The 69,627-nt window shown below is 38.9% G+C and overlaps 10 protein-coding genes, 1 long non-coding RNA gene and 1 other non-coding gene across 13 annotated transcripts; 8 read left to right on the forward strand and 4 right to left on the reverse strand.

The window, feature by feature from the left end:
* Window positions 1–2,421: 2,421 nt before the first annotated feature.
* LOC126792034 (uncharacterized) lies at window positions 2,422–9,119 on the forward strand. The gene is given in 8 exon segments (XM_050518540.1): window positions 2,422–2,658; window positions 2,964–3,320; window positions 3,322–3,642; window positions 3,732–3,905; window positions 3,963–4,148; window positions 4,229–5,251; window positions 7,244–8,031; window positions 8,533–9,119. Coding segments are annotated over 7 exon segments (3,375 nt in total). The 5' UTR covers window positions 2,422–2,658; window positions 2,964–2,975; the 3' UTR covers window positions 9,071–9,119.
* A 1,660-nt stretch (window positions 9,120–10,779) lies between these two features.
* LOC126792524 (pentatricopeptide repeat-containing protein At3g12770-like) lies at window positions 10,780–12,747 on the forward strand. Its single transcript, XM_050518931.1, has one exon. It carries the CDS (start codon window positions 10,780–10,782, stop codon window positions 12,673–12,675), a length of 1,896 nt encoding a protein of 631 aa, XP_050374888.1. The 3' UTR covers window positions 12,676–12,747.
* Window positions 12,748–13,697: 950 nt separating this feature from the next.
* Window positions 13,698–16,571, reverse strand: LOC126792526 (probable folate-biopterin transporter 8, chloroplastic). 2 transcript variants are annotated; one of them, XM_050518933.1, is made up of 2 exons: window positions 15,908–15,958; window positions 13,698–15,372 (listed from the first exon to the last, which is right to left on the reverse strand). In XM_050518933.1, the coding sequence occupies exons 1-2, from the start codon at window positions 15,956–15,958 to the stop codon at window positions 14,230–14,232; spliced, it is 1,194 nt and encodes a 397-aa protein (XP_050374890.1). In that variant the 3' UTR covers window positions 13,698–14,229. The 2 variants fall into 2 exon arrangements, with proteins under 2 accessions (XP_050374890.1, XP_050374889.1); XM_050518932.1 differs by having other exon boundaries at window positions 13,700–15,383; window positions 15,908–16,571.
* Window positions 16,572–20,942: 4,371 nt separating this feature from the next.
* LOC126792529 (uncharacterized) lies at window positions 20,943–25,210 on the forward strand. The gene is made up of 7 exons (XR_007671925.1): window positions 20,943–21,152; window positions 21,394–21,571; window positions 21,727–21,780; window positions 22,603–22,713; window positions 23,714–23,770; window positions 24,241–24,304; window positions 25,073–25,210. It is a non-coding gene; the product is annotated as an uncharacterized LOC126792529 (long non-coding RNA).
* A 339-nt stretch (window positions 25,211–25,549) lies between these two features.
* On the reverse strand, window positions 25,550–27,221 carry LOC126791893 (uncharacterized). Its single transcript, XM_050518388.1, has 3 exons — window positions 26,853–27,221; window positions 26,411–26,575; window positions 25,550–25,964 (listed from the first exon to the last, which is right to left on the reverse strand). Exons 1-3 carry the CDS (start codon window positions 27,207–27,209, stop codon window positions 25,824–25,826), a joined length of 663 nt encoding a protein of 220 aa, XP_050374345.1. The 5' UTR covers window positions 27,210–27,221; the 3' UTR covers window positions 25,550–25,823.
* A 234-nt stretch (window positions 27,222–27,455) lies between these two features.
* Window positions 27,456–27,528, forward strand: TRNAK-CUU (transfer RNA lysine (anticodon CUU)). Its single transcript has one exon. It is a non-coding gene; the product is annotated as a tRNA-Lys (tRNA).
* Window positions 27,529–27,955: 427 nt separating this feature from the next.
* On the reverse strand, window positions 27,956–30,396 carry LOC126791284 (haloacid dehalogenase-like hydrolase domain-containing protein At2g33255). The gene is made up of 5 exons (XM_050517716.1): window positions 29,987–30,396; window positions 29,821–29,863; window positions 29,676–29,736; window positions 28,845–28,979; window positions 27,956–28,458 (listed from the first exon to the last, which is right to left on the reverse strand). Exons 1-5 carry the CDS (start codon window positions 30,321–30,323, stop codon window positions 28,294–28,296), a joined length of 741 nt encoding a protein of 246 aa, XP_050373673.1. The 5' UTR covers window positions 30,324–30,396; the 3' UTR covers window positions 27,956–28,293.
* A 5,917-nt stretch (window positions 30,397–36,313) lies between these two features.
* Window positions 36,314–38,194, forward strand: LOC126790204 (ammonium transporter 1 member 1). Its single transcript, XM_050516361.1, has one exon. It carries the CDS (start codon window positions 36,353–36,355, stop codon window positions 37,814–37,816), a length of 1,464 nt encoding a protein of 487 aa, XP_050372318.1. The 5' UTR covers window positions 36,314–36,352; the 3' UTR covers window positions 37,817–38,194.
* Window positions 38,195–40,829: 2,635 nt separating this feature from the next.
* On the forward strand, window positions 40,830–45,528 carry LOC126790202 (carboxyl-terminal-processing peptidase 2, chloroplastic). The gene is made up of 13 exons (XM_050516360.1): window positions 40,830–40,962; window positions 41,470–41,833; window positions 41,929–42,078; window positions 42,290–42,372; window positions 42,578–42,786; window positions 43,292–43,360; window positions 43,458–43,576; window positions 43,716–43,791; window positions 43,876–43,917; window positions 44,232–44,340; window positions 44,713–44,810; window positions 44,890–44,983; window positions 45,248–45,528. The coding sequence occupies exons 1-13, from the start codon at window positions 40,858–40,860 to the stop codon at window positions 45,365–45,367; spliced, it is 1,638 nt and encodes a 545-aa protein (XP_050372317.1). The 5' UTR covers window positions 40,830–40,857; the 3' UTR covers window positions 45,368–45,528.
* A 152-nt stretch (window positions 45,529–45,680) lies between these two features.
* LOC126791797 (uncharacterized) lies at window positions 45,681–47,973 on the reverse strand. Its single transcript, XM_050518280.1, has 2 exons — window positions 47,586–47,973; window positions 45,681–46,420 (listed from the first exon to the last, which is right to left on the reverse strand). The coding sequence occupies exons 1-2, from the start codon at window positions 47,946–47,948 to the stop codon at window positions 45,908–45,910; spliced, it is 876 nt and encodes a 291-aa protein (XP_050374237.1). The 5' UTR covers window positions 47,949–47,973; the 3' UTR covers window positions 45,681–45,907.
* Window positions 47,974–55,482: 7,509 nt separating this feature from the next.
* Window positions 55,483–55,933, forward strand: LOC126791665 (small acidic protein 1). Its single transcript, XM_050518139.1, has one exon. It carries the CDS (start codon window positions 55,498–55,500, stop codon window positions 55,810–55,812), a length of 315 nt encoding a protein of 104 aa, XP_050374096.1. The 5' UTR covers window positions 55,483–55,497; the 3' UTR covers window positions 55,813–55,933.
* A 7,178-nt stretch (window positions 55,934–63,111) lies between these two features.
* Window positions 63,112–63,716, forward strand: LOC126792035 (phylloplanin-like). The gene is made up of 2 exons (XM_050518541.1): window positions 63,112–63,280; window positions 63,433–63,716. Exons 1-2 carry the CDS (start codon window positions 63,112–63,114, stop codon window positions 63,714–63,716), a joined length of 453 nt encoding a protein of 150 aa, XP_050374498.1.
* Window positions 63,717–69,627: the final 5,911 nt, after the last annotated feature.

The following is a 69,627-nucleotide window of genomic DNA, read 5'->3' on the forward strand; positions in this document are numbered from 1 at the left end:
AGGAACTGAATAATCACACGTCTTTAGCATTGAAAAGCCATTTACTCGATCAATCAGGGTGTTTGTACATCAATTGTACTTGGAGAAGCATGAAAGCAATACACAAGATTACTGGAAAATTTTACATCAGTACTTAGCTTACTCAGGTCAAGCTTTTAGTGACACCTTTGTCTTCATATCGTTTTAAGCTGGTTTATATATACAATTGTCAATTTATTAAGATAATTGCAATCTTACTATTTCATTTGTTTATACCAGCCTACCAGGGTCTTTGTATCTTGATAAGAACTAGATTCTTCTAGTTACTGTTGATTTTATATGATATCTTTCTTATGACAACCTCAATCGCCAGTCCAACGTCAGAATATAAATCCCAAAATGCAAACATATAGCTTCAATAAATTAGGCATGCTTTAGCCCTGAGTGTATAATTAAGCTTCAAAATCTTGAAAAATAAAACAGCTCCTAAGAACATCAATATAAAATTGAGTGAAAGTGTGCATACTCGCCGACTATATGTTTCAATTCTATTATCAAACAGGAAAATCTCACACACATATTTTTTTACAAATAGGAAAATTAATGTAAATAAGCGTTATTTAGTTTTCTTCACCGATAAATTGTACAATAATTCTGTGTGCTGTCTCAAATTATATGCTTGCTAAAACGGAGGGCACTCACTACAGTGATGTGGTGATGCCGTGATGGAGGTGGTTGGCGATTTTTCCAAGAATACAATGAAATGCTTTCTAGAAAAGTAGTGTCATGAAACATTAGTGATTATTGATTAGTGTGTAATGTAATGTGTAAAAGATACCAAGGTACGTCTCCTTGTGCATTGGTGCTTTTGGGTGATGAGGTCTGCTTTCTAAACTTGAGGCCGCTTCTCATTCTCAGAGAAGGGACAACTTTCTTGCTAGCAAAAGGCAAAGGGTATTTAGGTGATATACGTCTTTTTTTTTTTGTAGTTCATTCAAAAGAATCTTAGTTCATTAACAAATTTGTTGATATACGTCTTTTTTTTTTAGGAAATTTTGGTGCCATAATTTATATGAGTACGTGTTCCTTTCAGTCAATCTACTTCATCTCTTGTTCTAAAAAAAAAGAAGTTTTTATTCATATCTCTCAAAATAACACTTGGATCTCTATATTTTACCTAGATAATTTTGACTTAGTCAATGCATACGAAATTACCAAAAAACATATAACAATAAAAATATAATAAATTAATAATTCTTTACTTATCTATTATAAAATAAAAATATAGATAATTATCCTTTATATTTATTGCTAGACAATCTAAAATGGGATATCAAATTGCATTAAATGATTTAATTAATTACCTTCTTTTTTGGATAAACATCATTAGTCAAAAAATTAATGTAATTAATAAACATGAAATTGAATGTGGACGATTTAATGTATAAACTATATAACTATATAAAATTCCCCTTAAGCTTCGATTTGAGCCAAAAATAAATAAATCTCGTTCATTAGAGGTTAGAATATTTCATATACGTTGATGAACAAAACTCGTTAATTAGAGGTTAAAATATTTCATATACGTTGATGTTACTATCAATGAATGAAAAATATAGTCTACAAATTTATTATGAATTTAAAAAACGAGTGGAAGAGTGATCGAATTAATTCGAGAAGATAGTTTGTGCGATTATTATGCATTTTTCGAGTTGTATATAATAAATAAATTTGAAATAGAGTATGAAAGAAATTAATATATAGTAGTATGATTTGATATATCAAATTAGATAATGGGCATTTAAGGAAAATGTTGGATGTCGAAATAGTATTTTATGTATCTATAAAAGCAAAATGGAAGTCTATTGAGTAAGGAGATATAAATACCGTTTTTAGATATATGAATAAAAACATTCTTCTCAAAAGTCTATTCAAGTTCTATGCTTGTTAAAAAAAAACCAAAGGGTATTTTGGTGAATCAGTACTAACGATATAAATCATTATATTTGCTATGGTCGTGCGCCGTCACTTTGTTAAATATCACCCGACCTGAAAACTCAAAACCAGATGTCTGAGAAATTTAAAAGCAAAAACTCTCTCTGTTTTCACCATTCTAACTACCACCTCCTTCTTCTTCTTCTTCTTCTTCGACCCCAAACGCAAAATCCTAAATTGCAATCATGCAATCTTGACTTGTAGGCCCGTAACGCTTCAGACTTCAATCGGGTAGATGTTCGATCATCCAATCTCGTTTCATTTATATTGCACAGAATACAACACGATTCACATTTTTTAAGTATCGGACACGCCACGTGGCATATCATAAATTTTTGACTTTCCGATACGTTGAGTACGTCATCAATTTGATAATTAAAAAAAAAAAAACCTAAATCTGTGTTTTAGAGACTTTTCTTTCTCGCCGTTTTCCACCTCACTCAGTGGCAAGCTCTCTTGAATCTCAAGCACCGAAGACTAAGAGTGAGACGCAGCACCTACCACTTACCCTAGCTCCTAGAGGTCTCCATCAGTCGATGATGCCAGAGTCGTGGAAACGAGGCAAATATATTTCGTGACTGTCTCGGCAGCGCAACTCGGCGACTCCTCTTCTGGTCACGGCAGCTTCTCTGTCTCTCCCTCTGCCGACGGTTCTAGATCGGGATCTCCGTAAGGTTTACTTCTGTGAGTTCAATTCATTGAATGGGTGTTGAATGTGTGATCTGGTTGATAGTTGAATGGGTGTTGATCTGGTTTTTTAATGGGTAGTCGGGTAGTGGTTGATCCTTAGCTTTTACTTGTGTAAGTTCTGCTCATTGCATATTACTAAAAATCTGTGGTACGTACTTCTGTGCTTTTATTGCATCTTATTGGGGTTTATGATCAATCGGGATTTAGATAACTAAGAAAAGGAATCTACTATTTTAACAGATTTAGAATTGTATATTTTTGCTGATGCATTATCTGATTATAGAGCTTTGATTGTGAAGTTTTGAGCTGAAATGGAAAGGAACTCAGTTGCATGTGTGATGGAATGGAGCGTAGAGCTCGAGAAGGCCTTGCGGTCCACGAAGCCAGGCCGCTCGCTCGAAGCCATATCAGAAATTGCGCTGAAATTGGTACAGTTAAGCAGAGAGCCAGAGCGTTCTCCGGCTATCTACCACATGTTTGGCCTGATTGCCGGTGAGGACAAGCTCTTCTACAATGCTATTGTTCTGCGTCTCGCAAATGCGTTTAAATGTGGAGATAAGGACACAAGGGTCTGTGTTTTGAAGGTGTTTTTGTACGAGTACCGGAGGAGAAACAGAGTGAGAGAGTATAGGGGAGTGTTGTCGAGAATTGAGGATTGTTTTTGACGGTGGGGATGTTGAAGATAGGGCTTTGGCTTTGGGGTTATTCGGCTGCTGGGCAAATTTTGCTAAAGAAAGTCTGAGCATACGATACCTGGTGCTTTCTAGTTTGGTTTCGCCTCACATTATGAAGGTAAAAGCGTCTTTATTTGCGGCAGCGTGCTTTGCTGAATTATCTGAGGACTTTGCACGGATTGTTTTGGAGATGCTGCTTCATTTGATGAATTCACCGGAAACATTGCCTGGTATAAGGCTGGCTGGAGCACGCATGTTTTCCAAACTTGGATTTACACATTCCATTGCAATGAATGCTTACAAGGTTCTAACATAGATTAATACTTTTACACTTTTTATTTCTTATGCGTATGATGTAAATGTTTACAGTGTCTAATTATTAATACGCTGCAGACAGGTGTGAAGTTGTTATCGGAGTGTCCGGATGAGGATTATCGGGTTGCCATGCTGGTTTCTGTTTCCAAGCTTGCTTCCAGGTCAATGATTATTCTTTCTGAGCATGTATGTAATTTAGTAATTCAAGTTCCTATAACTAAGCAGGTACGTACTATGATGCCAATTTCTTACAATACTTGATTCACAATACACGTTGGCATCTGAATGCAGGTTGACTTGCTTGTATAGTTTCTTGACAAGGACCAAACTTTTCGTCTTCGGGGAACAGCACTAAGATGCCTGCATTATATTTTCAGTAAAGGAATTTATCAGGTTCCTTTTAAAATATCTTTGATGAACACATTATTGAGCATGCTAGATGCACCCCAACTCCCAACTCCTGTGCTATTTCAAGCACTGCAGACGTTGCGTAAGGTGGTTTCTTAGATAATATGCTTGAACTTGTCATTAGCACTTTACTATTTCTGGTTTTCTTACAGTAGCTGTTTGTGCAGGTAATTTTATGCATGCATCCTAATATACCCTTTGATATCTTTGAATCCTCTAAGCTTTTGAGCATTGCTACGAATATATATCCATCTCCAATTGCATCAGAGAGCATGTTAGCCATTTTTGTTTTGGTAGATATATCAAAAAGACTAAAGGGAAGCACACGGGTGGAGTCATTTGTGCATTCAGAATCTATTCTCCCATCTCGGGTGGTTTCACTTATCATAGATCAGATCACTTTGATGGTGAAGCCAGTTTTGTGTCGTTGTCAGTTCGATTCTGTAGTGCTTCAGATATTTAATTCCCTTCTCAACCTTCTCATTGCTCTAACTCGAGAATATCCTGATTTACATCTCCTTGTATTGGATCAAATATTTGGGTTAATCAAGTCCATCTCAATTGTTGATGACCCCGTCATGGCTACAACAGACACAGGTGCCTTTGTTCATGATAATGTAGATCTGAAAGAGAGCTCAGTTATCAGGTCGAAGCTAGTATATGGGATACACAGATTTTTAGTGACCTTTCTGGAAAATCTCAGTGAAGCTGATACCCTCTCCACAAAAATATTTGGAAAGGTGAAGATTCTGGTCGAACATGTATGCCAGAGTAACTTGTTTGACTGCTATGCATACACAATTTACTCTTTGCTGTTGCATCATCAGTTCATTTGGGGTCACTTGGTACATGAGAACGAGAGTAGTGGCAATAGACTCTCGGGTATATCTGTTCATAATTGCTCTGTTGAACATGAAACTCATGTCATTGAATTTGCTAAGAGGATGCTAACAGAACAAAATGGTTGGGCTGCGTACAGAGCAGGAAAATATGCAGTGTGTCAGGGGGCCTGGCACACGGCAACTTTTATATTTGAGCAGTTGGTGAAAAGGGTTTGTTTTGATCTAGGCTGTCGTTGGTTGAAATCATTAGTTCATTATGCTCATGGGGAGTGGAAATGCGAGCTGCTTCGATTACCAAAACAAGGATTGGAGACGCACAAATCCCCTCTTACAGCTTGTAATTGTTGGGTTTCCAGCCCATGTGTTTTTCCTAAGATTGTTTCTTAGAGTATGATGTTCCGGTAAGGATAGAGAATCCTTATTGATGATGGTTTACTTGTAGAAGGAGGAGGCTTTATAGCCTACCACTATTAGGAATATGATTCCTATTTGGTGAGGAAACATGTTTGTTCTTATGGCTATATAAGGAGGGGTTATGCTCTAGGTTTAGGCATCACAGAGACAAAGAGCATAGTGTGTTCCATTCTCGGTTAGAGGGTGAGAGAGGGCAGAGAGGAGAAAGATAGGAAGAGTAGAGAGTCCTTGTCTTTTTAGTCTTTCTTGTGTACCCATTATTATCATAGTGGAAGTGTGTTTATGTCCGGTGGATGTAGGCAAAGCTATTTGCTGAACCACCTTAAATCTGTGTTCCTGTGTTCTTTTCTTTGTGGTTGTTTCTCTTGGTTTGCTGTGCTTGTTCTGTTTCTCTGACTAACTTGTTGACCGATTCACTACAAGTGGTACCAGAGCCTGGTTGAAGGTTGGGTTCGGCTGAAATCGGTGTTGTCAGAATGGATGATGATGTGAAAGGCACAATGATCAAACTCACCCACAAGAATTGGGTGACGTGGAAGCCAAGAATGGAGGATATCCTGTATTGTAGGGATATGTATGAGCCCATAGAGGGTGCGGCTGCAAGGCCAACCAATATGGATGATGAAAGGTGGCAAGAGAACGGCCACATGAAGCGGATGTGTCGAAAGTGGAAACAAAACAAAAAGAAAAGCAAGTACCAAGATGAAGATAATGGTTATTCTGCTTGTGTTTCGGATGAGCTTCTTAATTTACAAGAATGTCTATATGTGGGTGACAAGGGTCATGATTGGTTCGTGGATACGGGTGCAAGTTGTCATGTTAGTTCCAACTTGGAGCTCTTTTCTACATACAAGGCAGATGACTTTGGGATGTTAAAGATGGGCAATTCAAGCTACTCCAAGATTTCGGGAATATGAGATATTTGCATCGAGACTAATCTGGGTTACCATATGACATTAAAGGATGTGAGGCACGTTCCGGATCTACGTGTCAACATACTGTCTGCAAGTGCTCTTGACAGGCAAGGTTTCCACCAGTTTATTGGTGATGCGAAGTGGAAGCTGACGAATCGATCGTTGGACGTTGCTAGTGGAGAGTTTTGTCGTTCCTTGTATAAGACACATAACTTGGTGTATAAAGATAACTTGAGTGCAATGGGTGATACTTCTTCGGACATACGGCGTCATGGTGACGGCCATATAAGGAAGAAAGACGTTCTGGAAAAGTGGTCCCAAATGTCCTTTTCCAATGGATTTTCTGAACAGGGTGAAGATGGTCAAGAGTTGTTCCACCAACAGGGACAGGTGATGAGTTGTTCGATCAGGGGGAGCTGCATGCTCCAACCACATAGTTCTGCATCAAGTCAGCTTGGGCGGACTCCCGGTGATGGAGTCGCGCCGGTGTACCTCCCTCATGGTCTGGAGGGGGAGATTGTTGGGTTTCCAGCCCATGTGTTTTTCCTAAGATTGTTTCTTAGAGTATGGTGTTCCGGTAAGGATAGAGAATCCTTATTGATGATGGTTTACTTGTAGAAGGAGGAGGCTTTATAGCCTACCACTATTAGGAATAGGATTCCTATTTGGTGAGGAAACATGTTTGTCCTTATGGCTATATAAGGAGGGGTTATGCTCTAGGTTTAGGCATCACAGAGACAAAGAGCATAGTGTGTTTCATTCTCGGTTAGAGGGTGAGAGAGGGCAGAGAGGAGAAAGATAAGAAGACTTGTCTTCTTAGTCTTTCTTGTGTACCCATTATTATCATAATGGAAGTGTGTTTCTGTCTGGTGGATGTAGGCAAAGCTATTTGCTGAACCACCTTAAATCTGTGTTCCTGTGTTCTTTTCTTTGTGGTTGTTTCTCTTGGTTTGCTGTGCTTGTTCTATTTCTCTGACTAACTTGTTGACCGATTCACTACAGTAATATCAAGGGGCCTATTTACAGCAAAGAGCTAGCAGCAGCTTACAACAGTCTCTTTTCTTCTCTGGAAACATTGAGAGTCGATGTCACAACAGACCAATTTTATTTTCAGAGATGGTTTTTGTCATTAAGAGCAAAGTTACTAGGAGCTGTGGTGGGTATACATGATATTTCGAGAAACATATTAAAAAGTAGGCAGGGTCAGAAAAGTTCTATGGTTGAATATTTTATTCCGTTGCAGAAACTTACTCAGATATCTCTGCAGTTGAAGAGGGTGGCACAAGAATTTGATCTAATAAAATCATCTTTCATTGACATTGACAAGAAGAGTTCAAGTATCATTTCAGCACTTGCAATCAGTTGTTCTCTGTTGGCCTTTTGTTATGGCTTTGGTCTCTACATTCCAAGCCTAGCTGATTCAGTGACTACTCGTGGTCCAGGTGTTGCACTCAATGACGCTGTACTCGTACAAAATTTAGTTGGGCGGTTGAGGCACGGTAAACATGAAACCATTAGAGATCTTTTTCTGCTCTGGGAGGCGGGTGGAAAGCCTTTAGATTGGTTACACACACGATCAAGAGTCCAAGCAGGTGAAAGTTTTACTGAAGCAAGAGATATTCTTGAGGTCAGTAGTTATGCGGTCACAGGATTTTGTAGCTTGAAAATCAAGTATAACACAGTGCAGAATGAGGAAGGTTTCACCTGTGTAACCAAGGATGGCGTGCAATTTTTACTTGAAACTGTTACGAAATGGTTGCAGATCCGTATACGGACTCCCAAATACTACTTCAACCTGAGGTACGCTGCCAATCTGACAACACTAAGTTTATTGAACTTAGTTTTTTGTTATCTTTACTTTTTTATGCTAAATCACCATTTTGCCTTATTAAAATACCATAATTTGCCAGAATAAGCAGTTGCCTTTAATTCCATTTGACCAGTCTTCTTGTGTTCATATCTTTTATTGGTTTTCAATAAATTACCAAGAAGGTTGCCAGCAAAGTTTTATTATACTGGTCTCCTCCAATTCCCCATCTTTCTTGATTAACTAAATGGTAGATAGGAAATAAATTACATTCTCTACGAAATGATTTGATGGACCAGCACCAATTCTCTTCTGTTAGGCTTATTAAGATATTGTTAGTATCCACAGTTTTACACTTTCCCAGAATCGAGGCAAATATCTTGTTAGGACGCTTTCTTAAGATTGTCCATTGTAAATGATTGTTATACTGCATGATTAGTAATTGTTTTTTGAAAAGTATGATTAGTATGATGTTTGACTGTATAAAAATTCAGGCCTTGCCTTGGATCAGAACTGTTTGCTGTCAACGAAACGAGAACTCCAGATGGAATATGTGTGTCAGTAGGCTTCCACTTGTCATTAAATCTTTGCCTTCAATTAAGAAATGTGCCACCAGATATTCCAGTGCGGTTTAACAAATTCTACTGCATGCTCTATTGTAAACCATCTTTTCCGGGGTCAAGAGCAAGTGGAATACACAAGGAGCAAGATGTGGGCACCAATCAAGCTTGGGAAACCGATGACATCGTAGAAAATTATGATTTGCTGTTAAAGTATGCAACCAAAAGCAGCACGAAAAAGAGTAATAAGTGTGGAAGGAGTAGTGATGATGGGGAGTTTGTGAATTCATTCGTGCATTTTGAACTAAATGACAGAGGACAAGGGTTCTCAAGTTGCTTGCTTGATGTTTCTGGTTTTCCGGTAGGTAATTATAGTACTAAATGGTATAGCTGTTGTATTGATAAGCAGGGAAAGTGTTGGACCCTCCCCTCCTTGAATCCGGGACCTTTATTTACTGTACGGAATTTCTAGATTGAGAATTCAATGTATCATTCCAAACATGTAAATATCTTTTCTAATGTACATGACCCTTTTTTTTTGTGTATTTTTGTTTATAGTAGTTCTCTCAGATGAGGTTTCACTCACTGCGATTGATGTTATCGATCTGTCTGTTTCTATTGGTGTGGTTGCATGGCAAAGTCTGAATACCATATTAAACTATGATGATTCACAGCTTGTCTTGATTAGTTTCGACAATTTCAGGCTGCTCAGCCTCCTCATCTTGATTATATGTGCTGTTGCATCTAGAGCTAGTTTCTAGTTTTCCTTTTCTTTCTTGGGCAGACCTCGGTTGTACTAAAATATATGAACAGTGAAAACTCTTTTTGGCCGTTTATGGAGTTTTTTTCACCAACAGTCCCTCAATTCTGGTGTACCTACCAATGTGATACCCAGACTCTAGTATTGCTATCATTGAAGTACTTCCGTTAGTTTTTTTTAACTTTTCCGTTATCTTGGTGACGTGGCAGGTACGTGAGGCCCACAAAGAGGGTTAAAAGACAAAATTAACCTCATCTGAGAGGAGCAATGTTTTTCCCGCCCTTTACCTTGAGAAAGACACCCAACAATTCCAATTTTGGCGCCAATTTGCCCTCCATACTCCGTAATTTGTGTCTCTTATCTAAACTAAAGAACTACCGCCAACCAGTCGACCACAATCTGATAAAACCTAGATCAATCTCATTTTCTATTTTTACCCTAGCACTTGTTAAACTAACAGAATAAATATAGAAATTTATATGGAACATCTCATTTCCACAATCTCATAAGAATATAAAAACACATAACTTAACGAAATTCAAATACATGTTTAAGTACCATTAGTTGCCACCTTTTATGTTGATCTGCCATGATTTTTGCTTGTAAGAACTAATGGTACATGTAGTTGAATTTCGTTAAGTTATGTGTTTCTATATTCTTATGAGATTGTGGAAATGAGATGTTCCATATAAATTTCTATATTTATTCTGTTAGTTTAACAAGTGCTAGGGTAAAAATAGAAAATGAGATTGATCTAGGTTTTATCAGATTGTGGTCGACTGGTTGGCGGTAGTTCTTTAGTTTAGATAAGAGACACAAATTAAGGAATAGGGAGGGAAAATTGGCGCCAAAATTGGAATTGTTGAGTGTCTTTCTCAGGGTAAAAGGCGGGAAAAACATTGCACCTCTCAGATGAGGTTAATTTTGTCTTTTAACCCTCTTTGTGGGCCTCACGTACCTGCCACATCACCAAGATAACGGAAAAGTTAAAAAAAACTAACGGAAGTACTTCAATGATAGCAATACTAGAGTCTGGGTATCACATTGGTACGATTAAGAGTTGAGGTATCACATTGGTAGGTACACCAGAATTGAGGGACTGTTGGTGAAAAAAACTCTTTGTTATGTGATGCTATTTGAGCGGAGTTCTTTCTTAGATTAGTGGTGAGTTGATATTGACTACTTTTGCAATGGTTTGGATTAGTTTGAGATGAGGCATTCTTGACTCGTGTCTATTGTTTCCTGCGATTAGACTCATTAGAATACTAACTTCTACATGCTTTAATTTTAAAATCAATGGAGGGAGGCTTAGTTTCATTTTGAAGCTCTAAAATACCATTCTTGTTATGTTGGAGTCCAACCAAGTTTGACATAAAAACTCGAAATCCCCCGCCAAATTCAAACTCTCCTCTCTCCGCGTAATGAACCTGTCCGCTACCCGCAGGACATTTACCCTCAAAACCTTACGATACTACACATGTGCCACTGCCCTCCACCACCCTCCTCCTCCGAATCTCCACCACTTTCTCCACCTCTCAATCACCCACCGCCGTCTCCCACTCGCCCAACAATCCCACGCGCGAGTCCTCACCCATGGCCTCCACCAAGACCCCTTCATCGCCACCAAGCTCATCTCCGCCTACGCTCTCTTCAACCGCCCAACCGCCTCCAAGCTCGTCTTCGACTCCCTCGAACCCAAAAACATCTACCTCTGGAACGCAATGATCCATGTCTACGTCAGAACTCGACTTTACAACCAAGCTTTCAGTTTGTTCATCCAAATGTTGTCTTCTTCAGTTTGTGAACCAGATGAGTTCACGCTTTCGACAATGTCCAAGGTTGCCGGGGAAGTTGGGGACTTGTCGGCCGGGAAATGGGTCCACGCGAAGAGCGTGAGAGCCGGGTTTGGTTCGGATGTGGTTGTTGGGAACTCGGTGATGTCTATGTACTGTAAATGTGGGGAGTTTGGGGAGTGTAGGAACGTGTTCGATGAAATGCCTGTGAGAAATGTGGGGTCTTGGAATGTGTTGATAGGTGGGTTCGGGAGTAGCGGCGATGACAATGGGGTGTTGGAAGCTGCTAAGGGAATGGTGAGGAGTGGGTTGAGGCCCGACGGGTTTACTGTGTCGAGTTTGATGGCAATGTGTGGAGGGGAGGGTGTTGGGGGGTTGGGGTATGGGAGGGAGATGCATTGTTATGTTGTGAAGCACGGGTTGGATTTGGGTTTGGATTCGGATGTTCATCTTGGGTGTTGTTTGGTGGATATGTATTGTAGGAGTGGGAGAGTTGATTTGGGGAGACGAGTGTTTGAGGGGATGAAGTGTAGGAGTGTGTATGCGTGGACGGCGATGGTCAATGGTTATGTGCAGAATGGTGTTGGTGATGAAGCGTTGATTGTTTTCCGGGAGATGCAGGTGGAAGATGGGACAGAACCCAATAAGGTATCACTTGTGAGTGTTCTCCCGGCCTGTGTTTCACATGCTGGTTTAACAGGTGGGAAACAAGTTCATGGGTTTGCTATCAGGAAGGAGATGACTCATGATGTATCTCTATGCAATGCTTTGATCGATATGTATTGCAAATGTGGGAGCTTGGATTTTGCAAGGCGGGTCTTTGAGGATGACTCTTTCTGTAAGGACGCAATCTCTTGGAGTTCAATGATATCGGGGTATGGATTACATGGAAGGGGCGGGGAAGCCATTTCTTTGTATAATAAGATGCTTCAGCTTGGAATCAAACCGGACATGATAACAGTAGTAGGGGTTCTTTCAGCTTGTGGCAGGTCAGGATTGGTAAATGACGGCCTTTCAGTTTATAGGGCCGCAACAACTGATTATGGAATCAAACCAACAGTGGAGATGTGTGCTTGTGTGGTGGATCTGTTAGGTCGATCAGGAGAGCTTGATCGGGCGTTAAATTTCATTAAAACGATGCCTGTAGAACCTGGTCCAAGTGTTTGGGGGGCTTTAGTTACTGCTTCTGTATTGCATGGGAACCGCAACATGCAAGATCTAGCATATAAGTTCCTCATTCAACTAGAACCAGAAAACCCTTCAAATTATATATCAGCATCAAACTTTTTTGCTTCTTCTAAAAGATGGGACGTTGTGGCTGAAACAAGAACAAAGATGAAGGAAAGAGGTTTGAGGAAGACCCCAGGGTGCAGTTGGATCAGCATTAATGGTAAGACTCATTCTTTCTATGTTGCTGATAAAGTACATCCTTTCTGTGATATGATCTATGAGATGCTTGACTACCTTGTCTTAGTAATGAAGGGAGTTCCCGATTCTCATGACTCGTTAGAATATTCAGCCTAAATGATAGATCAAATACATTAGTTAGAGATGCTTTACGTATATTCTTCTGGGGACAAATGAACTGTAATTCTATGATGACTCGAATCATAATCTCTCCCTCTTGAGAATTTTTTCGCATATTACGCAAGAGAGATTACTTTACATATGATAGTATATTTGGTTTAGTTATCCCTTGAAAACAACTTGTATTTCTCTTTATGTCTGTTTTCAACTTCATATCTATCTATCCACAATTGAGCCTGCTGGCATTGTGGCTTTGTTTATATCTCGATAGCTTTCCCATACTTCCTACCATGTGCCATATGACTTTGCCTGGTGAAACATAAACATACAAAAACTGTGCTAGCTGGTCTGGAAGAACTAAAACTCTAAAAGAAATGCTGGACCAGATTCATTAGGTCATTTAAGTATCATCATAGTCATGTTAGAGATAAAAAGGAAAGTTCTGCAAAATAATTCTAAAGTTCATTTGTGCATTTAAGGATCTGGTTCCCCGAAAATGATACGTGCCCTACTTTGCTATCTTTGTTCTATTGGAATCACCTATTTTTGAGCAAGATTTTATGCTGCTAAGGTACCTCTCGGTAAAATTGTAAACCTTAAAAATCATTTCTTTGAATTTGATAAAATCAGCTACAGTTGCTGTTAAGTCATGACATCAAACACTCCTATAGGTTATAGCAGTATCCCTGATTTTGCTTGGAGACCTTTTCCTATTTGCTCAAGTTTTCTTTTCTTGATAATATCAATGAGTTGACAATATTACTTATGCTTCCTCCTAAAACAAGTGAACTCTGATGTCCTGAACATCAACAGTTACTCCGACTTCATATATGCTTATAAGTACAACACCCCATATTCAGGTGTTTCTCTAGAACTACTACAGTGTTCAAACTTGTGTTGCCATTTCATAATTTTGAGCATTTCAACATGACCATGAAAACTGGCAATGTTTGCATCTGAGAGGTTAGGTACCTAGCTTCATGATTTATTTTTAGTGCAACGTTCTTTTTGTCCTTGCACCTGATTAGCGTATGACTCTAATTCTGGAAAAGGAAATGAGTGGCTAGAGTACCCCTGAGCCTTATCTCCAATATACACGTAGAAGTCCCAAAATTCATACATAGTATTTCTTCTCTCTTTAGGGTGGTCACGCCATATGATTAACTAAACATGCAGTTAGCTCATTCCATTAATCTATGGGATAGTCTTCCTAATCTATGATACATGTTCGAACAGCTCACACGCGATGGCATCTGTATTGCTGATTTCTGGAACAAAAGCTCTGTTACATCCAACTTATTACCTTTTCAAATTCGGCTCCAACATGAGGTAGTAGTTTCTTTGTCATAGTCTGGAAATTCGTACCAGTAAATGAGATGGAGCCTCTTCCTATGATAAGGATGGTATGAACGACATGAACAACCAGAGGAAGTGAGTGGCTTGCTCATCTCTATCTTTCCGGTGCTCTTCAGGGCAATCTGGCATATGCTTCTCATTTTCAAACCCCTTGTTCCTCAGAAAGAAATGTTAATGTGCAAGAAGTCTGATTCGTCAACTCTCTGCTTCAGATTCCCTCTCTCGTCTGTAGATATATACTGAATCGTATATCACTCTACCAACCCTTCTATTTTTCTGACTCCTCCTGCTTAAACTTGTCTTCCTCTCCTTCCCAGTAATAGCTTTTGACACCGGTAAATGATGAATCCATCCCAAGGGAAGTAAAGCTGCAACAAACTGTATCAGAATCCCCAAAGGCAGGCTTGAGTAGTCGCCGGCTGTTACTCCTATCACAGAAGCCAATCCAATACCAGAAAAACCGCTAACTATCGATGAAACAATCAGGGCTGAAGCTAAGAAAGCAGTGAGAGAACCTTCACAACCTCGAGGACATAAATGGGCAAATAAGACTGAGAAAGGTAAGAGCTTGAACTGTGCAATTGTTTCTGCTAAACCAGAAAAACAAAGAACAAAAACCTCATTTGGAATCCCTACTCTCAGATTGATCTGTCTAACTAGAACAAAGTCGAGAAGGAGGGAAAAGGCATACACAAACTGCACAATACCAACCAACTTCCTCATTGGAACTTGTTTCCAATAACGGTCATAGAGTACAGTAGTGGAAAGAAGCATCAACTGGCCAATCACTCGAGACATGCCAATGACTGAAGGATCAAGATTTAAACATTGTGTTTGATAGCAAAAGATAGAACCTGACAGAACTGGGACAATGGCAATAGAAGCTACAATCCAAGTCAGCGGACAAACAATTGTTTTCTCTTGCATTCCCATCATGAGATCCGATACTTGCTTCCTAAGACTTTCCAAGATTGGTTTCCCTGCAAGACTGTGATCTGACAACTGTGGTAAACCAAGAGATTCTTCTCTTATTCTTGATGAAATTGCAAGCTGAGCGGAAAGTAAAACCGAAAATAGGAGAAACATGGTCTGTGGCGGTGCTTTCATCAAGAAATATCCGCCTACTAAGTTCCCGAGGATTCCACCAGCAGCTAATGCCATGAATGCATAAGATTGGAGGCCTTTCATCCTATGTTGCTGGCCATATTCTGCAACAAGAGCATCCTTTGCTACTTCTGTAACGGATGCTCCAAGATTACTGAGAAGAACACATACCATAATGGTTGGGAGGGCCTTAGCTGCAACTGGAACCAAAGCTAGTGATCCCCAAGACACGACCTGTAGAAGAACTGAGAAGTTTGATATCCATCAGACTCTGTGCAAGTAAACAGTGATATGTTGATTGGTTTTTTTTTTGTTGATTGAACATAGCTCATAGGTTTTAGATAGCAATATTCACATTTTCCATTGCGCCTTTTCAAATTTCAAATACGGCTCAATTTACTTCACAATGCATATTGATAGAGAGTTCCATTAACCAACACTTTTTCAGGATTGATTTTAGCACTACAACAACTTTCAGGGAAAGGGGCTAAATTAAAGATAAGCTAGTTAAGGTTACATATGTAAAACTGTAAAATTGATAGAGAACTTTTTTTTTCTTAGGTTAAGGAATCTAATCACTTTACGTCCGATGAATCAAAGGAAATTGATATCATGTGAATTAGACAAACAGAGACTATAGCTTAAGAAAACGAAGAAGAAACGAGTAAGAACCAAGCTGAAGTTTCATGATGCATAAACAACTTTACATTAACAAACACAATTCAGATTAGCAGAATGAAGGGGATAAGGCAAGGGATTTAGAACTAACCTCCAATGGAAACATATGGAATTCTATGAGCACCACCAATGTAAAGAGCATCAGAGAGGAGTCCATACAAGGGCTTAGCTACCATGGGAAGATTACCAGAATGTTGAACAAGTTGCAATGTTGAAGGATGCATATTAAGATTATAAGCCATATGAAAGTTCAAAGCCAACCAAGGAAAGCACCTAAAGCCTTGCACCCAATACCCAAATCCACACAAAATCATCATCTGCTGGCTTCCCACTTTAGGAAGGCCTCTCCTTTCCACATTGCCCCTGTTTTTCTTGGCCTTTCTGTAAACAACCCGAATTGGGTTGGCCAAGATTGGATTTTTAAGCTGGATTCTGGGTTCCTTGGGGTTGTGAATGGTGGTGCTATCTGGGTTGTGGCGGTTTAAACAAATGACGGGTGGTTTGGACTGAAATGGATGCTTTCTTGAAAATTTCATCACTTTTGGATCGATTGTTGTTGCCCATGGACTTTCATATGAAATTGTTGTGTAAATCATGGTAATCTGGAGTAGTTACTCAAAAACACAGACACAAAATAGGAGACAAAAATTGAGCTCTCAAGCTTTTTCTATCACCTCCTCAATTTTTGACTCCCAAAAACACATGAATGAGAAAATGAAGGCTTGCTATTATTAGACCAGGACTTTTATGGAAATTTATATCAAAAACCCAGTAGCGAGAGAGAGAGAGAGAGAGAGAGAGAGAGAGAGATCTAGAAGAAGAGTGAAGAGAGATTAAAGACAAAGAAGAGCATAGAGAGAGAGAGGTTGATGTTTACGTTGAGGTTGAGGTTGGGTTCGTCCTAGGGTGTTTTGTCTCTGCTGTCATTGCCGGGGGAAACCACGCGCCGCACGTGAGAGTGTGGTCCGAGGAAATTAGGGGACCACCCGCTCGGGTCGGGTCCACGTGTCCGATTTGGAAAGGGGTCCGTTTTCTGACCCAATCAGGAGATCTGAGTTGAGTGACGACGGACTGATTGGGAAATCTCGGACTTGTTTTAGATTCGCGGTCCATAATTCTCGGTTAATTTTCACAGAACGACATTCTAGAAGAGCGCGTGTCGTTCACGTTCAGACCGGGACCGATAGTGTGAGTGAAGCGCGTGGAGTTATAAGTAGAGCTTTCTATACTACAGAACACTTCGGCCTTTATTTTATGAACATAAATTTTGAAGCTTGAACGACGGCGTTTTGTTCTTACACATTGTTAATAGCAGAACCCAAATGAAGAAAACTGGGTGCAGTTTGTATGGATTGAGGGTGGAGTAGGGTTGTAAAAGTATGTATTCGAGGCTAAGCAACAATTTTCAAGGGTATCCTTTAAAAAAAAACAATTTTCAAGGGCAATGTGGAAGGTGATTCCAAGATACTAATTCACTACATCAATAAAAAATGCACTGTGCCTTAGAAAATCAAAATTCTGGTCTCGGAAATCAAGATCCCCGCTTCTCTTTTCCATGATGTCTCCTTAGTTCATATTTGGTCAGTACCAAACTTTGCAGCTAATGTTGTTCGCAATTAAAGGTGGCAAATGGGCCGAAAATCTGATTTCGACATGGATCATGTCCGTTAAAAATCGGTCAAGTACGGTTTGAGTTCGTTATTGTAAGTGGTCGGGCTAGGCCTAAATATTTTAGTTCATTGGCCTGTCCCAGTCCAAGTTCGTTTTGGGCACGGCCCGGACACAAAAAAATCATGGACCGGCCAGTTAAACACATAATTTTATATTATTTATATAAATATATAAATAATTATAATAATGAGAATTGAATATTAGACATTTTAAATATAAATCTTTTGATTATTTCATTATTTTAATCATATTATATCACAAATATCATCAAAGTAATGATATAAAAAGTGATAGTTTTTTTGTAACAAAAAAAAGTCATAGTTTTGCACATATAACGTTTTAAAAATAAGATTATCAAATGTATTGTGGTATTTTTTATTTATGTTACTATTCTAAATAGTTATACAAAACAAAAATTTTAATTACATATTTTTTTAATGTCGTGCTGGGCTTAAAGTTTAAGCAAATGACTCGACCCGAGCTCGATAAGAAAAATAAATGGGCCGGCCGTGCCCGATCTGTTTGCCACCTCTATTTGCAGCTATAGTGCATCATCAAAACGTTGATAGTTGGATGTCAGACTTTCCTAGTTCTTTTAATAGCTTTAGAAGATTTGACAAAACTGGTGTAGGTTGTATTAGACTATTAGGGGGTTAAGTGTTGTAATTTAAATTCCTCATGAAAAAAAAAACAATTTTCAAATGCAATTGCACCCTAATAATACTGCAAATATGTGTGTATGTCTAGTTAAAGAACCTGCAATTGCATATAAAACCATGACATTCCGAAATTATATGACATAGTAGAATACAGTAGTGTAGATATCGTCACGACAGAGCTTGCAAAATTATGTTTTTTTTTTAACGAAAACTCATTTAATTGTTTTAAAAAAATTCGGATAAACATGAGCTGGTTTTCAGTTGGCTGCAAGATCATACGTGGTACAAGCACGTCGGCTGCTGATGTTTGTCTAGTAATGCTGGTACGCCACCTGTCGCACGCTGGTTGCATATTGATTGAGCTCCGGATAAGTGTCACAACTCACAAGTTTGTATATTTGTATCAGCCATAAAAATCCAAATTGTTATATGAAAATCCACCAAATTACCAATGTAAAGCGTCAAATTTATTTACTTGGGCTGCACCACTGAAGCCCGAATCTTAAATCGAATCCTTATTTTACTAGGAAGTTGGAAGCTTCATATTGCAAATATATGGTTATCTTTTTTTCAAAGAACTTTTTACCCAAAACGCCGGCCAGTTTAAGATGGAATAATGCGGGCAGTTGATCGGAAACCTCCCACCCAAAATCGTGTGAGATTCTTTCAAGGTTACCACCGAGGGAATTGATTCGCATCAAGACAGTATCAAAGTCATGGTGGTCTCTAATCTCTCATCATGAATTCATCGGAATGCTCCTAAAGACCAAATATTATGTTTTTTTTCAAGAATTATGTTACTTCTTGAATTACTATTTTACTTCCATGGATCCGTCTCAACTATCATCATTATCATCATCATAGCGATTCAACATTATCGTGTTTTAGTTGCTTAGTGATCCAGATATTATTTATTGTTAATTTTGTTGTTGTAATGTGATTTATTAAAATCATTATTTGTTTTTTTATAGTTTTACATGGTATGCTCCTGTTTTTTTTATGTATTACATTGTACTTATGAAATAAGTCATATGAGAGGATTGAGATGTACTTTTGTTTTGTTTTTTTTTCTAATGAGGTCTACAAGAATGCATGCAGCTAAGATAAAGAAGCTTCTATTCATATCTCAAAAAATGACACTTTGGACCTTCCTTTTTTTCTTAGATAGTTTTGATTGAGTTAATGTATATAAAATTATCAGAAAACAATTATTAACTTATCTATTCTATATTAAAAATGTAGATAATTATCATTTATATTTATTGCTAGAAAATCTCAAAATGGGATATCAAATTGCATAAAATGATTTAATTGATTACCTTCTTTTCTGATAAACATCATAAGTAAAAAATTAAATGTAGATGATTTAACATTAAATTGAATGTAAACGATTTAATGTATAAACTATATAACTATCTAAAATTTCTCATAACATTTTATTTGAGCTAAAGAACAAAACTCGTTCATTAGATGTTAGAATATTTCATATACATTGATGTTAATTATTGGTGAGTTGCACGTATAATATATATATATATATATCAATGAATGAAAAAAATAGTTTATCAATTTTATTATGAATTTAGAAAACGAGTGGAAGAGTGAATTTAATTCGATAATTAAGATAATTTGTATGATTATTATACATTTTTCGAGTTGTATATAATGAATGAATTTGAAATAGAGTATGAAATAAATTAATTGATTGTAGTCAGATTTGATATATCAAATTTATTAATGGGCATTTTAGGAAAATTATGGAAGTCTAAATAGCATTTTAGGTATATGTAAAAGTAAAATTGAGGTCCACTAAGTAAGGAGGTTTAAATATTGTTTTTAGATGTATGAATAAAAGCTCCCCTAGGATAATGCATATTTGAGTTTAGTAAGGAGGTTTAAATACTGCTTTTAGATGTATGAATAGAACCTCCTCTAGAATAATGCATATTTGAGTTGGTCGATAATGTTAGGAATAGTTGTTCATAGGATGAACTTTATACTTTAAAGTAAGAATTACACTTGTGATATAAGAAACAACAGCAGCCAGACCCATATTCAGGGAAACAAATTTGTCGCTCACCCCTACCGTGCTTACTTCATGCATACTTCACAAAATAAAATGTCAAGTAATTTTTTTCTCAACAAATTTATATCTATGATTATTATAAAAGACACTTGTATTTTATTTGTGAGGTAGGTATGTGGTGGGCAAGGTAGGGTAGGGCGAAAAATTTGTTTCCCACATTTAGTATCTTACATTCTTTCACCAGAGAAGTCTGGGCAAGTTTTCAACAGAGTACATCAGTTTGAAATAATACAAATACAGACTGATGTGCGTGCAATACCCGCATAACCTCATTCAAACGTAACTAATGGAGAGACTCTACTTCTAATTCAGATCAACCTAAGTAAACATAATCCATGTTTAACAAATATACTAGAAATCCAAAAACAAGGAAGTTAATTTGTTATAGGATACGGTTTGTTCTAGGTAGGTATCAAAAAATTCGCTGCATGCATTGAGCTAATAGGGAAATAAGTTTCATGTAGCTAGTAATAGGTAGGTACTCTGTATTTCTCAATAGATAAAGACAAATTTACAATTGGCAACAACATTTACTATATATTAGACGCGCTATAGGTGGTACTGTTCTTAAGGAAATGGGTCGGGTTGCAATGGGTCGGGTTGCCAGGTGTTGGGTATTTGTTTGTTGATTGCTAGCTGTTGAGTTCTGTGGCTGTGTCTTTGCTTCCTTTCTTTTTCTTTTGAATCAGTACACAGAGAGGAGAGTGATAACAAAATTTTGGCCAATCGGCCTGGCATCTGAGACGAAGGCATCTTTTTCAACTAAAATTAGTTTCCATTACGATTAGCTCCAGGCATCGGGTCTGCAAGAGATGATGGAGTTTAGTCTGCAAGAAACGAGAAGAGGAGAGAGACCGTTCGGCAAAGAACTGCCGGTTTTCGGTTGTTTCGCCTTCCTTCTTCTTTGCCAATACATAAAGGTAATTAGGTTTAGTTTTGTATCTCTAGGTTTGGTTCAAATCGCGAATTTCAGCTGGGTGGGTTTCTGTGAAAGATTGTTCGTTGATTTTTTCTGAATCTGACTTTGCTTTGGATTTGGTTTCCCGTCCTTAATTGGTTTTTTCTGGCTCTGTATGAAATAGTTAACAAATATTGTTAGAGTTTATGATTGGGAGTGATATGGAGCTATGATACTGATTGCCAATTCTGTTTAATTATCAGGGGGTTCATCAAGCCGGCGAGACTATTGTGAAAAATAGCTGAATTTTAAAGCGGAGAGAGAGAAACATAAGTGATAGAGGGGAGAGTTTGGTCTGCAATTAAAGATTCTGGGGAGCAATTCTAATGATTTCGTTAGTGATCTCATAGGGCAAGAGAACATGATGTTAGTCTGCCTCAAGTATGATTTCACTTTGTTTATCTTTGTATTGTGTATTAGGTGTTAGTCCAGTCATTCTTATCTGCAATTCATTCGTATGTAATAAAAAAATTTGTGTATGTAGCACATGTATCTAATTTTACTGTTTCCATTGTTGCTTTGATGCAATGTACCAGGGTCGAACCTTATTAATTCCACTTCACTTTCTTCTTCCTCTGCTTTTGATCAAGGTTAGTACCAGCTCCTCAGTTCTGTGAATTTATTTGAATTCCTTTCAGTACTCTGATATTGTAAAGACACAAATGGTCATCAAGATCATAAAGATAGTGTCATATTTTGCAGATAATGCCTTCATAATAGGGTTGTTTATTAGGCTCTTAGTGATCAAGATCATATAATAGACACATTGAACTTATACTAAATTTGAGATCATATAATAGACACATTGAACTTATACTAAATTTGAGGGGAGATGAAATCATTGTAAGCTTATTGATACTGAATTTGCTAACTATACATTTTTTTTCAGTTGAGTTCTAATTTATAGCTGAGATCTCTATACTTTCTGGATTATTATTGTAAGCTTCTAATTATTTATTTATGAACTTTATTGTTGTTTTGTTTCTTTTCAGTTCTCAATCAAGGATATGTACTCAGTTTAAGTGTTGCTTTTGTTATGTCAGCCTTCAGGAATGTTAATTCCACTTCTTATGCATTCAAAGAGTTATGGATTCTATATTTAGAAAATAGATTTCAGGGGATTTTTTTTCCACAAATCTCTCTGGGATTCTGCATTAGTAATTGGTAGATCTTCACGACAAATTGGAATCTAGAATTCAATATGAATGTAGTGGTGATGGAAGGATATCACTTGCATCATATGAATGTACGTACGAGTTGCATTGTGTTAACAATTATGTGGCAAACCATTGGGAGAACAATTAGAAGGCAGTTGTAATTTAACCGTATTTGTTTGATATCTTTTAGTTATCTATTTAGCTTCAATTGCTTTTAACAATCGAAAGTGATTGTGAGTTTGTAATAATGTGCAGGTTGCAGAAGGATTTCTCCTGCAAATTGATCACCTATGACAGTGCCTGATCTTCCTTTTTCTATGTTCTATTAATAATGCCTCTTTTCCTAAGCCAGCAAGTTGAAAATAGGTAATTGGTTCTATTTTTTGTGCTTTCATTTTGGTAGATGATTGTACTTTATTTTGTTATGTTATGTTTTATTGTAATTGAATTGTATTTGTGCTTTGCTTTTGGTAGTTCAGAAAACAAATGGCGATGTTTTTCATTGGTAAAGTACAATAAAATCACTTACAATGATCGCAAAAGGTGAATTGTTGGGTTGCGGTGTAGGTTCGGGGTTGTGTTTTCATGCGTATGATTTCTAATTGTTGTCTTCGGTTTTCTCCATGTCTTTTGACCGTCGTCCAAGAACAGCCACGTCTCTGATTTTTTGTTGTGCTCTTTCTGTGTTCTTGGGCGAGAGAAAATGTTAGTAGGAAAGGGAGTTATGTGTTGGGTTTGTTCTCATGTGTTGCTTTTGCTTTTGTTATATGTGTTTATCATTCTAGGTTTTTACCAAGGAATGTTTTTTTTTTGTTCTGGAACAAGGTATGCATGGATTTTTATCTTGATTGTGTACTTTGTTATGTAGGGGTTTTGAAGGTAGTTCATTCTTCTGGATTTTGAATAGGTTATGCTTATCAACTGTTAAGTCAAAGTAGAAGTGATTTGATGCTGAATTGTTAGTGGTTTTTACATTTAGTGGTTTGGTTTTTTGGTTACGGGATATGGTTTTTTAATTCTGTTTTTGGTTCATTTTTGTTTTGGTGAAAACTGTTTTAGATGTGATTTCAATTTTTGGTTTATGATATCAATAGTCACTGCCTTTCAATTTTCAACTTACCATTCATAGCATTCTTTGCTTTACAAAGGATGTATGCATGTTTGATGAAACTTAAAATGCATATATCATACAATGCCTGAAACCGTGTCCAAAAGGTATACAAAAATCTCATAAATTTGTCTTGGATTCTCTGCTATTTTCTATCTGCCTTCAAGTTCATTCATTTTGCTATTTTTTATCCTCACCACACTAATATTTGTGTTTTTACACATACAAGTTTAACACACTTTTTTTTGGGTGGAACAGAAGTGGGACTTTTCGTTTGGGAAATTAAAGTGGAACCAACCTCATTGTATTTTTTGGGTACTGCTTACTTACTCTCTTTTTCAACATAGCAGGGCAGCATCATATATGTTTATTAAGTTCATAATGTGCTTTTTCTATTTTTAGATGTTTGGTGTGTATTGTATAACAGGGTTATAGCTTTAGTATACCATAGTACAGCTATGGTACCAAGATCTAGCAATGCCTATTTGACAAAACTTTGACGACAACTTTTTTTTTTCATTAGAGGTTGTATATGTTGGTCATATGAATTGTTGCTGGTGTAGTATTGTTTGTTTCGACAAGATTTAAAATATCTACTCTAAGGTGCATATCATTCCATGAGTTAGGCATCAACGAATTCGATGTTCAAATGGTCGTTTATTGTATTGTGTATGATGTGATTGCAACTTCAGTCATTTTGTCTTGCATATGTTGAACGATAATTCATTTTTATCTTATTTTTCTCTTATTGACTCATAATCACGGAGACGATTTTCTGATTTCAGACTTGGGCATTTCATTCACTCATTTGCAAATTCCCTACAAGCACAAGAATTATGTTTCATTCAGGTGATGCGGATTTTATAGTTTCAGTATCTCTATGTGTATGTGCCTATGTGGGTATAGATATAATTAATTGAGCTTCTAATCAAGCAGAGGTTGGATATCTTTTTGTTTGGTTATACTTTGAACCCTGTGGTGCAACTTTCGTTTTGCCCTTTTTTATTTATTTATTTTTCTACTAAAATGGTTGTTGGGTTGTTGTTTCAATGTTTCGTTTACAATTCGTACTCTTGATTGGCAACGTAATGACAATACTATGATGTAATCCATGTAGATTATAGGTTTGTCCCAAAGCCTTGCAAATCTTCATTAAAACATGAATAGTCGAACTCATAGTGTTATTCTTTGTGAAAAAAATATGAACCTTAGCTATTATGGAGGAGTTTAAACTCCTAGCTCTGGTGAAAATGCTAGAGTAGATATCACATATTTAACTAAATCATAGTCGAAGTTAATCCTATGAGGCTAGCAGCCGCGGTATGTTTTTTTTAAAGCAATCATATATAAATATTCATGTAACAACTGGATTCTCAGCCTCATGCCAACTAAAAAATTTATCACCTACTCGATTCATCCTTAATAATTTTTACACCACCGACAATAGCAATCATATGTAGATAACGTTTTTTTATTTGTTTTCACCTAAAAAAAACATAGATAAATGAGAAATATGCCTTTATATTCTGGAACAATTTTCATTCTTCTTTTTCTGTTTTCTCTGTGAAACTTTTGTTCAGTTGTGACTTGATATTTTATCAAATGTTGCTATTACAGGCACACAACAAAGAAGTCGAATGGACAGTTCTGTTATATTACGATTGAATTAAATTGAAAATGTAAATGTTTTTGTTAACCTGGAATGAATCAAATAATCAGTGTCGGTTGGGCAACAATCTCTCGGATAGTGTAAATAGCCAAACTTGGCTCTTATATACATGTTTTGTTTGGAATTCTGAATGATTAATAATCATTTTAGAGACCGGAATAAGTTTAGAACCATGGATGCAAAAAAGTAAATTTTTAGCATGATCAAAGTATACAGACCCCGCAGCAATGCGCGGGCCATCTATCTAGTTACGATGAACTTTAAACTAAGAATTGCACTTTTCATATCAGAATCTGTGTCATACATTTTTTCACCAGAAAACTCTGGGCTTCTGTTTCAACAGAGTACGTTACATCAGCTTCTCAAATTCACAACCAACCAGATGGCAATCCATCTACACCACCTATTTGTACAACTGACTTGAAACCGTGAATGCTTCATCTGAAATGGGTTTTACAAAAGAAAAACTCTTGGGCAAAACAAAAGAATGAGCACTATTTTGTGAATTGGTATTATCTACAGGTATCACTAAAGAAGTTCGAAGGTATATAAGCCCCGTAAAAGATGTAGATTTCATCTCGAAAGAATCTTTTCCTAGAAACTTTAAGTGCTGTATCTAAAAGGGTATGGTCTAAAACAGATAATGGTGTGACTGAATTCGTATGTTACGGAAAGGACCCCAAGTGTGTGAATGGTGATCTACAAGAGCTTGTAGTAGCAGTCACTTCCATTGAGAAGGAACTGATAAGCTTTGTCACAGTGGCACCTGAAGTGTATGACCAGAGAGTCATCCTTCTTCTCCACACTCACAGATTCTGAAAATTCTTTCTCACTGCTATCCTGCAACAGCAACAATAACGACAACGTTTAGTTCATGGCTAATCTCTTTATAACTTGCATCTTATGTAATCTGAAAATACCAAAAACCAAACTCCTGCTTTCTTTGATTGGTTATTCAGACAATGCAAATACCGAATACCTTGGTTTGCCTATCAGAGTCACAAAACACCAAGTACCAGATGCATGAATATTGATTTCTGTTCTAAATTCTATATCTTGGTAGAACACAAACCAAACACAAAATGACCAAATTTACTGCTTTCTTTGACTGGTTATTCAGAAAATGCGTGAAAAAGAAAAAGGAAGACAGATAGCAAATATAAAATTTCATGGTTTGCCTACTACTGGTTCTACAAAACCTTTAAGAACAATACCCAAGATTCTTGAAAACTAACCAAACAAAAGATCATTACCAAAAAAAAAAAAACCATACAAAAGATCAATACCTCAGTAGAAGTATCATTGGGAACATCTTGGATAGCATCAATGTCAGGCATATCTTGAGTGGCTCCGATTTCGAGTTCTTCATCTTGTTCCATATCTTCTTCACGCATGAGCTGCCTGCACCACTCAGTCATCTCCTTCAGTCGACCCTTCATCCTCTTCAGCCTCTGCAAATCCCAACAAATCACACCATTTCATAAACCCAAAACCATAAAGAACGAAGCTTTAGGTTTCATAAACCCAGAAAACCCATAAAGAAGCTTTCAATTCCTTAAACCTAGAAACCCCAGAAAGATAAATAAAGAAGCTTTCAATTTCATAAACCCAGAAAGAAAGCTTTAAATTTCTTGAACCCAGAAAACCCAGAATGACGATAAACCCAAGAATGTGAAAAGAGGCGTTAACACAAACACATGATGACATGAAGTGCATAAAGAATCAAACCTTGGAATTGGGAGTATCAGGGTCAGTCTCGAAGGACATCTCATTAAAGCTGGGGGAGCGGGAGAAGCTCTTGGCCGGAGAGGGGTTGAGTTCGGAGACGGAGCGGCGGTGGGTCGGCGGCGGGAGTGGCGGGAGGGAGGAGTTGAAGTGGGTTTGGGACGGGGAGGGGGAAGAAGCCTTGTTGAGATCGGGAGAGTGAAACGGGTCGGTCTGCGGAGGAGGAGGAGGGGAGTAGGGGTCGGAAATGCAGCGGCGGAGGACGGGGCGGTGGTGGTGGGGGTGGAGAGGGAGAGAGATCTTGGAGTAGCCGAAGGCGAGGAGAGAAGAAGGGTCGGGAGAAGGTGGGGATCTTTTCATGGAGGAGATGGGTTCAGAGCCACAGGTGGTCGAGGTCATCATTTTTTCTTCTTCTCTGGAGTCCTTGAGTTTGTTGCAGAGACGGAGAGGATTGCTTTGGCTTATATAATAAGAAGAAGAAGAAGAAGAAGAAGGCGGTTAAAACCCTGGGGTTTTAGTTAGTTAGCCATTTGTGACGTGGCAGAAAGCGGTTAGTTAGAATGATGTAATAGATTTAATAATGATTGGGTACAAGCTGTCAACAAGGCCCGTCTAGCTCAGTTGGTAGAGCGCAAGGCTCTTAACCTTGTGGTCGAGGGTTCGAGCCCCTCGGTGGGCGCTTTGTTTTTTCATATTCATTTCCCACCTCCTTTTTCTTTCTTCTTTTCCCTTATTTTCTAAATTTAGAACAAGAATCATCTGCAACCCCCCAACCTGAAGAGAATCTCTAATCATTAAAAAGGAAACTTAAGGGAAAGGAAGATCCATAATGGCCATTGCATCCAGCAACAAAGTTGGCTTCCAGTAGATGTGGGAAGGGTGAATAGCATCAATCTCTTCGGCAAGCATATAAATTATTTTATGCATTATTATCATCATTCTTCTTATGCATTGTGTAAGCATGAGTATCTTTTCAATCTGTTTACTTTTGGATGAACAAAGCATATGAGTAATTTTATGTTTTCGTATCATACCGTCTTGTTGCGAAGTAGTTGAACTGAATTATAAGTTATAATTCAAGACATAGCAACAATCTCATGCAACAATCTCATGCAACAAAGCCAATCCAACAGCTCAAAGCTGGGATTTGATCGGTAATCTTCCTTGTATTATCTTACTTGAGCCAAGTCCGTGGTAATTGACTAACTAGAGAACTAGAGTAATGCAGCATCGTACCTAGATTGATACATTGCGAGACTTGTATTACAAATGCATTATTTAGCCTTCCTCTTCCTCCTAAAAGCCGGCTTCTATGAGTTCCATCCGAGTTATCTTTCTCCTCCTATAATCCTCTTTGCATTTTGAGAGCAAACAACAACATGTCTAACACCAAGTACACTATCGGTTTTTTGTACACTGAAAGTGGTCCGCAGAAGATTTGAGATCAAGGTGCCAAGTCAAAATGTTGTTCAAATATTGAGTGGACTTCTGTTAGGGAAGACACCTTAAAATTTGGTTTGTGATCTACATTGGCATATTCAGGAGAGTCATACCTCCCCACTTCATCAAGCAAGCATGTAAATGCTCCTGCTCGCTTCCCACAAGCCACCTGCAAAGACGACGCAATTCTTTATAAGCATCTCTAGTTTCTTTGTAATATCATGGAAATGTGATTAGACAACAGCTCAGAAATCTAGCAAACTAGATTATAATCCTCAACTAAGGGCTCAGAATCCTAGCACACTCAATTTTCGTAATGCACACATTAAGGCTCAGAATCTAGCACACTTCATGATCATAATGCAGAAGTTAGGTTCCTCATCTTATGTGATCATATATCTCTCCTCTTCAATATAAACCTACCTATGGCCACTTATGGCTCAGTTGCTCTCATTGCTTAAAGAGTGTGATGGTGCATACAAGTGGCAGGACAGGAGGAGAATTAAAAAAATAAAACAATTTACTTTCAACATAAACAAAAACACAGTTACTCACATCATCTTTAAGGGAATTTCCGACCATCATTACTTCACTAGGGTCAACTTCCCAGGCTGAACATATATGCAATAATGGAGCTGGATCCAGTTTGTAAGGTCGAAATTCCCTGCTCAGTGCTGGGGCAAATGACAACTGCAGTGATGATTCACAGAATGAAAAATATTAAAGTCCAGTAATGTGCTTAAGTCAGCCTCCAGCAACATTACACACAAATGTCACAGTTATTGGGTTCTGCTGAAGGCTTTATATAGGATTCATCAAACAGTCCGAATATCTAGGATACAAAAACTAAAAGTTGAAATGGGGAAGAAGATTAATAAAAAAGAAAGCATAAAACTAGGAACAATTCTCCATTTTATCAACGAAAAAAAAAAGAGGAACAAAGACGCATAGAAATGTAAGTTTGTGATACAATGCATAACATCTCCCGTTCTCACAAATTTTTTCTTAATAGTTGATATATGTATTAATGTATAAGTCTGTTATTTCAGTAATTAGGAGTTTTATCTCACTTTAAGCCAAGGACATTTCTTTTGCTATATCATACCTCCTGCTGCTTAAAACAAAGGTGAATGTTACTAGGGAAATAAGAGTTCCAGATTAATAAAGCTCCTTATGCCATAGCATACTAATAGCGCACACACATAATCCTTTTCAACAGATATTACCAACAGTAATGGACTTTGTTCCACCGAATTTACTACATAATAATTGTATCACAGTCTAATGACTCAAATGTAATGTATTATTCAGTCAGAAAATATTATACAATACAGCAATAAGGTCTGTAACTCCACAGAACTTTAATTAGATGTGCAACACACTTACCCTGAACCGTTCATGAAACAAATCCACCGCGCCCTTGACATTGCGCGTAATCAAACCCCGCCTGCATCAAAACAAACATTATATAAGCATACTGTTATATCATCGCTGCTGACATTACCGAAAACAATCACCAAATGAGCATGACCTTATATTTTTAGATTCTAGAAAACCACAAAGCTCTGCAGCACCTGCACCACAATTTATATCTAAAATGTTAATTACCAACAGTTAACAACTTCAGCTCCATTTTTTACTGGTGTAAAACAGAAAATACAATCCAAACTCTCAAGAAACTGTAACGATTTTATTACCGGGCATGATTTGGAGGCGATCGAGTCCCCGGCGCTCGAAATCGGCGATGGTTTCGTAAGCCTTCCGCTGCTTGTCGGAGCTCCAGGTGTCAATGTGGTGGAGGATATCAATCCCGGAAGGATTCTCGGCCCTGATTCTGACGTACTCCTTCTCGCCGAGCACGGCTCTGTACATTGCCGCGAAGTCGATGACGGGGACCGTTAGGGTTCCGTCCATGTCGAACACCACGCCGCGGAGGCGAGCCCTGGGCGCGGCGGAGGACATGGGTAGTTTGGGAAATTTGAATTTGGGGGAGAGGAGGAGAGCGGTGGTGGTTCTGGGGAGGAGTAGAGGCATGTGGTGAGGTGTGATTGGGCGGCGTGTTCCGTATTTATAGGGTTTTTGCGAGGGGATTCTTCTGTGTGATGGAGACAAATGGAAGGAGAGTGTGGTGGTTAGTGAGTGAGATTGAGAGCAATGCAAAAGGTAAGGTTTTGCCTCCTAATTTTGCAGGTTTGCCTTTGCCTATTTTTATGCAGCCCGTAAAGACAAGAAAATTAAGGTCAATGCCTCCCAAATTATCTACGATTTAATCTAGTGGTAATTGTACAATTTAATTAATCCAATGGTGCAATTTATATGGAATTCATTGACTTGAGGTAGTAATTAACAACCGGATATATTGGTTTTTACACCAGAAGCTTTGTTCTTTCTTTGTGGAAATTTAGGACATAAGCCTGGGCACACAATCAAAGGAGAGATCTTTCTATTCAATCTAGTGTTGGCGGGCAGTTGGTGGCGGTGGTGCAGGTTTCTTTCCTCCACAGTTGTTGAAGATCCACGGTGAAGAATCAGTTGGTGATGACAAAGGAGAAGAAGACGATGCATTTTGCCCGACTTGATCAACAGGACAAACATGCTTTTTGCCCGACTAATATATATCTCTCCATTTTCATATACTACTTGCTTGAGTTGCTTCCAGTCTTCATATATGAATGAGTTGGTAGAACACTTAAGAGCATGCAGAACGAGAGTTCATAGTTAATGGTATTCGTAACCTATTTCGCAGAATCACTTCTTAATAGAGATTTACAATTAGTGATCATAAAATGCGTACATCTAATGTGTGTGGTCATCAGAAGCATTTGTACATTATGATCGACCACTGGTAATGAAAGAAATTTGCAAAGCAATCAGATAACAACTTTTTAACGAGGTGGTTAAATTAATTGTTTAGGTCATTCCACTAACCAAACGATATACATGTACTCAATTAGTTACCTCCACTATCTCATATGTGCTATACACTTCCCGTGGCAATAATTATAAGTAGAACATGATCATGTCGGAAATAATAATGTAATTGCAATCGACATGATAGTATAGTTGGAAAACATCTAAATGAGATGTTGAATACATTGAAAAGTACGTACACGTCCTTGATTTTCATCTTCAATACTCGTACATGGAGCATAACTCAAATTTCAGGTTTAATATTAATGATTGCTAACAACCTAAAAGGAAAATAATAAACTGCCACTGTTGTTGAAACCCCTTTAAGCATTGTCTAAATCTGAACCGGAACCCATTTGATGTGGATATTGTGTTACCTAGATCTTCATGAACAAAAAAAGAATGAAGATTATTCTCATGATACAACAATTGTGTAACTTCTAATCCAATCCTTCATCAAAGAGCTTTGTTGAAGCTATATTGAGATTTGAGAAGCAGGACCTTTTATCAATTAATTAAACTGTGTGTGTAACTATTTGGAGTCTACAAATCTACAATGATACTTTAATGTTGGTTGATCAAATAAATAAAACTACGTATATTGGGACTAATTAGTAGGAAATTAAAAAAGAATAATTAGCACTACAATGATGTTGTATTTTGGGCCTAAGGGGCCTTCTTGTGAGTTTCACCCAACCCAAACTTGCATTCTCCCAATGACAATGCCCATTCAACTGTATACGACGTGTATCGAACCTATAGGAGTGTAAATGAGCCGAGCCGAACCAAATACTAGGTTGCTCATATTTGGCTCGTTTTCATTCGATCGAGCTTGAGCCGGGCTAAAATTTGATTTTTGTGCTTCATGTTCAAGCTCGAGTTGAGCTCGGACCAGCTCATTTTATTAGATGAGGCCGAACTCGAATTGAGCGGCCTTAAATCATATGAAATTAAAATTTTAAAATTTAGATATTAAAAAGAAAAATTTAAAATCTAATGTCATAGTATCACACAAAATCCCCTTTATTTGTAATAAACTAAAAATAACAAATCAAACTCGTTATTAAACTTAAAGTCTTTAACTAATTATTTTAGAAAGAAGCCTTTTAGTTTTTTCGAATTAATATTATATTTTTATTATTATTTCTTATATAAAAATAATACTTTATATATACTATAGAAGTTAATAAGTTAAGCTTTGTTTATTAACGAGCCGAGCTTTTAATAAGCCCGAGCTAGCTCGCGAGCTAAACAAGTCGAACAAGCCGAATATTTATTGTTCAAACTCAGCTCATTTAACTTTACAAGCTCGAGCTGAACGGGCTAAAAGCGAGTCGAACATGAGCGGCTCGAGCCTACTTACAGCCCTACGAACCTATGTTGAAGGTTCAAGCATACGTATCATCTGCAAAACACATATGCTATACTCAAGAACTCGTTGAAACTTGAAAGCAGTGGCGAACCAAAAAAATTATTTATGTGGGTGCATATTAACATGTAATATGCATTTTAAATTTCTATTAAGGCATATATGTTTATATTTTAACTAATATTTAGTATTTTAGTTAAGATAACACCAAAAATTACTACATTTAAAAAAATTAGTGATGCCCCCCACTTGCCTCTACCGGTGCTTGAAAGCACAATATAAAACCTCGGCCCGGATACACGCACCAATCAGATTGGAATCATTGGATACATCTGTGAAAGACATTTTAACCTTGTTTACGTGTTTTCTCATGTATGGGTGGTATGGCGGTATGGCCTCTTGGGAAACTCTTGAGCCGTTTTTCTATCGTTCGGGCCTTGCTTTATTTTTTTTCTTTTTTAAACAAAGCCTTCATCTAATATCGAAGAGCAAGTGAGCAACCCCTATACACCTCCGATCTCCCTCGACTCGACAAGCCGGTCGGGGAGGAATGTCCAAGATTGGCAATAGCATCATCAACATAATTAGCTTCTCTAAGAATATTTTGAAGCTAATACAACTAAATCTTGCAGAAAGAGCTCTAATGTCTCTGATAATCCTAAGTAGTACTCTCCAAGGAGATTATATTGAGTCATTAATTGCATCAATCACCATTTTAGAATCATTTGGGTCTTAGTATCTGCAAGAATAAGATCGATGAGGACGCATTTCTTAATGAATAATCTACATCAAAATACATTATTAGCAACTGGCTAATTTTTGAAACAATATTCACCATTTCAACCCCAACAAAGTCGTACGTGGTGACATTGTTCTCATATTTAATTTTAGTATCCAATTACTAGTAGCTGCAAACAGATTGCAAGATATATAGCGGTTGTGGTTTTAATGAGTTGACTTGAAGCTGGATATTAATAATGTGTGACACTGTGACATAATAAGTTGTCTTAATTTCTCCAACTGGGAATCTTTACTTTGTTATACAAATCATAAATGAACATGAGCGACTGTCACGCTAAGGGATTCTTGACCATGAAATGTTGTGTATACAATAGATAGTATTGTGTATAGTACTACAAGTTGCATATTCATTCCATCACCAATTAGGAAAGTCTTGTACATATTTTATGGGATTCGTCATTGTGATGAGAAACAAAAAAGGGATATTTTGTAAATTTTTTAAAAATCAAAGGAATCAGAAGGACTGACGATCTTTAATAGAAATAAATTTCTTTCTCGCACTCTAAATTAATTAATCGCTTCTTTTAAAACAACGCAGAGTGTTTCGAATCTTGTGAATCTAGCTTTTATGTACTTTCGATTATAAGGAGAGGGTCATTCGTATCCAAATCCAGCATAATAGTACAGTGTACTGAGTACCAACAATCATTATCACATAGCTATGAATAGGTTTAAATCATATCCTACTAATCCTGTTTTTAAACTTCAAATTAGCAAATCTACTAGTCTAGACCCGGTCCACAAGTAATTTTAGAGAACATTAACAAAACAATGTCTCTATTGAGCACATGGATTGATGAATACTACTTCTAAGACGCACATGACTTAAATATACGTACGTTTTTGTATCGAAAGACATCGATGTCCAAAACCACATCCAGCTATTCTGTACGGAATCAAACTATCTTAATTACCAGCTAAATCTTGATTATTAAACGTTAATACAACAATCAGCAAGGGCATTAACTAAAAATGAAATCCAGCCTAAAAATGCCTAGAAATATAGAAATAGATAATTACGTACAAATAAAGCAACACTACGTACGTGACTACGTGGTGATCTCTTGCAAACCCTAATTAACTAATTAAATAAACTAATTAACCCGTATGTATTCTTATCATTGTTTACTGAATCCAAAGTTGTATAACATTTTGAATTCCTGATAGTTCATGCATGGTTCAAAACTTCAAATTATTGGTATGCACATCAGCACATGTACGTATTTTGAGCAGACCAAATCAATAGTTGTTGTTAGGAAAACTCTTAACTAATTGTTAGCAGGGGCGGAACTACATTTAACTTAAGGGGTCCGGACTTTTAAAACATGACTACATTTGTTCATTGAAATGAGAAATATGAACTAAAATACATGCAATTAGCTAAACAAGACACCCCCCCCCCTTAAAGCACGCAATTAGCTAAACAAGAAGTAAATTAAAGCATATATGCATGTGCCTGGTAGAGGAACCGAGTTATTATAAGGTAATTACCGGTAATATATTAGCCAAAATTAAAAGACACATAGTAAATACAATATGTGGATTGGCCCCCTTAAACTTTAATATATTAAAGAACGAAGAACGTGACAAATCTGGAGCAGAATCTTCATGCATATGGATCCCTCGTAACTAACTAGAAGATAAGATTCAGCTAAAACTACAACTCAGAGCCACAGATTTTCCAGAGGTCTGGGATATTGTCTGTGATCCCTTTCAATCAAAACCCTAGAGTTCGATCTATTATCAAGAGAAGATCCGTGAAAACGAAGCTTTTCTATGCTTTCACATTAATGAAATGATTCGCTTCCATCTGTTATATACTTTGATATATATGGACTAACGAAGTGAAGCAGGCATTGATATGCAAAATTAATTGTATCCCAGTTCTTGAAAATAAAAATTAATACTGTTGTGAAAAAGTTTATGCAAACATGTGAAGTGCGTAACAACACTATTCCCCGGTGGGAAACTATATGAATGGAGCATATAATGACATTAATTTTCAAGCTGCTTGCATATATTATTGACCAAACTTTATTCGGCGATCGATTTAAATTTTGACTTTTTAGAATAATATATATTTGGAACTGCCAAAGCTTATAATGAACTATTTAATTAGGAAAATTGTATACTATAGAGATATGGATGGGTTATACATACGTATCTATATATAGATATATGAATAAGTATATCATTTCCATTTGGTAAATCTCTGAAGCATCTTTGATTTTTCTAGCTGTACGGTCTTCAATGTAGAAACTATAAAGAGCTGGCTAGCTTGTCTACACCATGCATCAATGTATCAGATACATCAGACGAGGTATTTTTTTTTTGACAAGCTAGTTCGATATAGAAACACACTAGCTTCATACAAAGGCATATTAATTTGAGATGATGAGATCGATCAAGTCAAGAATCCATATAGCAATTATCTAGCTTATATATTACTATTTTCCATAAGTATGTATCGATAATTAAATACGTAAAATTGGTCTAAGAGCATAGCGCCTGACGATTGAGCTTATTTAAAATCACCAACAACAACACAAAAAAATGCTTATCAATTAATTATCCAAGAGTTGCAAATACTTCTAGTTGATGATTAACAAATCCAAATAACGTCACTGAATCATCAAAGTAAAGATTCATTGAATCTAGTTTTCATAAAATGAAAACAATCATTCAGAGCTGGATCTCCCACCATAATCTCCAGCTTAGATGTCTGAAGTCTGAACTATCAAAATTCAACTACAATGAAACAAGACACTGTAGGAAACTGGGGGCTTTGGAAATACGGATACGTATGCAATACGCGATGAAGAATATTCAACTCTCCAGTATGAAAATAGAAAGAAAGATCTCCCGGGCCCCACCTTCCCCCTCCTCGCTCGCCTCCTATAAATAAGGAAGTAGGAAGTACGCTGCTTAATTTCAACTAAGGAGCTCCTACTTCGGAACTCATCGATCAGAGTCAGGGTCTCCAATGGCGTCTGTATGCTTGGCTTCGGACCTGGCCCAACTCCTGGGCCCAAACGGCACCGCCGCCGCAGACTTCATCTGCAGCAAGTTCGTCGACACTTCCTACGCCATCGACACGACCTACCTCCTCTTCTCCGCCTACCTCGTCTTCTCCATGCAGCTCGGCTTCGCCATGCTCTGCGCCGGCTCCGTCCGCGCCAAGAACACCATGAACATCATGCTCACCAACGTCCTCGACGCCGCCGCCGGTGGCCTCTTCTACTACCTCTTCGGCTTCGCCTTCGCCTTCGGCGGTCCCTCCAACGGCTTCATCGGCCGCCACTTCTTCGGCCTCAAAGAAGTCCCCAACTCCTCCTTCGACTACAGCCACTTCCTCTACCAATGGGCCTTCGCCATCGCCGCCGCCGGCATCACCTCCGGCTCCATCGCCGAGCGCACTCAGTTCGTCGCTTACTTAATCTACTCCTCCTTCCTCACCGGCTTCGTCTACCCCGTCGTCTCCCACTGGTTCTGGTCCCCCGACGGCTGGGCCAGCGCCTTCAACTCCGGCAACCTTCTGTTCGGCTCCGGCGTCATCGACTTCGCCGGCTCCGGCGTCGTCCACATGGTCGGAGGCATCGCCGGACTTTGGGGAGCTTTTATCGAAGGCCCGAGGATCGGCCGGTTCGACCATTCCGGCCGCTCAGTCGTGCTCCGCGGCCACAGCGCCACCCTTGTCGTCCTCGGAACCTTTCTCCTCTGGTTCGGCTGGTACGGCTTCAACCCCGGCTCGTTCAACAAGATTCTAGTCTCCTACGGCGGCTCTTACTACGGCCAGTGGTCCGCCGTCGGAAGAACCGCCGTCACCACCACCCTCGCCGGATGTACCGCCGCGCTGACGACTCTCTTCGGAAAACGCATCCTCTCCGGCCACTGGAACGTCACCGACGTCTGCAACGGGCTGCTCGGGGGCTTCGCCGCCATCACCGCCGGCTGCTCCGTCGTAGAGCCCTGGGCCGCGATCATCTGCGGCTTCGTCGCCGCCGTGGTCCTCGTCTCCTGCAACAAGCTCGCGGAGAAGCTCAAGTACGACGATCCTCTGGAGGCGGCGCAGCTCCACGGCGGGTGCGGCGCGTGGGGGATCATATTCACCGCGCTTTTCGCGAGCGAGAAATACGTGGGGGAAATATACGGGTCGGGCCGGCCGTATGGGCTGTTCATGGGGGGCGGAGGGAGGCTGTTGGGGGCCCATTTGGTGCAGATAGTGGTGATAATCGGGTGGGTCAGCGCCACCATGGGTCCTCTGTTCTTCATTCTCCACAAGCTGAAGCTGCTGAGGATTTCGGAGGAGGATGAGTTGGCGGGTATGGATATGACCCGGCACGGCGGGTTTGCTTACGTCTACCATGACGAAGACGACTCACCGAAACCGGCTGGGATTCAACTCAGAAGAGTAGAGCCGAGTTCTTCTACACCCACTTCCGTTTGATTTTTCTTCAATTTTTAATTATGGGTTTTTGTTTTTGAATATTAGATGTTTGACTGTCTAATATGAATTTGTGTAAGATAATGGAGAATGTAATTTGTGGTTAATTTGTGCATGTTTGAAGAATGGAAGATAAGGAACTACTTGACTAATGGTTCGCCACCCTGCTTTCTTTGATTCAAATTGCTAAATGGTTTGGCGAACCGGGTCCGATTTCAAGCTGGTCGATGTCTGGTTTGATGTACCGAGATATAGAAATAGACCAATTGCGTATGATGGTAAATCGGAGTTGATTTCAAGATCTTTGCTATGATGATGTATCGAAATATTGAAATTAGTTTGATTTCAATTTAGTCTACATTCAAGAAGTTTCAAGTGGTTTATCTGAATAGTGAATTGGTCGTGTGATGTATGAATGCATTAACGTGTGGTATATTTTGTTCCATGAAATGAATACTTGAAAAGGAGTTTTATTATATGAGCGTTGACGACTACGCTAGATTAAATAGGTTTTTGTTTGGATTTGTGTTTTTGAAATGGTTTGGAGCAAAAGAATGGTGCGCAATGCAGCTTGGTTTGATATGTTTTGGACGTGAAATGGGACGAGACGAAAGCAATGAATGAATGAGGCCAAAAGGGAGCAGTGAATGGAATCAATGGATGAATGAATTTTGGAGTACGTCGTTGATTTGATTCAATTTTGACCCGGGGTGAGTATTCTTTTTTGTATGACGCTATAATGTTGGAAATTTGTCCGGCAGATTCAGCGATGAAGTTTGGAATTAACATTATTCCGTAGGATTTTATAATCCTTTGAAGTACTAAAATTTTATTGTTCGTAACAGTTAAATCAGCTTATTAGAAGTTCGAGAATAACGATTAGCTATAAAACTATAGTGATTTCGTAATATTTTTTGACGAACTTTGCAATGAACGTCATTACTCTATTAGATATTAGAGATTACGAAGATCGTTAAAGGCTCTAGTTCACATCATTATTGTAGATGAAATCGCATTATCTTAAATTCAATCATTGAAACATTCATATCCCAAGCTAATGCTAATGCACCTTCACTCGTAATTTGCTTGATATTGACAACTAAATGATCCAAGGTTAGAAAATCGGAATGCCGGAGTTGGAATCGGTGCAATCATGCTTCTTAAAATAGTTAGCTTTAATGACATGATGATGGTGGCATGCTGCACTCTCCTCCTTTCTATTGTGTTATCAATTTTTTTTAAGGGAGTGTGTTGTCAATTTTATTTCCTCATGATTTCATGAAATCTATTGTACGACGGTTTCTAAAATCAAATCTTGATATATAGTCTTGGCGTATTATGACTATTATCACATAGTCTGATTTGAACGTGCATATATTAGCCAATTATTACAGGTTTGAGTTCTTTATATGATAAGAAAAGGTCCCATTAATTAGCAAATTAAGGGCAGCTAAAGTTGACATCTAAACCTGAAACTGTAGCTTAAGCTAACGTAAAATAGGTAATACCAAGTCTAGTTTTTCTCGAATTGTAGCTTAAGCTAACATATAATTAGTTGTACACAAGATGAACTAGAGAGGAAGTAGGAAAATAGTATCCCTATCATAAACAGTAAGTAAGAAATGACCATCGTTGGTTATTTAAGGAACCAATAATACGGATGGTGAAAAATCGCGGGTCGTAACAAGTGAACAACTAAACCACTTATATCACACGAAATTAAGAAAATTCGATCGCAATTTCTTGAGAGATTTTCCGGCGAAGAAGTGACCAGTTTGATGGCGAAAGCATGATTTGCCTTATGTGAAGGATACGCAATAAGGAAGCTGCAGGGCATTGATTTGATTCAGGTGGCCAGTCAAGTCCTCAAGTGTGAAATACTTTTAACCCAAAGGCCAATTTTGCAAAGATTATGGTACGATAGAGAGAGACCTAGTGGTATTTCCAAAAAAAGAGAGAGAGACCTAGTGGAAGGTGTTTGGTCCATGACGAGTTGACGACTTTGAATGATACGAAGAGGACTTTGAATAGCTTTTTGTGAATGACTTCTAAAGTCTAGAGATGTATAAAGAACTGCGACCTGTACGGCAGGGAAGCTTCCATGGATCCATCATCTCCATTCATCCCGATCTCATATGTTCCATGTTGAGCTATACTATCAATTACCAATTGAAATAAACTTTAAAAAATGCTTATGTATGAAGGGTTACAAAATTATGACGATTCTAATGTCTTTCCAAGTTGGTAAGCCTTCTCTTAAATTTTTTTTGTTCATATTTTAGGGCTTAAGGCATTCAATTGCGCCAGATACAATTCAATTGCGCCAGATACAGGCGCTAACATATATTGAGACAATTCCTTAAATTTTTTATTGTCAATCAAAATACGAAAACTCAATTTTTTTTTTTGAAATGGAACTCAACTTGTTCCATTAGCTATACAATGTCAATTGGATCATCATTTGTGAGATGAGGATTGTCTTATCTATACTCTAATAACTAAAAGAGAGTTTGTCGACTAAAATGTGTGTGCAAATATATGAACACCCTTCTATTATATGTTATTTTAAATTGAGATTATATAATTCAAGAATAAGAATGTAAAAACTAAAATCATAATAGAAATTTTAAAAAAATCTCATTTGTAGCTAGCTTCCTCCTAAAATTAGTCACTTTCTGTACACACACGTAGTAAGTGATTGTTGCTAGTGATAGTTGAAGGAAGCGATGACAATGACGAGAAGGTGAAGCACACAGAGTTAGCGATGCAAACGCCACTTCATGCCATTTGTTCATAATCTAATTTGAGCAGCGCATTTTTTTCATCTCTAAAATTGAACTTGTGACCTTTGTGAGTCAGACCAACTAACCAACATGTCACAATTCACCGAAAAATGCAGTCACACTCGAGCCAAGTGAATTAGTAGAAACTGAAGACAAATGCTACTTGTGTAGTTGTAGTAAGGCCCGTCTCCGAGGCCCAATAAGAGCTTTTACAGATAGTATCTGAACGGAAACGAAAGAGCCCTACCAAGCTCTCCGTTCATGGAGGTCTTCGCTACCTCTGCAACTCCTTCTTCCTCCCCCCATTTCCTCATTTCAAACTTTCACCGGAACCCTAATTCCGCCTCCATCAGAACCACTCCTCAGGTACTCCCCTTTTATCTTTAATTGGTTGCCCATTTCAGCTTTCAAAATCATTATGAGAATTAGAAGAAGAAGAAGAAGAAGAAGAAGAAGAAGAAGAAGAAGAAGAAGAAGATTACTTGTTAAAGTTTGAAACTTTGGCTGTTTTTGGGTCAAAATTTAGTCAAAGGTGAAGCCTTTGCAGTTGCCCAACTGTATTCATCAGCAATGTTTTCATTCTGATATTCCAATCTTTGCTTAATTAACATCTTAATTAGCTCACATTACTGAGAAAGATACTACTTGGGTGATTAGTTTGAGATTTTTTAATTACATTTTGGTGTTTATATTGCTTATCCTTATATAATAATAGTGGTTTGGTAATGTATTGTAATGTTCATATGGTTTAATGTTAGAAGTTGAATTCAAAAAGAGGCTTGGTGTCTAAAGATGCTGCTGAATGATACTGAATGTTATGCAGCTGTAATAGGGACGCCGAATAGTTTTGATCTTTAACTGGACTCTTTGCAGGTGTTGAAATGGAAATGTTTGCCTCTAAGGGTTGTAGAGGCTCAAGCAAAGTGTTCCTTAATGCGTGCGAGGGAGAGATCCATTAAGAGACCGATAAGTTTTGGTCGTACTGGTGGTTCGTTCCAGCAAAGTTTATTGCTTGGACCGATAAGGAGGTTCAACCAGAGTTTTGTTTCTCAGTGTTGTTTGTTTTCTGCGAGTTATAGTAAGCTGAAGGAGAAGTTTAAACTGAGGAAACTTGCCGGTAGTCTCCATAAGGAGATTAACTTTCCTGAAAAATTTAGGCAGCATGTCTTTGTTCGATTTGTTGTTGGAGTGATGGTTGTCATGGCGGTTTCTGTTTCTGTTAGCAAGGTTCCGTCTTGTAAGTGAACTTCTTTTACGTCATATTAGTTCATTTCCAGCGGAGCTGTACAATGGCAGAGAACTAATTTGAGTTTGTTTTACTAAATTTTATAGGGGCTCTTACTGAAGAGAATCTTCTGTTCTTAGAGGCGTGGAGGATGATTGACCGCGCATATGTTGATAAAAGTTTTAATGGACAAAGTTGGTTCCGGTACAGAGAGAATGCACTGCGCAATGAACCAATGAACAACCGAGAAGAGACCTGTATGGATTCCATCCTTGTAATCATTACATACAGCATATTTTCTGCATGTTTGCCTGCGATATTTTAGGCTTTCTTATGTGCTAAGCTGTATTTAGGTTTTGATTCAAAATGAGTAAACGTTTGCCCATCAAGTCATTTCATAGTTTGTAGATCCTATACTGTTATTTCCGGTTTTGCCTCTCTAAATCCTAATGGTTTACTTGCAATCAGATATGGCAATTAAAAAGATGCTTGCCACATTGGAAGACCCTTTCACTCGGTTTCTTGAGCCAGAAAAGTTCAACAGTCTACGGGTACAAGAAGATTTCTTCTCATGATCTTACTCTTATTGCATTTTGGTTTGAATAAAAAAAAATATGACAGAATGCCTCATTCCACATCAAACAAACACTCTCAGCCTAAACATTATATTAGGACTCTCATATTAATATAGCATATAACGAATTTAAATGTAAATGCTTTCCCTAAAATATGTTTATATCTTCTCTCTGAAGGCAGTCTGGTACTCAAGGAGCTCTTACAGGTGTAGGGCTGTCAATTGGCTACCCTACAAAATCTGATGGATCACCAGCTGGTCTAGTTGTTATTTCCGCTTCTCCAGGAGGTCCAGCAAACAGAGCTGGCATCTTGTCTGGCGACATCATTTTGGCAATTGATGATGCAAGTACTGAAACAATGGGAATATATGATGCAGCAGAGCAGTTACAGTAAGTTTCTTACCCTTTCAGCCGCTACCCTGTCATTTATCGACATGTTTAGGATTTGATAAGATGAATATCATTATGCCACTATGGTTTACAATTATATTTAATGCTGGACTGTAATGCTAATATCCACTTTGCTAGGTTGCACATAAATATACAATGAAGACATATCGTCCTATTTTTGTCAATTCGGTTCATATCTGATTTTGCCAAACATATCTATCTCTTAGCTGCATATTATGAAAATCAAAGTTTACCCAGGGATAGTTACCAACTGTACTTTTAATTCGTTATGACATCTGAAGTGGCTTTGTTAGTAAGTTCCAGTACATGGTTGTTTATTTGGTGAGTACACCAAATCTGTAGTTGAAAAACCATATATCATTTAAGAGTCTTTGAATAAGTGAGTATTGTTTAGTTACTTCAGTAGAATAATTTTCGAGATCTATGCCATTTTCTCTGTTAAGTTTTTCGTTTCATTTATATCCATTTCTTCTAATTGTTTCAGGGGATCAGAAGGAAGTTCTGTGAAATTGACTGTTCTTAGTGGACCTGAAATCAAGCACTTGGATTTAATGTAAGCTCAGTTCTTCATTTATCCCAGCAAGATTTGTAATTTAATTGTCCAGACTTAACGTTGTGCTAAATTCCCCCACTAAACTACACCTTTTTAGGCGGGAGAAAGTCTCGCTGAATCCGGTGAAGTCAAGACTATGTGTAGTGCCACATTCAGGCAAGGATTCCCCGGGGATCGGCTATATCAAGCTAACCACGTTCAATCAAAATGCATCGGGTAAGTAGAAATACAGCCATTATCCATTAGGTTGTGTGAGCTCTGATACTGGAATCCTAAGATCTTACAACGTATGTACAAAAAATGAAATCTTTCTTTATTATTTGTAATTTATCTTAAGAAATTGTATTCTGTGCAGGTGCTGTGAAGGAAGCAATTAAAACTTTGCGGGATAATAATGTTAATGCCTTTGTGTTGGACCTTCGAGACAATAGGTGATTATACTTCAGTGTAACTCTTGCAGACTATAACTTTGGTAAGCTTTCTGGTAAGTGTAACTTTGCTTATGTTTGATGCAGTGGTGGTTCATTCCCGGAAGGCATTGAGATTGCCAAAATTTGGTGAGCTACATTGCATGTCTTAAATTTAAAGTTCCTTGTACCTCTGATTAATTTTGTAATTGTTCTCAACTTTCAAATTGGTATTTCTCTGGTTCTCTGGGGAAAAATAAAACAAATGAAGCTTGGGTGCATAGCTAAATTAAGTCTTGGCAATCCTGGCTGCCATGCTGAGATAACTAATGCCTGCACTCAGTCATGGCCATGCTATATAGATTTTGCTGCTCTAGGAACTTATTCTCAGAATTTCATTGTTAGCATGTCAAATGCAAAGTTCACACTCCCATAACCGTCTGATTAGTTGTCCTACCTTCCAGGTTGGATAAAGGCGTGATTGTATATATTTGTGATAGTCGTGGCGTTCGAGATATATATGACACTGATGGAAGCCAAGCAATAGCGACTAAAGAACCCCTGGCAGTGCTGGTATACTTTTATCAATTAAAATTGATTCGATGGTCATGAAATTCTTTGATTTATAGGCAAACAATTACAAATACTTTTGGGCCACATTTCATTCTGTTAGATACTGGACTCTTCAATTTTTATTTTTGATTTTAGTCTTATTAGCTGGGTACATTTTTGTAGGTAGTAAGTGGTCACTACACTATTGCTTTAAAATTTGACATTATAATGCCAATACAAATAAATTAGGATCCTTTAAAAAAAACAAATAAATTAGGATTTGTTCATGATTTCTTTTAGATTGTCATATTGACTGATTGAGTTGCAGCCAATGATTTTTTTTTTATTGAGATTGTGGTAATTTGTTTGCATTTTCTTTCGAGATTTCTTTAGGTGAACAAGGGTACAGCTAGTGCTAGTGAAATATTAGCCGGGGCACTGAAAGACAATAAACGCGCTGTGTTGTTTGGAGAACCTACATTTGGGAAAGGGTAATCTTTTTTTATAGCTTACATCGTTCATACAATACTCATAAATTCCTGACATGAACTGTCCCATCCAATTATGCAGGAAGATTCAGTCAGTTTTTGAGCTGTCTGATGGTTCGGGCTTGGCTGTTACTGTTGCTCGTTATGAGACACCTTCTCACACAGACATAGACAAGGTCTGGCTCTCTCTCTCTCTCTCTCTCTCTCTCTCTCTCTCTCTCACACACACACACATATAAATGTGTATGCATATACAGTTACACATATGCATGTAATATAGGTGTTCTACCAACTATCTTCAGTCAAAAAATCAGAATAGTCCTACTTTTGACAATGTGTGTGTGTATTATATATATGTATATATCTCAACTTCATTCGGTTCATGCAGCATTTCTTCATTGTAGAAAACTTCACTCAGCATTTTGAATTTTTGATTGTAGGTTGGTGTGATTCCAGACCATCCTTTGCCAACCTCATTTCCGAAAGATGAGGACAGTTTCTGTAAGTGCCTCCAGGATCCTGCCTCTGCTTGCAACAAGGTGGAACTATTCGCAAGATGACATTAATTCTTGTGTACATTAGTTACAGAATACTGACAATTGCTTACAGGTGTAGTTCTACATTCTTTCAAGGTTCAACTCATTTGATGTAATACCAGACATTCAAAATGTATGGGTAGAACCATCCAGAAGTGTAAGCAATGTGATGTCAATTGATTATTTATGGCAGAAAATACATGTCCATGAGAAATGTGTCGCCGCTTTACAACATTCATCTCCATCCCTCTTTGTTTCTCCAGAAATGAAAAATTTCATTTATACAACCAAATGTTACAAAACAGATACCAACTTCTAGACCTTGTTTGGAACCAAATGTATCAAGATATTGTACTGGTAATATATACTATGGCCTAAAGTTAGGCAACTCAGGAAGTGGCTTGCCCTTACAAAAACATCAAGAATGGAAATTGATTTTGATTGATGCATTTAGCTTCATCTAACCTAACTTTAACCTATACTTGAACTGAAAAGTCGTAGTGCTTGTTCTGAAACTAATGGCAAACCAATCAAATTCCTGATCCAAGTTTGAAATTGTTGTATTTACCAAAATATCTTTGTCCATGAACCCAAAAAAGGGAAAACTGCAATCAACAACCTCAGCAGAAGAGGTGTATCACTATTTCTTTCTCTCCTACTCAACTTACTCTTCCCTGTAGACTTCCTTCGAGATTGCCTCCTTTCAAATTGCATTCTTTCAAGATCATCCCATCCACCTAAACTTGTGGCATCTTCACCACTATTGTCAACAGAAGCATCATTCCCTACTACCCAAGATTGGTAACCCATCTTTTTGTCATCAGTTTCCTGATATTCATCATATGCTTCTTCGTCGTCCATTCTAACACCAGCTTCACTAGCGGCAGATGGTTTCCTTCTCATCCTGGATTTTCGTCTTGGCCTTCTTCGCGTCCTTCCCCATAACTTTTCAAATGCCATTGAAAGGGCTGACTGACCAAGGGGAAGCGCTAATGCCATCAGGAAAGCTTTTGGACCAGAAGATAGCAGCAGAGATATGATAATAAAAGGAAATGCCCAACCATAAGATTTGAACACCTGCACCCACAAAAAAAAAACTATTTATTTCTGGATATTTGGACATATTTAAGAGATGCAACTTATAACTACAGAAATCAGCCAGTGCAAGAATGATAAGAAATAATACTTCCAAAAAGAATATCAAATTTTGACTCAAGAAAGTTTGTATCTTCATTAAGTTGTTTGTATTTGCTGATGTCGTCTGGTAGTTATTTTATCAGTAGATTTCTGTTCATGAATAAAATGGTATCTCACTTTCATTCAAGGACTCAACATATAAGAAGTAAAGGTTTAAGTGATACAAAACATCTATATTTATAATTCCAGGGTACAAGTCAGTTGCAAAAGTATACTGTGAGGCAAAAAGCGCCTATTTGTTGACAAAAGAAGCAGTGAACATGCTGCTGTGCAGGCAACACAAATTATCAAATAGTTTGCTCATTCTCTCCTAAACCAAGTAATAATGTAATCTGCCTATCCAAAATTACCCTATGTATCAACTCAGTGAAAGCAATAGCTTATTACAAAAGGTCATGTCAAGAAACATATTAAGGTTTTTCCTTTACGTACAGATGATATGCTCACTCAAACTAAGGGACTCCAATGACTGTTTCTGCATTAAGGTGCCTTCAAACAACGTTTTGTTAAATACCAGCTCTCTTCCAGCTCTCTGGGAATCGCTTTTGATCTATGTTTTGTTTAACATCAGCTCTCTTCCAACTTACTACTAAAAATTCACCAAAATTTTGTAAATGAACCTTATTGATTTGCGATAAACAGACCGGGTGGGCAAAACACTTGAAAATAAGGAAAAAGAAAAGGGTAACGCTACTTGGTTGCTTTATAGGAGTTTACAGATTGTTGATCTAATATATCATTCTGATCCTACTTAAGTACTTATGTTTCTTATACCCAAATCCTATATCTTTAGAGAAAATATAACTATTGCTTTTCGGCTTTTACAAGAAGTTGTTTTCTGAAAATGTTAGTGACACTGTTTAACTTCATCTAAAACTAACAAAAGATGATCACATGCTCATCCATTCCACTGTTGCAATGTGCAACTCATAACTGAAATTAGTAACAAAACCCAACCACAATCTGGATGCATATGTGTTCCATTCAACAATATCAAATCTCAAATTGTATAAAACAAGCAAAACATAAGCTAAGAAATCATCACCTTGAAAATCCAGACACTGTCAATAGCTTGGTCCACAACCTCAAAGGGGCCGTCCTCCATTTCCGACCACCACCGCCTCTTCTTCCTCTTCCCTTCTTTACTTGTGTCATAACCAAACTCATCATCTTCCTCATATTCATCTTCATCTTCATCTCGGCTTCGTTTGTCTCTGAAACTAAAACCGAATGTCTTGGAGCGAATGGTTTCGGCATTGGAGTCCCAGCGGCGGTAGCGGGTAGTGTAAGAGCGGAGTGAGTGAATAGAAAGCGGAGGTGGGTTTTGGAAAAGAGAGTGAAGGGAGTATCTGGGTGGTCGCCGTGGATGAGGAGGAGGGTGTGTGAGGACGAGGACTCTGCTCTCCATTACCACACTGCTGTGAAAGCTTCCATCTCTGCCACGTTCTTGTTATCTTGTCTTTCCGCCAAAAGGTAACTCTTGCATTATTAACGTCCGAGTTTATGTCGATAAACTAAATGACACGAGGACTAACTATGATCCCCAACTTTTGTCATTAGACTAAATAATATGATTCTTGTGTTTCTTATTAATTTGGAAACTCATTAGTGTATAAGTATATAACCTCAAATTTGTATATGTATATAGCGTGTCAGATACATGGTAAATATATAATGAGTTAATCGTAAAAGTTTAGATGAAAAAATTGTGTAACATATATATTAAATTAAATTTTTGTACTATACTAATTCAATACGAGACCCTTATTTTTCTCCTACTTCCTTGTTAACAAGTGAAGGTGGATGAGAGGTGGAGAAGAGAGAAGAAAAAGAAGAACGGAGTTTGAGAATTAGCCAATTTGGAGCTGGAAGCTAATACCACAGGCATTACTAGAAAAACAAAGAGGTATCATAAGAGCGCCTTGTTTGTCATAGAACTGGAAGTTGAATTTGTTGTGGCTGATCATCGTGTAGAGGCTTTAGGAAGACTTCTGAAAAAAGAGAAGCTCGTAACAATTTTTTTTAGAAGTATGATTGTTTTTCTTGATTGTCGATTATTTTATGATACATCACTTCGTGTGTGTTTCTTGATTCATGATATGCAAACTCATATGCATCGAGATCGTTTTAATGATTCTTCACCATTTGTTACTTAAAATAAATTGGGATTTAACTCCGTTTATAATAGGATTCAAACTCTTGTAACGTTTTTCCTATGAAAAAAAAAGGAAATACTGTTGGAGGATGAAATATTCGTGTATTATTGAATGATATGGGGGCCTATATATAGGCATTACAAAACCACAATCCCGTAGGATTCGGAGTCCTAATCTATTACGGAGATGCTAATCTATCTCCTAACAGGAAACCTATTAGGCTAAGACACACACAAGGGTAGAATAGTAATTCTCCCGGAACACTCCCCCTTGTGTCGCATGCCTAGGTTGCATGGTGCACACATCGTTGCCTCGGTAAAAACCTTGTCAAGCAAAATAAAAACCTCTTGGGTAAAAACAAAAGCTTGATCGAAGGGAAAAAGAGCACAACGCACCGTCTACATTTGATAGCATCATGTGAGCTAGACTCCCCCTGAAGTCTACGAAACAACTCCCCCTCATAATCATGGAGTACAAAGAACAACGTATACAACGTTCATTACATGCTTCTCAAACGTAGTCTTGGGCTAATGATTAATCATTAATCTAGCCACACATCCTTAGATCATCCATGCTATACTTAGCCAAACTTAGATCTTAGGAAACAAGATTGCATAACAACTCAAAATAAGAGTTTGCAATGAAAATCAGATTCTCGGGTAGAATGACCTTCACTAACTTAAATGGCCATAACTTCTTCGTCAAAATAGGTATCAGCGAACCGTAAAATGTTCTGAAAAGTAGACACCCGTGTCTTTCCAGTGACATAAGGTTCACAACCTCATCCGATCGGAGCAGTTCACAATGCTCTGTCGAAGTTGACTGACTTGCAAATTTCCGGACAGGACTGTCCTACTTTGCTAAAATGGCCATAACTCACTCAATATGATAGCTATGAACGAATGGTTGATGTCCATGGAAAGTAGACACATAGGCCTTCCAACGGTACCAATTTCACCATATTTCATCGAGCGAGCTGTCTTGTAGGTCTCGTTGAAGTTGACCTACGAAACTGGACAGATTCTGATTTGTCACATTTAATGTGTCTTTCGCGAAAAGAATGGGGGAATGGATCAATGAAGGACTGATTTTGGTCCAAGACGGAACCGTACGCATCCTCTACGCTACCAGTGTCGACTGCTACACCAAGGCGTACGTTGATGTTGCTGGAGCTGCTGGCGGCGTTGGTGTGTATAAGATTTGTGTTGGTTCACTGAGTGTAGAACTAAACCCATGTCAAAGAAGCAATGCAAGTCTAATGACAATGCATAGGCGCATAGCTAATCACGTCATAATGAAAGCAATAGTGTCCCAACAACACTAACATGTATGAATGTATAGCTCATTGAATCTCTTCATCATCTATACTTAGACGGAATAGAGAATCAAGAATTAGCTTCATATGAACACATATGGGTATGAGTTCTTGCAACCGATTGTACTACGTTCTCTCGAACGTCGCAATCTGATTACATAAGCTCTCCGTGGTCTGGAGGCATTTAAAGTCTCTCGGGCACTCTCATATCTGCGTCAAGATCCCTTTACAGATATTCTATGACCACTATCATATGCTGCAAATCAGTTTTCATGGACACTACTACTGATCAAGTAGCGGAAAGCAATTATGTCCATAACGAGAGAATATAACTCATCGTAGTCAATACTAGGATAATGAGACAATCTTTGCGCCATAAGTCCTGCATATATCGCATGACTTCATCTTTCTCATTACACTTACGAACAACGACCAACATAACAAGTCTAGTTCAGCATGTATTGATTCTTTCCACTTCGGTCAAGTTGCTCATCGTTGATGCTTTACAACGGAATAAGAGCATAAGCGAATACATCATCAATCATGGGAGATCAATACATTAAACACACGCGCGCGCTGTATACGATCAATTCGTGAGATTTCTATTCTTCTCTAACATCAACAAAAGGAGTCTGTAGCGTCCCACAGAAACTTAGTTGATACACATGTTTAGAGAATATCTCTTGATGATGGGCGAAATACTTGTGCCTACGCACTTCGCTTCTTTCTAGTTTTGATTCTAGAGAATAATGGTCTCCCCCTCATCTAGGCAGGAGCCAAGACCGAAGCTATGACCCTTACTAGTCCATCTTTGCGTTTGCCGCCCTTGTTTTGTGGTGCAATGCCACGGGCGCCGACAACACCACAGCGTACGATGGTGCCATCGCCGGCTTCCTTCCCACTGTCAGGGATGGTGCCAACGGTGCTAGGACCAGGTCATATGAAATTCTCTCATATTCTGAGAGTCCCAACCTTACCGGCACATCACAACATTTATGTGCGATCTCGTCACTTTCGCAATATCGGTAAAGTCATTGAGCATCGAATCTTTGACTTTCTGGAGGTCGATAATGCGTTGCACATTTGCTCACTTTGAGTAGTGCGGGATCTTAATGAGACATAGTGCCACACCACGTCAATTCCTGGCGTTAAAACCAGAATGGGAGCATTCCATATCTCCCCCTAACGACGGGAAATATGTCTCATCAAAGTGACCGTCTGCTAATATCGCAGGATAGAGATCAACGGTTGTAGATTGGAAATAGCGGACAAGTGTTGGTGATTCATAAATCATAACCAACCAGAATACTTAATCGTTTCAAGTAGACCCATTGAGATAACTACAATAGAGGCACATAAATAACTTTAACCAAATAGGCGTTTAAGGAGAAGAACGTTAGGATCGTATCCAGTAACTATCTGGTACGCACTAAACGCTTGGCAAGTTGTGGGTCTGAAACGAATAAGTGTCGCTGCATGCAACATCATTACATATCCCCATGCAAAAATCGGCAGGTTAGTACCCATAACCAAGTCCGAGCTCTGCTAGATCGTGCGGTGAATGAACATGAGGAATAATATGTTCAACGACGATCCTAGTAGATATGCAAAACGAAATCATCAAAGTCGTGGAGGTGAACTCTCCAATGGTATCCATTCAAATAGATTTGAGAGGATAGGAAGGGTGGTGAGCCCTTAGTATGATGATCATAGCTAAAAACTTTTAGCGAATGCAGCGTTTCTTGTGGAAAGCAAAGCGACGTGTGACCAACGCATCGATGCTCTTAACCTATACCATAAAAATACCGAAAAATGTCCGCATTCGGTTGGATAGGGTCCACTAATGTCACCTTAAATACTTTGTAAGAATGGAATGTTCTCGGTTGAAGCCTTAGCAAATAAGGACTTCCTTGAAATCTAGCAAAAGAACAAGCTTTGCAAAATGAGCGATGGGCATCAGAGATTGTCATGGAGGCATTAGAAAGCACGGGAGGCATCACAAGCTCCTATGAAGGAAGGGATGCCACCACCGACGGCCTTAATGCCATGGAGCCGCCGAGAAGGGCAGACTCGGCCTCACCGTGCATGGCACGGATAGGCACGGCCTCACCGTGTGGAGCACGGGTGAGGTGGTTCTCCAATCGCTTCGTGAACATGAAAAATAGATGATAATGTGAATTTCAAAGAACTCGAATCATCATATCTTGTTCAAAATGACCAAAAAACGATCATGTCAAAACCGAGAAGACAGTAAAACCGAACCCATGATTCAAAAAATCTTGAGTTACATAAAGCTACTGCTGCAGGCAAGCAAAACGATGTCTACAGGCTAACAAAGCTACTGTCGAAGCTTGAAAAAGATACTGTCAATGAAATCTGACAGATTTATTCCTCTCCATTCTTAACACAAATATCAAGATGGAAATCCATCATTGGCATGTATGGCCTTTAAAACTTAGCAAGGCACGAAGATATACAACACAATCTCCGCACGAGATCCGTAAAACAACTACCTGCGCCGTAGGACAGTGTGGGTGGTTACGCAATTAGCAAGACACTCGATTTCACGGCGGGACATTCTCAAAATGAAGATTAAGAGAGTCAACGACGCGGTGAACTTCTCTACACAATACGCCGTAGGATATTGTAAGAGAGGGGATTGAAACAAATGGCAATCCCATCGAATGTATCACATGGCAATAGAACTACATTCTTCAACTCAAGAGTTGGAAAAACATGGTATTGGAGCAGTTGAATACCAAACGATCTGGGTTGTAAAAACCATCCAATTGGTGCGGGTGGTCACCAATAATAATAAAATCATTTGAGCTATGAAATGACTTGGAGAAAACCGGAAAATTAACCGGAAAACCATGTCAATATAACTCAAAACCGGGTGAAATTTGGACTGGGAAAACTTGGCAGCAAGAACTGCTGAAATATGCGGAAAACATGACGAGAAACGACGGAAAAAAAATCGTCGGAAAAACTCGTCGGAAGCCGGCGGCACCGAGTGCCGGAAAACTGGCCGGCGGCGGCCGGAGCCGGCCGGTATGGAGGCCGTAACTTCAGGTCCGACAGGGAACGCCGTCCGGAACCGGATGGCGGTGCCGGAAACGCCGGCAAATGGCCGGAAGGCAGCGAATACGCCGGTAAAACGTCAAAAAACGTTCCGGAAACGCCGGAACAATAACCGGGAAAAACGACGTCAATTTTGACGTTCCGAGGTCCGTTTTCCAAATTTCAAAGTCCAAAATCACAATGTAGTGCTATTGGGGTCCCATGTAACCCAAAAGCGACCAATTTAAAAACCACATGAGTTGTAAACGTTGACCATGCATGCTAAGCCCAGGCAAATAAAATTCTCACAAGTCCAAGAAAGACGAGAAATTTTATAGAATATGCCAATATTTAATACAACACAAACAAGCTTCCAATTCCAATAGACGACTTAGGATAAAGTCGAGCAATAATCATGGCAATGCCAACGTCATACTTGAAAAATAGTAAGCAGAAGACATAGTCAAAATAGAGTGACTAATCAAAAGTCCATAGCAACAAAATCTTGCATATCGGATTGGGCGGAGCCTTAGCCTGAGGCTTAAAAATGTTTGCTTACTTGAGAATGGAAGAATGTTACTTTTCCATCTCCAAAATTCCCTCAAGAAATAGATACAGGTGCCAAAAAGGGCATGCGTTTCTTGGATGTGGAGTATGCATCAAGGTCAACTCTGATAATACAACGTCATAGACGTTCATTAAATCACTTTAAGTGTGTCCCATAGAATTCTTTATTTTTGGGATCTTTTGTCAGCAAATAGTGCTGCATCAGAGTAATGAATCAACTCAAATAAATGAGTACGTAGACCTTGGAATTATCGTTTATAGGCATGAGTTTAAGAAAACTCAAACATTCAAATAACAGTCGCGATGGCGACGCATCCATAAGAAACGAGGGTTGGATAGGTTTCGAATAATCGAAATATTCAAGTATGTAACCGGAATCAGAAGGGTTGTGATGTATATGGTCACAAAATAATCGATGCATATCGGCGATTCTCATGATCGCACCCAAAACAGCGGTGCACTCAGGCGACCACACGAAATCGATATCTTCCTTTTTAAATAATAACGTGACTCCCCCAGGACCGTCACACGAAAAACGTCGACCAAGAGGGGAATCATATCCCTCTTTGGTCTCATCGGCGTTATAAGAAAGGCCGGAAAAGAAGACATGAAAAAAAAGGCTAATAGCGCCCGATAATTTATATATATATATCTTCAAAAGCAGCAACTTTAAGAAAAACATACTTGTTGGTCTGCCAAATAGACCGCATATAAGTAAATTGCTCTGCAAATCGATCGTCATGCATGAAGTTGCTTGTTGAATTCCTTTTCGATCTTCGTCCGATGACATAAAATCTTGGGAGGGTACGATCAAAATCGTATGTAGATGACAAAAGTATCATCCATCTCGGCATGAATGTCATCACCATAGTACGACGAGTGATCACTTTTCCTATGCAAGCACGTGAAACATAGTTAGAAAACGAAAACGTGCAAATAAACGATTTAATAAGCAATAGGAAAATAAAAAGGAAAAAAGAGAAATAGTTTAAAGGCCCAAAAGGGTAGAGAAGACGGGAGTAGCTTCTCTTGAGCGAAGAGTTTGCTTGTGCAGTTTGCGTTCATTGCGTATATATGCGGGAGGAGCAATTTTGAATCCTCTGATGCGGGGTTTTTCGGGGCAAAAAGATGTTTTTGCGGAGCGAATGCGGAGGATACCCTGCGGGGCTGCGGAGGCTGCGTGCAGGGGCAGCAGGGGGGGCTGCAGGGGTGCGTGCAGGGCTGCGTGCGTGCGTGCAGGGCTGCGTTGCGGGGGCTGCAGGGCAGGGCAGCGTGCGGGGCTGCGGGGGTAGCACGCAGGGGCTGCGCGCGGGGCTGCAGGGGCAGCACGCAGGGGCTGCGCGCGGGGCTGCAGGGGCAGCACGCAGGGGCTGCGCGCGGGGCTGCGGGGGCAGCACGCAGGGGTTGCGGGGCTGCGTGCAGGGCTTGCGGGCAGGGGCTGCGGTGCGGCGGCAGCGATGCGGCGGCTGCAGGAGGTGCGCCGGCGAGGAGATGCCGGAGCTTGGAATCGACGGTGGCCGGCGGAGGAGAGAGAGAGAGAAAAAAAATAGGGCTCTAAAAGTTCAGGGTTTTAGAGCAACGTGCTGATAACGTGTTGGAGGATGAAATATTCGTGTATTATTGAATGATATGGGGGCCTATATATAGGCATTACAAAACCACAATCCCGTAGGATTCGGAGTCCTAATCTATTACGGAGATGCTAATCTATCTCCTAACAGGAAACCTATTAGGCTAAGACACACACAAGGGTAGAATAATAATTCTCCCGGAACAAATACAATATTTTGCACATATAAATTACTGAGTGGGTGAAAATCTCATCTCCAGAGAAGAAGACGCCTATATATAAGTACGACATGTCGCAATTTACTCGACAAAAACCAACCTCTCCAGCGGAAATCCAATACGCGCGACGCTCCGCCGCTATAGCCTCGGCGAGACAGAGACGATCAGCACCGGCGACGGCGATGAGGCCCACAGCGATGGAATTCTTCGGCGACATGGACGACCAGGCCTCCACCATGGCCATGGACGTCGACGACATCGACGCTCTCGAGTTCGGCGGCGACGGCGTCATCGGTGATAACAAGCTCGCCGACGTCGACTTCTTCAACTCCTTTCAGAACGACTTCGACGAGTCCGACATGACCGACTCCGCCGCCGCCATGTAATGCTCTGATTTTGACTCTGATGTGATTCTAGGGTTTCGAAAACTGTGATTTTGGGGATTTAGGGTTCCGGTACTTATGTTGTGGATGGTTATATAATATATATGTGAGTATGGATTTTGTAGCTAGTTGTGGTTGGATTATGCGAATTTCGATTTATGGTTTGCTGAAATATTGTGTCTATTTTTAATGCTATATGTTATGTGTTGTTTAGAGAGGTTAGCTGTGGCAGGAGAGTAATGAGCTATCAATACCGAGTGTCATTCAGTCTGATCAGTTAGTTTGGTGCTTAGCATTTTTTGATTAGAGTAAAACAGAGAGCGAGTTTGTTAAGCATGTGTTTTGATGTGGAATTCCAAATGGTGTATGGTGTCGTCTTTTTAATTAGAATGCCGTGGAATATTGCAGTTTTATGCGAATGATTTTGTTGATTGTATGATGACAGTATGGATTATGGAAGTAAGGTTTACTTTTGACAGATTTTTGGTAATTTATAATATTTTAAATTGCTTTCTAGGTACTTAAGATTTAAGTTATGAGCTTCAGAGTTTCGCCGATTGTTCTTTTTCTTGGGAGCTATATAGATAAAAGGTTATGCATTAGTAAAACTGTAGGAGCTTGAATATGGTTGTTTCTATTGTATCCAGGGAGTTGTTTTTGAATCTGCGCTGTAGTGTCACGCTTAAATTGATGTAGTTTAGGAAACTAAAACCACGCAGTCCCTGTGGCTGTACTGCTATAGAGCACAATGTCATATTTTTGAATAGTTTGTCAGTCAGAAGTTATGGGGTACTTCCATATGCAAAGTCGCAGGTAAATGAGAAAGAGAGAAGATAAAATAGATGGAAAAACTTAAGGATGGATGTTGACACGAAAAACAAATTTAGATGAACTTATGATGTGAAGTTGATGACTCTGATTTTAGTTTAGATGACAGTCATCTGGATCAGTTAGTTTAGGTGCTTGATGAGAGCAAAATAGAGAGTGGAGAATTGCTTAGCAATTGTGTTGATGTGGAACTAGGTAAGGTGTTTAGAATTGTCTCTGTTGGATTTGTTAGAATGTGGAGGGATGGTGGAAGTTGTTTCCGAGTGATTATTTTGATTTGTGGTATGAATGATATGACAACGGTACGGAAGTATGGTTGAGGTAGATACATTGTCATGTTGTATGTTGATTTCTAGTTCGAATTGAGGTACAAACCTTTAGAGTCTTGCTAATTGTTCTTGTGTGCGAGGAGCTATAGAGTTAGACACATGGAAATAAATGATGGGTTAGCATGTTCTGATTAGTAAAACTATAGGGACTCGAGTATAGTTGTTTCTGTTGTATCCAGAGAGTTGTAGTTAGATATCTGGACGATAGTGTCATACTTGAGTTACTGTAGGTTAGGGAACTAAGATCCACATATTGTCCCCTGTGGCTATGAGGCACAATGTCTTATGTATTTATGATTTTTCAGGCGGTGATTGTATGGTACTTGCATATGCAAAGTAAAATGTGATTAAGACAGGATAGAGAAGAGATGAAGAAGATTTGAAGGATTGATGTTGACAGTATTAACCTATGTCGCAAAGTACTCTGAGACTCCCTCAGGACTAGCTGAACTATGATTGGCCATTAGTTGACACACTTGAAATTCAGTAGGATGTTATGAAATAGCTTGAAAACAATGGTTCGTATTAAATAGTAAGATTAGAGTAAAGTCCCATTTTGTGTGGCATCAAATTTGTTTCTCTTTGTATTGTGATCTTTTTTGTTGTGAAGTTAAGATGTTTCTAGTTTGTTTCAGAGACCGGACTACCCAACACGTTTGGTACTCTGAGCAATAACTAGAAATGAAATAAAGCATTTTCATAATCTAGCCCACGTCCTGATTGGAGTTAAGTAGTTGGACGTGTTTGTCATTGTTTCACATATTTGTTTATATAGATATTGATATATCACCATGTTCATGGTTTCACATACTGGTTTAGATGACAACAGTCCCCGTATAAATTTTTCAGTATTCTCGGAGAATCACGTGACAATATCTGGTGGTTTATCATTCCACATCTTTAATAAAGAAATCATATTTAGTTATTTTATTAAATACTATTTTGGGCTTCTTTCTAAAACTATATCCTAAACACTCTAATACCCTAAATTCTAAAACCCTATACCCTAAGTGCTACACTCTAAAACCCTACACCCTAAATCTTATATTTTAAATCCGAAATCTTAGTTCAAAATCATGAATACCCATGAAAGTCATTTCACAAATATTAAAAATATGTAAACTTATAATTTTTGTGTATTAAATCTACGTGTCAAAATATAACAGTCTTTCGGGAGGAACAAATTTTTTTTTTCACATTATTAGTCATTCATACTTGGAATTTTTTTCCCATCAGGTCCTAAACTATTGTGGCAATGCCAATGTAGTACCCAACCTCAATGTTGTACCAGTGTAGTACCCCAACTTGTAATTCATTATCAACGAAGGGTCTGAGCCAAATTTCCGTTACGGCTCCGTTTTCTCGGTCACGTGTCATGCACGTGACCACACAAAAAATTCGACAGTACCCAAACTCTTGTGGCAAGGTCAATGTAGTACCAAAAACTCTGAGTTGTACCAATGTAATACCCAAAATTGTTTTTTACTATCAACAAGGGATCTGAAGCCAATTTTCGTCATGGCTCTGTATTCTAGGTCAAAATAAAAAGGGTATTTACCTAAATAACCATATGTGCGTTCTAATGCCCCAAATAAGAAACTTTTAATGTAAATATCTAGAATTCAGAAATAACTTACAAATTGGGCAAAGCATAAACTCATTCTCATTACACTCTGGACACCTCACCACCACGGTGCGGCATCCTCCTCCTCCACCTCCTCTCATCCCTACTGCCTCCTCCTTCACCACCAACACCATCTTTAAGCTCCTCCACCTCTTCTTAGAACCCCCGATCTATCATCACGTCACGCTCACAGACATTCACTTTGAGATTCTCGACCGCCGACTGCACCGCATTACATGCCTCGAATGTCGTAGGTAGAGGGAGAGAAGGTCGTTGGTGAGGCAGACAATGTGGTGGCTCAAGGCGGAGCTGGGAGAAGTCGTTGTCGTCGTGGTTGAAGAGATTGGAAGAAACATAACCCATAGTGTTGTTTTGTCTCAAAATCTAAGCTTAGAAATAAAGTGTGGAAGGACTGAGAGTGAAGGAGAAGGAGAAGAAAAGGGGAAGAGACAAGAGGTTACGACACATGACCCATAAGACGGAGATGTGATAGAAATTGGCTTCAGACCCCTCGTTGATAGCGAAAAATGAGTTTGGGTACTACATTGGTACAACTCAGAGTTGGGGTACTACATTGACCTTACCACAAGAGTTTAGGTACCAATGTTGATTTTTTTTAAGCTCACGTGAGGGACACGTGTAATATTCTGGAAATTTATAATTATTTTCTAATTATTGCTCGGAGATATGTAAATTGGTGGTGATCCGATTATATAGTATGAGGGAGAAAACGAAAGTGTTCGAGCGATTTATACTCAGAAACGTTACCATGAGGGGTCAAGATTGATTTTTTATCCGTTAAGAATCTTAGAAAATTTCATTCATGAAAGTCGTAGAGTTCGTCAATACGAATTCGTGGACACGTGGCACGCCTAAATCGGAGTTCGTATGAAAAAGTTACAAATCAAAAGGTATTTGGACATTTTTGGAAAGTAGTATAAATAAAGAGAAAAATGGGGAAAAAATCTGAAATTCAGATCGGGTACTATTCACGGATACTGTTCATCAGAAACCCAGATTTTTCCTCCCAAGCGGCCGACTTTGGGCCGCAGGATCTCCGCCGTCCGGCCACCATAGACCGGCGCACCGATCCCATTTGAAAGGTTGTTGTGTACTCTGTCGATTGGTGGTAGTCTCACCCGCCATCTCGCCGCCGTTTGGGAGCGGTGAAGCCCGGAAGTTTCCCCGAAGGTGTACAGTTCACGAACTTCACCTCGTCGGATCTCCCTCCTCCGGCCACCAATCGGTGAGATTCTTGTCCCATTTTTAAGGTCTCCTTCCATACCACAAATCCTCCAAAAGATTTAACCCAAATTGTTTTGTGGTAGGAGAATCGAAGAAAAGAAATCCTAGGTTTTAAATTGGGGCTTTTCGGTTTTTGTTAAACTGAAGTGTTTAGGCTCAGAATTAGACTTTATGGTGAACTAGAAAGTTGTTAGGAATTTAGATTGTGGTGGTGAAATTTGGTGGTCATCGATCGTGGTCGGAAAACGGGCGGCACATGAACAGTGTTCTGTGAAAAATAAATCACGAACAGTGTTCTGTGAACAATAAATCACGAACAGTGTTCTGTGAACAATAAATCACGAACAGTGTTATGTGAATAATAAATCACGAACAGTGTTCTGTGAACAGTATTTTACGAACAATGTTCAGTTGTAATGAATCGTCACCTGAGATTTTACGTATCGTTTTCTAAGCATTTTATCATGTTATTAGGTGACCGACGAAACGAGTGAGGGAATCTCTCTCGGTGTCGTGGAAGTTACACGCATGAAATAAGGTGAGTAAACCTCATAATGATCATCATGATCGAAATAGTGTTATAATTATTGAATTTAGTTTGAGTTGTTAACATAGTCGTTACATCACTAGCTTATAAAAATTATTCTAAAAATATGTTTTGGTTTAAATTACGTGAACTTGATCGTCTACGGTTCATGGATAAGTGAAACGCTATTTTAATAAATGATTTTAAGAAGGTTTTAGTGATTATGGACTATCATGAATGTGAGTAAATCTCATTATGACAAGTCTACTATTGGCGGTGACTTATATTTTTGAATTATTAAAAAGAGTGAACTGAGACATTTATATAATATGGTGAGCTGTGTATGTGTACGAAAATGGTAAATACGATACATATATATATGGTTGCTATATTATATAATGTTTCGGTTTTATTTCAAATGTGAGATTATAATGTTGTGACTATATTCATATAGTTGTGCAAGAGTCGCTTGGTTGTAGTACAATAACATGTGTTGATTGTTATTGTTCGTGGTTTTAACATTAAGTCTTGTTAAAACATTTTCTGGTCTTCGGACGTTGTTGGCAGTAATCGGAACCAAGCCTTGGCCGAGTGTCGGTTACGATTCAGTTAGAGCTCTAGTCTGTCTGTCGGTGTACTGCATGAGGTAACAGATGGGTTGCCTGGGTCTCATGAGTACCCATGTTTTTGGGTGATATTGGGTAACAGATGGGTTGCCCAGTGTCTGTCGGTGTACTGCATGAGGGGTAACTGATGGGTTGCCTGGGTCTCATGAGTACCCATGTTTTAAATGATTTTGGGTAACCAGATGGGTTGCCCAGTGCCTGCCGGTGTACTGCATAAGGGGTAACAGATGGGTTGCTTGGATTTCATGAGTACCCATATTTTTAAATGATAGGGGTAACAGACAGGTTGCCCAGTGTCACATGAGTACGTTTATCTTTAAATGTTATATGTCATATTTCTTTTGTATGCGATGTATGTTATACTGTTGGTTTACTCATACGGGCTGAAAAGCTTACCGGGTTTGTGTTTACAATCCCAGTGCACCAATTCGATGGTGTAAGAGATAATTCTGCAGGTGGAGATTTGCAGATTCGGAGGGCTTACTCTGAAGATTTCTTTCTTCTGTTTGTGGTGAGGATTGAGTGAATTTTACATTTCCATTGGTTATAATACTGAGGTATAAACTAGTTATGTATTATTCAAGTCGACTAAGTCGTATTGTGGACTCAGTTTCGATACACTGTTATTATAAGATAATTTTAATATATTTAAGATTGTTTTAGAATTTTAATAGTTTCAAATTTGAATTTTTATCATTCGAAATTTCAGGATTGTGACAAAACGTGACCGAGAAAACAGAGCCGTAAGGAAATTAGGCTCAGACCATTCGTTGATAACGAATTACAAGTTAGGGTATTATACTGGTACAACCTTGAAGTTTGGTACTATATTGGACTTACCAGAATAATTTAGGACCTGATGGGAAAAAAATATCTTCATTGTCATAAGATCAGGATTGCTGGAGCATTAATGTCACATCATACTATCTTGTGTTTTTTCGTGTTTTGTTGCTGTGCTCAATCATGTTCTACAGCCAAAATTAAAGAGTTGAGAAACAATAGTAGTATTAAACAGTGCGCAGGGAAAATGATTTAGATTGATGTCCGAATCCAGAAACTCGGTTGTATAACTTTTTTAAAAGTTGAGACGCCCAAACGAAGTGGCTAAAACTGATCTCCAAACCTTGCGCTCAGATCTTAATACCTCTTTAACGGTAACCGTGCCGCGTAGCAAAAAATTTCAAATTTTTACATGGCTGCGTAGAGCACTTTGTCACGGGCCCTGGTAATTTTCGGAGATTTTTACTGGCACCGGAGCTATTTTTAAAGAATTTTTGAAGTTCTGAAACCATTTTAGAAAGTAAAAATACAGTTAAATGGAGATGTGTCGGGCCAGAGACGCGTCACGTGTCCAAGAAAAACAAATATTGGCTGGAATTAAAGGGGTGCTGCTTCTTGCCTTGTTCTGTTCGTTTCTTGATTTCAGGACTTACAGGGCGGTTATGTGCTCATTCGACCTCGTGTTTGTTTATCGTTTTCACTTTGTAGTTTGTAGCATGCCAAACCTCTATCTCCGCCCAAATTCAAATTCAACCAACAGCTGTGCAACTCTTAGGCCATATTACTTCATTCCGCCTAATCTTTTAACTGATTATTATCAGAAACAGGAGGAATTTTTCAGTGGTTGAGATTTAATTTTTAGTGGTTGACCGGCAACAAGATCAAACCACTATTCTAAAATCGTTTTTGACTATCTAACTATGAACTTTCAATATATAGATCGATATGGCCTTCATTTTTTGAAACCTCGATGATTCCATGCATATAGTATATATTCAAAGTTTCAAATGCTTACACTTTTTTTTTTCATACCTAAAACTGGCGTTAATGAAACTCCTAGATCAATAAATGGATGACACTGTTTTTGGGAAAGGTTGTAGCGAAAGTAGAGTCTCCCAAACTAGTGGTACTGAAATTTAAGAACAACGAGCAGTCATTAGGTTTCTGTCAATTACAACAAGAAAATCTGGCAACAACATACTTGACCTTCTGGAACTTAAAGCCCAGGCTTGCCTATAAATTGAATACTTCGCACAAAGCAAATCATTAAGCTATTAGTTATCTTGCAATCTAATCTTACAAGAATAATATTATACGTTAAGTTCGTTCGTGCATTCTCGATCAATGGCGCCCACTAAGAAAACAATGTTGTTTGTGTGCCTGTTGGTTGCTGCAGTGGCGGTGGTTGTTCCTGTTGCCCAAGGCAATGCTCATAAGAGTATAAGCTTAATCACAGGAAAGCTCTTTTGCACTCTCAATGGAAATGGCACTGCTTCAAGCCCACCATTCCCAAGTAAGATCCCTAAACACCCATGCATGCATATATTAGAGCAACAACATAAACAATCAATTGACCACGTTTCTCGCCTGATGATCATCGATCAGGCTATATGTACATATTGTAAAATAAATTGTTATGTTGATCTCTTGTGTATTCACATGTAGATGCTAGCGTCCAACTACGTTGCGGATCAGGCAACGGTAAATTATTTGAAACTGCGAAAACCAACTCCACGGGACAGTTTAGCATCCTTGAGAAAAATTTACCCTATACAGTCGCTCAAGTATTATCCGGATGTCGTGTTGTGGTTGCCACACCATTTAAGAAGTGCAACTCCACTCTGCCTGCCATCGGTACTGTAGCTTCAAAGTTAACATTGAACCCAACCCCCGTCGTTGGCCCTAAAAACGTCACCATCTACAAGGCGGTTAACTTTAAACGACTCTAAATTCTAAATTTCAAGACAACGATATGGCATTACGGCCGGCCAATATCTGCATACTTCTTACTTATATGAATAAAGGTCGATTAAGAAATAAAGATACGTACTACGTATTGGTAACAACTAGTTGATATTACTGTTAGTATTTGCCTTCCAAGTACAACTGTAATGAATGGATTTCTTGTACCAGAAGTTTGTAATGAATAAAGGTTACATCAGATCTTTTTTTAAATATGTTAACCATATTAACCATGCATGCTCAAGGCCATGCATATGCTCGATGATCGTGTTGGCGTGAAACACGGTTCCGGGATTCACGGAGTGAATCACGGATTGCTTTTGTGGGTAGACTAGTATATATATACATCATGTGTGTATGAATTATCATTCAAGCAAGTGTAAATTGATATTCCACTTGGTATCAGAGCCTCTTGCTCTGTTTTTCTGGGATCTTTTTTTTGTTTTTCCTTTTTTCTTTTTTCCGGCAGCTAGCTCGGAGCTTCTGTTTTTCAGCTCCTCAAAGGTGTGGGGCACTGTCACGACTGAAAAATCATCCACCGGAGCCGACGACCTCGCTGTCACCAGCTCGGAACTTACCCGGAGCCGTGACATACCCGACCCGGCAAGCTCCTCTTCCACCTATACCCGGAATCGCGACACCACGTTCCGGCGAACTCGCTACTCCCTCGCCAGACTCCGCTGCCTCTCCTCACACTTCTTCACCTCGCCATCGTCGATCCACTTCTTGATTCTCCCGGCGAACAGTGCCTTGAGGCGGTCCTCGAGCTCCACGTTGTCCGACGGCACCGAGACCTTGGCATCGAGCCAGAGGAGGAATCTGTGGACGCGGTCGAGAGCCGGAGTCGTCCTCCGTCGTCGGGTTTCGTATGCCTGTATTCGCTTCCGACTTTTCAAGAAGAAATTCCTCCTCCTCGCCGATCCGGTACTCTCGTTGCCTCCATGGGCCGCGCCTCCCAGAGCTAGACGATCGCCTCGAGCACGTCGCACCACTGCGAGTAGAACAGCGACGCCGCAAGCTCCCACGCTCCGCCGTTGAAATTCGTCTCTGAAACTGCATCTTTGACCCGCCCGGCCCAAATCCGACCTGGCCAGCATCCGACCCGACCCGGCACGCTCCAACCCGCTCCGACCCGGACCAAATTCAATCCGGTCCACCCGACCCGGTCCGGTTAGAATCAGTAGTCTTTCTTCCTGGCAGTGTAAGTGCACCGTCAGTGCAAGTGCACCGGAGACAGATTCAATGGGTTCTGGACACCAAACTGAGGGTTCTACGTTTCTTGATGTTCAATTAGTTCCGGAACCAGATATCTATGGTGTGGTTGGGCATGATTATCATACTGCTGGAGGAGCACCTACAGCCTCCATGGTGGGCCGTAGTCAAATTGGTATGGCTTTCAATATTTCTCACTCTGTTAGTTTTGGTACATGGATTATTGATTCTGGTGCATCTGATCATATGACTTATGATAAATCTTATTTTACCGTATTGTCCCCTCCACCCGTACCCTATGTTACTAATGCTAATGGTGAGGCATTCCCGGTGTTAGGGACAGGGTCTGATCGTATTACTCCCACCATAGAGCTTCACAATGTACTTTATGTACCTGCTTTATCTCATCATTTGATATATGTTCCCAAATTGAACGCTGACGCTCAGTGCTCTGTGACCTTTTTTCCTATGTATGTGTTATTTTAGAATCTTCTCACCGGACGGGTAATTGGTCGGGGGTATTTGAGGGGCCGGTTGTTTCATCTGTATCTGCATACGCCGGGGAAAAACCAGGGGGGCAATCTCGGACCGCTTTACTCTCTACCTCTGACAAGCTAAGTGAAATTTGGTTATGGCATCGTCGCTTAGGGCATCCATCTTTTAGTGTTATGAAAAAATCCATGCCTATTTTGTTTATTAATGTGGACGAGTCTTGTTTATCTTGTGAGACATGTGTTTCAGGCAAGAATCATCGATCTACTTATTCCCCTAGTACCTCTACTAAAAGTTTTCTTCCTTTTGAATTAATTCATTCTGATGTTTGGAGACCCTCTAAAGAGTCTACTGTGTCAGGAATGCGATATTTTGTGTCATTCATTGATGATTGCACACGTCTTTTCTCGATTGTTCTTCTTAAAAATAAAGATGAGGTTTTTCCCGGTTTTTGTGCCTTTCATACCTCTGTCCAAACACAATATAATGCTACCATTCGAGTTATTCGTTCTGATAATTGGGGGGGGGGATATGTGAATCATGTCTTTCAGGAGTTCTTTAACACACACAGAATTGTTCATCAAACAACGTGTCCTTACATACCTGAGCAAAATGGGGTTTCTGAAAGAAAAAATCGTCATTTACTTGATATGGCTCGGTGTATTCTTTTTAGTGCCCACATGCCTAAATACCTTTGGGGTGATGCTGTCATTACTTCCGCCCACCTCATTAATCGTCTTCCATCTCGTGTCCTTTAGGGGAAAGTTCCTTATGAGGTGCTTGCATCTCATGTCTCATTACCCTCTTTTCAGAATCTTCTTGCCCGTGTTTTCGGTTGTGTTGCTTTTGTTCATCTTCCCCAACATCAACGTTCTAAGTTGGATGCCCGGGCAGTTAAATGTGTGTTTGTTGGGTACGGAGGACATCAGAAAGGGTACCGGTGCTATCATCCCCCTACCCGAAAGTACTATGTCACTATGGATGTTACCTTTTTTTAGGACATGAGTTATTTTTCCTCTTCTGATACTGCTCTTCAGAGGGAGAATTCATATTTTGAAGAGCTGTATCATGGAGAGGGGGAAACCAGTGAGCCAGTCGATATGGTAACAGGTTCTGTTGAGATTACCAATGTGTCAGCTACACAGGCACCACTGGAGGTCGTCACTCGAGAGATTCAGGCACCAGAAACTGACAACACAACTGCCCCTCATGTTTCCCCTACACCTGTTTATACCCCTGACCAATGCTCTCATGGTACAGAAGATCACTCATCTGAGGTTAGTCATTCTATTAGGGATAATAGTAGAGAATATGTTTTGCCAAATAGGTCTACTCGGGGTCAACCAACAAAAAAAAATGAACCTACCCTTCAGACAAAAGGCAAGTATCCTGTGGCAAATTGTATATCTACCAAAAGATTATCTAAGTCATATGAGTCATTTGTAAATCAAATATCTATTGTATCAGTACCTAACAAAGTGCAAGATGCATTGAGAGATCCAAAATGGACAAAATCAATGGAGGAAGAGATGGAAGCATTACAAAAGAACAATACTTATGAGCTTGTACCTCCACCATATGGCAAGAAGACTGTAGGATGTCGTTAGGTGTTTACAGTGAAGCATAATCCAGATGGGTCAGTAAGCCGGTATAAAGCACGCCTAGTAGCGAAGGGGTTCACCCAGACATATGGCATAGACTATGATGAGACATTCGCATCTGTTGCAAAGATAAACACTATCCGGATATTGCTCTCTGTCGCTGCTAATTTGAACTGGCCACTTAGACAATTTGATGTTAAGAATGCATTCCTTCATAGAGAATTAACGGAGGAAGTATACATGGATCTTCCGCCTGGATATGTGGCCGCTTCTCCAAGTAACTCCGTATGCAGATTGAGAAAATCTTTGTATGGTCTTAAACAGTCACCTCGTGCTTGGTTTGGAAGATTTTCACAATTCATGAGGAAAATTGGCTATATGCAGAGTAATTCAGACCACACATTATTTCTCAAACACCAACAAGGGAAGGTAACAGCCCTAATCATATATGTTGACGATATGGTAGTTACTGGTAATGATACTATTGAGGTGGACAGATTACAAAAGCAGCTAGCCACAGAATTTGAGATGAAGGACCTAGGTACACTCAAGTATTTCTTGGGCATTGAGGTAGCCCGGGGAAGTGATGGTATCTATCTGTGTGAGAGGAAGTACATCCTTGATCTACTAACGGAGACAGTTATGTTAGATTGCACTCCAATTGATACTCCTATTGAGCAGAATCATCGGTTAGCAGAGTACTCAGATCAAGTGCCCACTGACAAAACTCGTTATCAGAGGCTAGTTGGATGCTTGATTTATTTGTCACATACCAGGCCAGATGTTGCGTATGCAGTAAGTGTTGTGAGTCAGTTTATGCATAATCCGAGTGTGGATCACATGGATGCTGTTGTGAGGATTTTGAGGTACTTGAAGTCAGCTCCAGGGAGAGGAGTAATGTTTTCTAATCACAACAATATCCTTGAGATTTGTGGCTTCACAGATGCAGACTGGCTTGGAAATATTACATATCGAAGATCTACATCAGGGTATTTTACCTTTGTTGGAGGTAATCTTGTTACGTGGAAGAGTAAAAAACAAAATGTGGTAGCTCGATCTAGTGCTGAAGCAGAATATAGAGGTATGGCTCAGGAGTGTGCGAATTGTTATGGCTTAGAAATTTGCTACAAGATTTGAGTATTAGGCCTCAATGTGCCATGCAGTTGTACTGTGACAACAAGGCAGCTATCGATATTTCACATAATCATGTGCAACATGATCGTACAAAACATGTGGAGGTTGATCGTCATTTTATAAAAGAAAAGCTAGACGCGAAGATCATTAGTTTTCCTTTTGTTTCTACAGAAGAGGAACTTGCCGATATGCTCACAAAAGGAGTGTCTAAAAAGGTATTTTATGATTCACTTAGCAAGTTGGGCATGGTTGATATGTATGCACCAACTTGAGGGGGAGTGTTGGCGTGAATCACGGATTGCTTTTGTGGGTAGACTAGCATATATGTACATCATGTGTGTATGAATTATCATTCAAGCAAGTGTAAATCGATATTCCACTGATCGATCATTGCAAAAAATAAACATATCCATAATTGACACAAAAAGATCTTATGTTTTCCTGGTTGAAGACAAAGAGTCTAACAAACGCCCGAGAGGTATATGATATATGCCTACGGGTATCATGGTCAGTAATGAGCCATTTGCCGATTGTACCTCGAAAGCCGATTGAAAGACAAGTTTTTTCTCATTTGTTGTTAAAAACATATAGGTTATGATCAACCACTTTCTCAACTACAGACCAAGATTATCAAACTTATATATACTTATGACTTATCTTTAACAGCAACGTATATATAAACAGTATAAACTGACGCAGGGAGCCAAATGAAAGCATCCGGCAGAGAACAGAGCGACACCCACTGAGAGCTCGACACTCAATTCTTAAACTATAAGCTGAAATTCACTTCTCTTAATTCTAACATTATGATATTGCATGAACAAAACAACCAGATCAATTACATGCATGCAATAGAATCCAGTTGTTTCCAATTAACATGTACATGTAAGAAAAAAGAATGCGCTGTAATAAGTATATATTTTAGAACGCTAACCATGCAAAAGTAAGATTTGAATCTGCAAATACACCTTCAGTATGATGATCTCCATTATTACTCCATACATGAGCAGTAGAACCCTAGCTAGCTAGCTCGAATATGTGAAAAGGGATTTGGAACAAACATGATATATGGAAAGTCAAACTCCAGTTGATCAGCAACACGGACTTCTTTCATTTGTTTGCTCCTCCAACTAAACAAAGCTAAACGACAGCTGGGGTTGTTTCAAGTACCATCGAGTGAATGAAAAGGGTAGATTGCATTCTGATCTTGTTCTGGAGAATTTTTTTGAAGAAACTAATAAAGACTGTCTGACACTCAAAAACAAAGCATGCTCACCAATGGAGTGGACCGCCATCCATCTGACTCTGGAATCTCGTTTATAAACATGGAACTCAGACACAGGTGGTTTGTCACACCATCTATAGAGCATTCGAACCAAGAAAAGATCATCTACGCCTGTTTTGATTATGAAAGCAATACCGGTATCTACACCCCGATAAGTGTGTACTATAGACGACG

The sequence above is a fragment of the Argentina anserina genome, chromosome 4 (assembly GCF_933775445.1).
Source record: "Argentina anserina chromosome 4, drPotAnse1.1, whole genome shotgun sequence".
NCBI lineage: Eukaryota > Viridiplantae > Streptophyta > Magnoliopsida > Rosales > Rosaceae > Argentina > Argentina anserina.

Coding starts and splice junctions, on each gene's coding strand:
- LOC126791797 (XM_050518280.1), bottom strand. CDS start 47,948: ATGGAGAGCAGAGTCCTCGTCCTCACACACCCTCCTCCTCATCCACGG. Junction 46,421..47,585: donor ACAGTGTCTGGATTTTCAAG/GTGATGATTTCT, acceptor TTGTGGGTGCAG/GTGTTCAAATCTTATGGTTG.
- LOC126792524 (XM_050518931.1), top strand. CDS start 10,780: ATGAACCTGTCCGCTACCCGCAGGACATTTACCCTCAAAACCTTACGA.
- LOC126791893 (XM_050518388.1), bottom strand. CDS start 27,209: ATGAAAAGATCCCCACCTTCTCCCGACCCTTCTTCTCTCCTCGCCTTC. Junction 26,576..26,852: donor CTGATACTCCCAATTCCAAG/GTTTGATTCTTT, acceptor TGGGATTTGCAG/AGGCTGAAGAGGATGAAGGG. Junction 25,965..26,410: donor CCAATGATACTTCTACTGAG/GTATTGATCTTT, acceptor TTGCTGTTGCAG/GATAGCAGTGAGAAAGAATT.
- LOC126791284 (XM_050517716.1), bottom strand. CDS start 30,323: ATGCCTCTACTCCTCCCCAGAACCACCACCGCTCTCCTCCTCTCCCCC. Junction 29,864..29,986: donor TCGCCTCCAAATCATGCCCG/GTAATAAAATCG, acceptor ATTGTGGTGCAG/GTGCTGCAGAGCTTTGTGGT. Junction 28,459..28,844: donor GAAATTCCCTTAAAGATGAT/GTGAGTAACTGT, acceptor TCGTCTTTGCAG/GTGGCTTGTGGGAAGCGAGC.
- LOC126790204 (XM_050516361.1), top strand. CDS start 36,353: ATGGCGTCTGTATGCTTGGCTTCGGACCTGGCCCAACTCCTGGGCCCA.
- LOC126792526 (XM_050518932.1), bottom strand. CDS start 16,412: ATGATTTACACAACAATTTCATATGAAAGTCCATGGGCAACAACAATC. Junction 15,384..15,907: donor TCCATATGTTTCCATTGGAG/GTTAGTTCTAAA, acceptor CAAACTTCTCAG/TTCTTCTACAGGTCGTGTCT.
- LOC126791665 (XM_050518139.1), top strand. CDS start 55,498: ATGTCGCAATTTACTCGACAAAAACCAACCTCTCCAGCGGAAATCCAA.
- LOC126792035 (XM_050518541.1), top strand. CDS start 63,112: ATGGCGCCCACTAAGAAAACAATGTTGTTTGTGTGCCTGTTGGTTGCT. Junction 63,281..63,432: donor TTCAAGCCCACCATTCCCAA/GTAAGATCCCTA, acceptor ATTCACATGTAG/ATGCTAGCGTCCAACTACGT.
- LOC126790202 (XM_050516360.1), top strand. CDS start 40,858: ATGGAGGTCTTCGCTACCTCTGCAACTCCTTCTTCCTCCCCCCATTTC. Junction 43,792..43,875: donor TTGGACCTTCGAGACAATAG/GTGATTATACTT, acceptor TGTTTGATGCAG/TGGTGGTTCATTCCCGGAAG. Junction 43,918..44,231: donor ATTGAGATTGCCAAAATTTG/GTGAGCTACATT, acceptor CCTACCTTCCAG/GTTGGATAAAGGCGTGATTG.